At 33.6% G+C, this 56,924-nt stretch overlaps 4 protein-coding genes and 1 long non-coding RNA gene across 6 annotated transcripts; 2 read left to right on the top strand and 3 right to left on the bottom strand.

The window, feature by feature from the left end:
* Window positions 1–394: 394 nt before the first annotated feature.
* On the bottom strand, window positions 395–1,751 carry LOC108206687 (probable NAD(P)H dehydrogenase (quinone) FQR1-like 1). Its single transcript, XM_064088299.1, has 4 exons — window positions 1,613–1,751; window positions 1,287–1,380; window positions 928–1,190; window positions 395–791 (listed from the first exon to the last, which is right to left on the bottom strand). The coding sequence occupies exons 1-4, from the start codon at window positions 1,633–1,635 to the stop codon at window positions 560–562; spliced, it is 612 nt and encodes a 203-aa protein (XP_063944369.1). The 5' UTR covers window positions 1,636–1,751; the 3' UTR covers window positions 395–559.
* A 5,460-nt stretch (window positions 1,752–7,211) lies between these two features.
* On the bottom strand, window positions 7,212–9,869 carry LOC108205811 (U-box domain-containing protein 8). 2 transcript variants are annotated; one of them, XM_064088298.1, is made up of 2 exons: window positions 8,520–9,869; window positions 7,212–7,627 (listed from the first exon to the last, which is right to left on the bottom strand). In XM_064088298.1, exon 1 carries the CDS (start codon window positions 9,673–9,675, stop codon window positions 8,581–8,583), a length of 1,095 nt encoding a protein of 364 aa, XP_063944368.1. In that variant the 5' UTR covers window positions 9,676–9,869; the 3' UTR covers window positions 7,212–7,627; window positions 8,520–8,580. The 2 variants fall into 2 exon arrangements, with proteins under 2 accessions (XP_063944368.1, XP_017231382.1); XM_017375893.2 differs by having other exon boundaries at window positions 7,212–7,610.
* A 16,242-nt stretch (window positions 9,870–26,111) lies between these two features.
* On the top strand, window positions 26,112–35,664 carry LOC108208933 (G-type lectin S-receptor-like serine/threonine-protein kinase B120). Its single transcript, XM_017379571.2, has 15 exons — window positions 26,112–26,552; window positions 26,791–26,910; window positions 26,994–27,220; window positions 27,468–27,678; window positions 27,776–28,013; window positions 28,122–28,269; window positions 28,357–28,654; window positions 31,692–31,753; window positions 32,331–33,678; window positions 33,761–33,877; window positions 33,974–34,191; window positions 34,355–34,565; window positions 34,678–34,915; window positions 35,021–35,168; window positions 35,277–35,664. Exons 1-15 carry the CDS (start codon window positions 26,222–26,224, stop codon window positions 35,571–35,573), a joined length of 4,212 nt encoding a protein of 1,403 aa, XP_017235060.2. The 5' UTR covers window positions 26,112–26,221; the 3' UTR covers window positions 35,574–35,664.
* Window positions 34,677–43,498, bottom strand: LOC108207803 (uncharacterized). Its single transcript, XM_017378234.2, has 15 exons — window positions 41,626–43,498; window positions 41,360–41,470; window positions 41,053–41,270; window positions 40,759–40,969; window positions 40,428–40,665; window positions 40,182–40,329; window positions 39,785–40,083; window positions 38,414–39,203; window positions 37,766–38,333; window positions 37,545–37,679; window positions 37,228–37,433; window positions 36,856–37,066; window positions 36,544–36,781; window positions 36,154–36,304; window positions 34,677–36,002 (listed from the first exon to the last, which is right to left on the bottom strand). The coding sequence occupies exons 1-15, from the start codon at window positions 42,926–42,928 to the stop codon at window positions 35,697–35,699; spliced, it is 5,133 nt and encodes a 1,710-aa protein (XP_017233723.1). The 5' UTR covers window positions 42,929–43,498; the 3' UTR covers window positions 34,677–35,696.
* Window positions 43,499–54,325: 10,827 nt separating this feature from the next.
* On the top strand, window positions 54,326–55,563 carry LOC108206789 (uncharacterized). The gene is made up of 2 exons (XR_010289248.1): window positions 54,326–55,074; window positions 55,239–55,563. It is a non-coding gene; the product is annotated as an uncharacterized LOC108206789 (long non-coding RNA).
* The last annotated feature ends 1,361 nt before the right edge of the window (window positions 55,564–56,924 follow it).

The raw sequence follows: 56,924 nt of genomic DNA, 5'->3' as shown, positions 1-56,924 counted from the left end.
CTTTTGGGTGATCCATGATTCTTTTTGGCTAATTGCTTTGATGTGAACCAACGCTTGCTTCAGTTTGTTAAAAGGTTTGGACTACAGAAGCAACTATATCATTCAGTATAATTGTACGAGTCTCGGAGAGTTGATGGAGAAATGTTTCCTAGCTCTTTAACTACCAGAATTGTCACCTGGGCGTACTTGAACTATGCTTATTGTTACCAAATTCTCTGAAAAACTATGCACATGGCTGCTATTTTCAGGCTGTTTTTAGCTAACCAAGAAATGTCTGAATGCAACTAAAGTCAGTAAATCTCGTACATGTGAAAATTGCAAACAATGAGCCAATGAATCGTATAAAAACCCAACAAAACGCTCGTATACAGAAGAAAGTAACTCTTGTGTAAAATAAACAGACAAACATATGAATTGTATTACAGTAATAATTTTCAGAACAATATTCATGTAAATATGAAAGATTCAAATGACTGCAGAATGTTTAAATATAATCGACTTTTTCAGGAAAAGTAAAATTTTATGTTGAATGCACTCTAGTAATCAGGTATTATGCTGATCAAGCGGTTCCCTTGAGCTTCTTTGTGATGCCAGCAATGTACTTTCCCTGGTGGAAAGCCTGTGCAAGCTCAAGCTCAGAAGGCTGTCGCGAACCATCTCCAGCATAGGTTCCAGCACCGTAAGGGCTCCCACCTTTGATATTCTCCATTTCAGACATACCAGCTCCGAAAGTGTAGCCAATAGGGACAAAAATCATACCATGGTGAACAAGCTGAGTGATGGCTGTCAACCTGTATAGAAAGAATATCTTATTTACTTAACTTTGCAATATACTAATACTTCTCATCCACTACATGGTCTATTGTGTGATGTCTCCCATTACATTTATAATATCTAGATAATGAATAATAATTTAATTTGACTTACGCAGTTGTTTCTTGACCACCTCCTTGAGATCCAGTGCTGCAAAAAAGACCTGCAGGTTTGCCGGCTAATTTCTGAGCTCCCCACAAACCTCCAGTAGAATCAAGAAAAGCCTTGAATTGGGCAGCCATCATTCCAAATCTAGTCGGAAAACCAAAGATCAATCCATCCGCCTCAGCAAGCTCAGCCGCGGTAATGATAGGAACATTACTCTTTGGTGCTGCACTCATCTTTCCAAGAACCTCCTCTGGCAGTGTTTCTGGCACCTAATATGTCAATTTCATTTGATTAATAAATCTACCAAATTTCAGGCTCTTGTAATTCTATTACTACTGGAAAATACGACACAGAGTAACGCGTACCTGCCATAGTGTGGCCTCAACTCCTTCCACAGATGAAGCTCCCTTGTGGATCTCTTCTGCAAGCTTCTCAACATGTCCATACATAGAATAGTATCTGTACCGTTATCAAAGCCTTTCATCAAATCTAAGCATGCAAATTTATATCTAACTGTACTAAAAGTATTATTGTACTAAGAATGCAGATTGAACTGGGCATCACATTGTTCTGTTCCATTGCAACAAGAAATGCAGTACTAACAAAAACAGTTTGTTACACATATAAATATAGATCTTCAGTGCAAAATAAATAAAATCTAAAAAAGCACAGAGAGAAAGAGGGAACATACACAATATAAACTTTAGTTGCCATTGCCTTGGGTGAAAAAAAATCTGAAATTATGTAGAGTCAAAACAGAGTGTTCAATATTGCACAAGTCTTATCGAGATGGGAATGCCAACTACCTTATATAGGGCCGGGAGATAGTTGACCATTTATTGCCGGCTTTCTTTTCATTTTTTAAAATATCTTCTGACATAATACTATAAATTTTCAACAACTCCGTTAATAAAAATATAAAAACATAATCGTGCAAAAATATGAAAATAGAATCCTCTGTATTATGGAGTAACTGATAATTTTGTAACAAGAAACCAAGAATTCAATTCAGAAACTATAGAGAGAGGCAAGCATTTTTTTTTAATAATAAAAAGTCGATATTCGAGTATAACAAAATTTATGGGGAAAAAATGAATTTAGATTTAAATAATTACGAATTACCAAATAAATTATGGATAATTAAAGGATCGCATGTGGTACGAGCATCGAGGTGTAGTATCACATTTGGGTTTGTTTAGTTAACCATTTACGTCTCTCTATTTTTTATCGAATAAATATTACGAACAGTGTAGCTGGCATTAAAATATTGAAGTTTCGTGTCGTCATTATATGGGTCACCTGTGTTTATCATAATTAAACAGTAGCGTGTATAAAGTTTTGCTTAATTGTTGATGTCACGCTTATGATCATTAATCGTAATTGTTCTATTTTAAAATTGTGAGACTTTTCAAGTATGTAATTCCAAAAACTATTCAGCCAAATCAGTCCCGTCGCGAGTACTCCGCCATTTTCAACTATAGGGGGTTGTTTGGTTCGAAGAGTGATATCGGGTTGGAATGAGGAATCAGGTTAAGTTGGTATGGGTTTGAGGTATCATATCTGATATCATGTGTTTGGTTGAGTGTTGGAATCAATATATGCAATTTTTTAAAAAATAAGTTATTAATTTATATTAATTGAAAAAATTAATAAAATTATTATTGTTATATATTTTTGCATCATTGATTTAATTTTGTATAAAACATTAATATTTGATTACTTAAATAGAGACAAAAAATTCAAAAATGAATGGATACCCATACCTCCATCTCATACCCACCTCCCTACTTATGTATCAAAAATTCATACCTTGGGGGTTTAAGGTATGGGTTTAAGATTATATTTTCACCAACCAAACACCAGGTATGGGTTTGGAATGAACAAACCCCATACCTGATTCTACATACCCATGAACCAAACGACCCCTAAATGGTTTGAGTGGCACGTGCTAAAGTTATCGTTTCTAAAATATTTTTTAATTATAATATTAATTACATAAATTTATTAAAAACATGTATGATCAAACGTTTTTGAATTATATGTCAAAAATTTGAGCATGGTCGGATAGTATAAGTGGCGGGTTTATCCCTATTGTCCCGAGACATCCGGGTTCGACTCTGACTCATCACTGAGAAATATTAGAATATATACTCATTTATAAAACGTATAAGTCTAAATTATCAAAAAAAAATATGTCAAAAATTTATGAGAGCAATATCGTTATGTATCAATTACTAGACTAATTAGAGATTTATCACCAGCAAGTAGCAAACTTTATTAACTATAACTTTTAGAAAAATTGTAAACTGCAGGCGTGATATACACTTCAACAATTGACCTCTTTTTTTCAATAATTAATATAATAATTTTAAAAAATAATTATGTGAATAAATTAATTTTATTCAATATCCGCAATGTTGAGTAATCTCATCACATTTAAGCTATTTATGTTTGAGTTACAATAAATTAATTCAACCATCTTTTAAGATATAAATAAAATTTATTATATTACGCAAAAAAGTTATTTTATAGAATTAAATAAAGACCTCCCAAAATATAAGATATCAACGATACCAAAATATAATCTTCAAATAATGTTGAAAATGAAATGATAACTCAATGCTTATGCCATCACACCGTAATCATTAACCTGAGACTTGAGAGACTCAAAAGATAAGAAGCTCCCACCAACCAAATTCTAAAATAAAAGTCCCCATCTGTGTATCTATCTAGTCCAGTCCATAACCAAATAAGTTATATTTGGTCAAATAAAAGTTAGTTGCTCTCCGAAGCCAAGCCTGGTCGAAATTTTGAATAGACAAGTTTCAACATTATACAAAAATGATTTTTAACAAGTGACCCAATTTACGTGCCCAAACCATTTTTTCTACGGACACAAAAGTGAGGCGAATGTTTGATAGCCTCGTCGTCATATTTCGTCAACAAGTTTTAATAAATTTAAATTTGTATTTTTTGTTTTTCCTATGAGTATTACTGCTTTGTCATGTCCAGCTGGCAGCCTTTACGTAATTGTGATCAACAACAGAAATGTAAAATGATTTCGAGATCATGTAAATATATATGTAAAAAACAAGTATAAAATTTGTTATAAAAAAAGGTATAAAATTTCAAAGAAAGATACATAAAAAATATACTTTTATATAAGATTTAATCGATTATGGATATACTATTTTATTTTAATACAAAATTCCATTATACCCTCACAAGAATTATTATTATTTTACACGTTTTTTGTAACAAATCATCGGCATCTGGCCTACTGGGGACCAGAAATATTTTCATATAAATTTTTTTGTCAGGATATATTTTCATATATTTGTTTTAACTATGCAGGCACTTTTTTCCTCCACGATCGGCCAGAAAGAAGCTGCCAGTAGTCAATAGTTCTCTCAACATCCACACGATGGATCTAGCACGTGATTTGTCGAGAATAATAAAATTAAAATTAAATAATGTTTCTATATCTTCAAATTTTATTCCGTCCCTGAAAATCCAGAGAAAATGCCAAAAATAACACTTTTTCAGGGGTCAAGTGCCCAAAATGACCGTCTGCGGGAAAGGTGCCCATTTTACTCACTCAAACACGCATCTCACATATGCGTGTGCGCTTTTAAAAAAAATATATAAAGAACACACATGTGGAGAATGCGCATGCACTATACACAGTGGTGGTATACGCATTCTCCACATGCGTGAATGTGCTGAGTCAACAACATATACGCATGTGGAGAATGCGTATTTTTTGCTTTTTCTTTGTTCACTACACACGCATATGGTGAATGCGTGTTTCAGTGGTTATTTTGGGCATTGTTCCTGCACATGGTCATTTTGGGCAGTGTTTTGTGAAAAGTGGTTATAAAAGGCACTCACCCGAAAATCCATCCATGCGGAAGTGTTATAAAATTTGTATATTTTCCTCAAAAAAAATTGTATATTTATTTGACGTCATTCTCACTAGAAAACTCCCGACTGCATATTAGTTCTGGTGATCATAGCTGATTCGTACAAGAAAATTGTGTTGGATGTGCATAATTTGAATCTCCACAGCTGAAATTAAGCAATACAAAGATTGTTTTCTAATAACGATGAGGGTAATGCTGGTCCTAAATGGAACTCGCTATAAGTGGCCGATTAGTCAAATGGCGGTAGCATCTTTCATCATGATAATCAAGTTATCGACATTTCAGAATTGATAGCCTACAAATTAAACTAAGACAATGCAGCTTTGCTGCTGATGGCATATACAGTAGCATCAATTATGTCTTGGTCATGTAGAGTGCTGCTTCAAGCTTCATGAATTCAACTGTTCCTTCAAGTCCTGTTTCCCCATCTAGATTTCGTCCCATTTAAGAATACACACATTTACACATGTCAACCGAAAATTCACACTAAAATTTTAAACTTGAAACAGTGGTGAAAAATAGTGATCGTAATAGTAACTGAACAGCAAATTGAAAGTTCATCTTTGAATTAAGAAAAATCTTTGAATTAAGAAAATAAGATCAACTGACCAAAAATGTATTGCATTTGCAGAATTGCATATTTGCATTACAAAACTAAACTGAACTAGTCGAGTTGGTGTAATAAACTCGAGTTGCTGAGGGATTCGTAGTACAACTTCAGGGTTCAGACAATCGCCCCCGTCCCGCTTCAGAAGAGTAGAGAATTAGAAGTTAGGATTACACTTACACATGATGTAATAAAAATGTATATAAAATATATATTTTTTATATTTAATAAAAAGTTCAGTTATTTTGGTTTAAATCAAAAAATATTATATCAAAAACCAAACCAAATCGAATTTATTTTCGGTTCAAACCGAATTAATCGAAATTTTGGAAAAAATGAAACCAAACCGAATTGAAGTTGTTCCGTACGGTTTTACGGTTTCGGTCCGGTTTTACTTACTCCTAATTATATACGGCACACAAAATGATTCATTATCCATAATTATGTGTGATTATCTCTCCTCTGAGTCTCTAACTGACATGCTTCATTTCTGCGACTCAAGAAAGTAGCAGCAGCACTAGAGTCTAGAGATGAACAATTTCATTCGATTCAAGAATTCTGCTCCAAGAATGCCTCTGAAAGCATGGACTGCATTATGGACAACTGTAGATAAGGTTCATTAACAACATGAGAATTCTACTCCAAAATGATTGCTTTAGTTGGTAGGTGTTGGCCTTTTATCTCATACAATTATGAAACTTGCTTCTGTTTCCTATTTGTTCTTTCCCATGCCCATGAATTTACATTACATTTCTCTGGCCCCATCTCATCTTCCTTCTACTTTCAAAAAACAAACAGTTCATCAGATTGCTGGTCAACCACTCAGATTGGCAGAGTCAAGAGTCCAGGGCTCCACAATTCCTGGTTGCTTCTATTGATTTCTTTAACAAAACAACAACACTTTTTGGAACCTTGTTGTAGAATACAAGGATTTATCACATGAATCATCATCATTCAATCAAGTATGCATTTCACAGTTGCATGTTTCTTGAATTATCTCAACTCCAGAGAGTTTGCAAGGTCATTTAAAAGGGATATAGAGATCAGCAACATTAAAATATGATTGACCTGGAAGTAGTTCCAGGTTCCACCAATTTTTAAAAAGATTAAGAAAACGCATGCAGCAGGAAAAGAAAATATTAAAACCTAGATCACAGGTTCGTCTCAGCCAGGAGATGGGTAAATGTTAACCGTTAGGGGGGAATCGAGCCGAGCCTAAAACTCATGCTCAAGCTTAGTGACTAAATCGGAACTCAGAACTCGACGCACACCAACTTGGCCCGGAAGCTTTAATTAATCGGTTATTCTATGGTGTGCCCATGGGCACATGCTAAGGGCGGAAAATTTTATGCTTGGATCATTTTGATTGGCTCCTATCTCATGATAATGATGGACCCCCTGCAAATACATCAACCACACCAATCAAAATCTCCCAAACACTAGCCAAACCGTTAATTAATTATCTCAACTCTCAAGAATCTAATTGTAAAAAATATTAATAAAAAACATCGTTGTGCTTGTGAGTTGTGAGTCTCACTGGTCTGAAGCCAGACCTATAGAATAGAGTTTTACGAGTACTTCACAGGCCCATCTTGTTTAGATGAGGATTTGGTGAGATACCAATTATATTCCTCTTAAGATTCTTTCTATTATGTGGAGAAGGAAACAAAACCACTCAATGATGCCCCCGTTTATGTAAACTATCTGAGATGTCAATATCATGATTCATGATAAACATTAAGGAGCACAAATCACAATCAGCTAAATAACTATAATCTTGTTACTCATGAATCAATTCAAAGGGGGTGGTGGCGTAGAAGAGAAAACACATCTAAAACTACTTTAATAACATAAGCAAAGAGCTTCCACCTGGCCTGGCTAGTAGCCAGTTCCAAAACATCTGTTTTTAGCTTCTTGCACCTGTGCAAGAGTCCAGATAGCAAGCACGGGACTCTATGACCGCAATCTAAAATCACATACAAGCCACAATGCTAACAGTTCTGCCTTGTTTTTTAGTAGACCACATTATAGAAAACTAGCTAAACATGTCTAATGCCCTAATGCTCCCCTGATGTGAATTGACAGCATATGTTTGCATTATATGCAGAAACAGCAGAACTGAACCTTGTTTCAAGTTAAAGGCCGAAAAAATTGCATATCTGCAATGATAGAGGGTCTGATTTATAAGTTAAGGCATGCAGCAATACAACTAGGCGATTTCAGATCGCTGAAGTTGCTGAGCCACATGAACAGATTATAGATAATCAACAATATGTAAGTAAGGAAACTCTCATCACAACAAAGATTCATTTCAATTTTTTATTTGAAAGGATATTTTCACTCTACTAATCTTTGTATACAATAGAATTAGTACAAAAGCATGGAATTTATTTTTTGGACGACAATAACATAGTCCAGCAAACTTTCGATCCAATACACACATGTATAATTCTAAAAGACTTCAATTCCATGTTTAAAGTTAGAATATGATACCATTGTTTTTCTTGATAGAAAATGTCACTAACACTTCATATCAATATCACAAGTTAGAACTGGACACCTTGTTTATCCTGCCAAACTTTATACAGAAGGAACAACAATAAACCACAAATCCAAAAATGCCGTTCTGGTTTATATTCACTGATCTTCATCTATCTTCCATGCTTTTTACTATAATTTAAGTTTAAAATAAATATCCAACTACTCCAACAAGTTAAAATTATTACATACAGTAACAAATAACATGGTCATTACGAATATCAGTGTCTGCCTGATCATGCAAAGTAGGTAATATATTATTAATGTAAGATAGATACACGCTCCCCGTTCCCTAATGTGGAATTTACAAAGAATTTCACAAGATCCTTGTCCATGCGAAATGTAGGAGCACAGCAACATAATTATGCAAAGAAAAAATGAAACAGACTTGATTGAAAGAACCAGCTTTGAGCTTTGATCACATTTCATAAACTTATTCCAATGTACAACATACAAAGAAGAAACAACATCCACCATCAAAAACTCATCCTTTGTACAAATCTATTCAACAAAACGAACACAAAACATACCTCCACAGATTAAAACCAACAGCATAATCACATTCCATAATCAACCCAACTTCTGAACGTCTCAGCCACTCCTCTTCCTCAAAATCTTAACCAAATTCGACGCATTTGTTCTCACTTTCTCATTATCATCCTCCAACAAACCCAAACATAACTCCAAGACCCCTTCTTTCACAGCCTCGACACACATCTTTTCACTATAGTAACAAAGCAAATGTATTGTATTCAACCCGTACTGGACACATCTTGAACTACCATCTTTCATCGCATTAACCAAAATGCTGATACAATTATACTTCCCCAATTCAATTCTCCCCTCTTTACATTTCACTAGCAACCCTAAAACCTCAATAGCCCTCTCAACCCCTAATCCAATCACACTTAACAAAACAGGCACCGCACCACATTCCACAGCCCGGCGCCTATTATCTGGAAAAGAACATATTGTAAACAATGCAGTCGTAGCCTCCCTCCTCTCCCTCACATTCCCACTCTCAATAAGCAACACCAATGTTGAAATCGCAAAGGGGTAAGCCCCAATTGTCCCTTTATTCACTTCCACGAGAGCTAAACTGGTCAAAGTTGTCGCTGCCACAGCGCGACAATAGCCACCACTACCGCCACGTAAAGCTCCGATTATAGTCCCAATTGCACCCTCAGCAACCAACCCAACCTTATTATCATCATCCAAACTCAAATGAAGAATCAAATTCAGCCCCTTCTCCTCCAACGCCGCCACATTCGAAGAAACACACCGCAGCACAGCCGACACGGCCCCCGACTCAGTAAGCTTCCGCCGCAGCACTGAGTCACGCTTGGCGAGTCGACTGAGTTGGTCGAGCGAGTTCAACTTTTCCTCAAGAGCCGAAGACGGGGTTGTTAAAATCGATATCAGAATTTGTGGGTCGGAGTTATTTTTCGATTTTGGCAAAGAAACAAGGGAGTAACTAGAAATCAAGCTCCTCAAAGCATGGTTAGGAATAAGAACAGGGGACTCAGCCAGGGGTATTTTGGTAATTGGGCAAGTCCGGTGACCGGAATCCAACCACCGTTGAATAGAGGCCCGATCAAAGGTGTGGCCGGAGGAGAGAATAACAGGGTCGGACATAATTTCGAGAGAGATGGGGCATTTGAAATCATCTGGAAGTGGGGTTGCCATGGCTTGACTTTCTCTCTCTAGAGTTTCTCACTCTAGAAATGTGTGTGTAGAAACGATTTGAGGTGAGTTAATGGGAGGGGGTTTATGAGGGTTTACTTGTTTTTAGGGAGGGAGGTTGAAAAATGGAGAGTTTAATCTATGTGTAGATTCTGGATATGATCAGAGAGGATTGTCTTCAGCTCTAACAATATCTACTGGATCCTAGAACCACTTTATAACTAGATATCCTTAAAAATTTTAAATTAAAGGTGGAATTAACATTAATATTTATATTTAAATGAGTTGAAAATACGGTTCAGTGTGATTGATCTCACAGTTTTTGAGTATTTTTTATACTTATAACTTATAAGATAATAATTATTTTAATTATTAGTTTATGTTATTTTTGTTTTCTGATAAGAAAAATTACAGAAAAATAATTATACGCAAGCTTATATGTAAACAATATTAAAATTTTAGTCAACTGTCTTATTTGAACCTGGATAAAATGAATTTTACATATAATTAAAATTTTGTTTTTTTTTTTGAAGAAAAAAAACAATTAAAATTTTGTTTTTATTATACGAGTATATAAGCAACAATTTTTATTTTTTTTGGCGTCTAAATTGCCATCTCAAAGATTTGTTTTATTTGAAACGGGTTTGAACTTTGGCTAATATATCATCTAGAAGCGGAGGGGACACCGCTCGCTTGGTAAATGGATTAAAAGGTCAGTAGAAATTAGTTAGAGAGGTTAAAGCTATTGATAGAATTAGGGAAAGAAAGCAGGTTGATTAGTAAGCGGAATTAGAGTCGTTGATCAGATTCAGACCATTTACTACTACTATATTTTTCTGATCTCATTCACACCATTTACCTATACTTTCTAATCCCTGATAAAAGCTACAATTACAAATAAATTTAATTAAATTAGAGTAATGGACTACTATTCGAAACCATTGAATTTGTTATTAATTTAAATCAATAAATGCTGATCTAATTTATATTACGAATTTATATCGACAATCATACTGATTACTATGATATTATATTTTTTATATTATTTTTAAAATTAAATAACCTAATTTTGTAAAAAAAACTAAATTATTTATCAAACACATAATATTAAAATATTATACGAACATAAAACAAATTCAGAATCTTTATTAGGATTCCAAAATATCTTTAATGACAAAATTGCATAATAATACTTAGGGTTGTTTGGTTCGCCGGGTGATATGGGATTGGAATGAGAAATCGGGTTAAGATAGTATGGGTTTAAGGTATCATATCTGATATCAGATGTTTGGTTGGGTCCTGAAATCAATATATTTCAAAATTTAAAAAAATTATATTATTAATTTATATTAATTAAGAAAATTAAAAAATATTATTATTATATATTTTTGCATCATTGATTATTGTTGTATTAAAAATTAATATCTAGTTACTGAAATAACGACAAAAAATCAAAATAAAATTGATTCTCATACCCATCTCCTCTCTTGTGTATCAAAAACCCATACTTTGAGAATTTGAAATATGAGTTTGAATTTTTAATTTTTGCAACCAAACAGCAGGTATAAGTTTAGAATGAACAAAACCCGTACCTGCTTCCACGTACCTTCGACCAAACGACTTGGCATAAAAAATTAAGGAATGCGAAGACCAGAGCGAATATGACGTTTTATAGCATCTTCACGGATTTTGTCGTAAATAGTGGCCATAATTCACGAGTATCCCTTCTGAACAGGGTAACAACCAAAGCCATCGATATCTTATCTTTTTCGTTGATGACAATAAAATCATGTTTAATGTGATTTCATTTACCCATATTTTGTATTCCCTCTGTCCCTCTCATTTTTTTACGGTTATTATTTTGTGATGTCCCTCTCATTTATTTACGTTACTATAAATAGTAAGTTTTTCTCATCATTACCCCACTATCATCTCTTACTATCTCATATTTAACAATAAAAACTATTATTACACCCACAACTTTCCTCCACTATTTCAAATCTATCATTAAATATTGATAGATCCCACCACTTTACCTACTTTTCATCTAACTTTACTTATTTTTTATACATTGTCTTGGTCTTCGTGTCCCCCTCCACCCCTCTAATGTAAACAATTGAGATGGATTGAGGGAGTAGTATCTCTTTGAACGGTTTGGCTAGTGTGTGCCCATGGGCACATGCTAAGCACTAACATTAATAAAAATGGAGGGTTTTGATTGGTGTGGTTGTTGTAACTGCAGGAGGGTCCACCATTATTAAAGAAGGTAAGCCAATAGAAACCCTCCAATTTCATAAATTTTGGTGCTTAATGTGTGCCCATGGGCACACCATAGAAAAACCGCTCTTTGAATACCTGCGTCTAAATAGAATATACAGTAATGACTCAGCTGAAATGTAAATTCCTAACTAATATTATGATTTCATATAAAAATATTAGTTTAATATAAATATATTAGTTTAATATGTAATATTTCATATTTGATCATCAGATAAATCAAATTGTATAATTACATGTACACACACATATATAACTAATATTTTTTTCTCACCTAGAAAAGTATCGTTTGATATTGTGTCATATATTGAACTTTATTATATAATATTAAATTCAGTGAATTTGAATATATATAACTAGTTGAGAAGCTGCGCGTTGCGGCGGCTTATAAAAATTATATTAATGATTCAATATTAATATTTGTAAAATAAAATAATTTTGTGGCTATCTATAAAAAATATATAAATGTTTCAAAATTAATATTTGTAAGATAAAATAAATTTCTATTATAAAAATCTTGATGTAATACCAATACCAATATATAAAATTGCAGAATTGGACTATAATTCATGGTGAAAAAATGAAAATAAATTTATACACGTAATTAACAATTTAAAACATGACGAATCTTAATTTTATTTGTTTTTTCTTTCTGAAAAGTAATCATGTTCTTACATTGTCACCTTCCTCCAGTTTTTTGGATTGATTGTGCTCAAAAACATCTAACTTAAATCCATGAGATAACGGTCTATAACTACCCTTTCTTGTAATAAACTTTATTTTTTAATATTATATAAACAACATTTACTTAAAAGTTGCTTGAACGGAGCAAACAGATAATGGATGTATAATTTTTTTCTTGTATACAAAGTAAATCATATAAAAATTAACAACAAACATGTCGATGAACAAAACAAATATTATAAAAGAATAATCAACAAACATACATCACTAATGGTTAATTTATTGATATCAACCATCAATATCATGTCAAGACTATATTTTTTTCCCGTGTTTGGATTTGTCGACTCCAATATAGCGGTATATAACTACATTTGCTTGCAACAACCTTTATTTTTTTAATATTGTATAAACAGCCTTAACTTATCGTTGCAGAAGAACGTCACCTCCGAGTTAGAAATCGAGCAAGGGAACTATCACTAAAGAGAGGTAGGATTAGGGTATTGAGAGAGAGAGAGAAGATTGTGTTTAGATGATCCAAAACCGGGTATTTATAGGTGCAGAGAGACTTGTGTGCTACTCTTTCCTATAATTAAATAATCTGAAACAAAATCAGATTAAAACTTTCAAGTTATTATATTCCATAAATAATTTGAAACAAAATCAGATTTTGAAACTTGCTTCTAATATACCCGAAACTAACGGGGGTGTATTCGATTGGGATTTTAATGCATTGTTTTTAGTCTATGGATTTTAATGGATTGTATGGGATTTTGATTTTTTGCGGATTCTTGTTGAAATGTCGCAGAGTTGATAGGATTTAGGTACAATGCTTCAAAATCCCATTGAATTTGGTGGGATTTCAAAAAACTTAAAATACACTGAAGAATGCCACAAAATCCATCATTTTATGAAATGAAAAAAAATTCATCAGGATTTGAATACCATCAGATTTTAATGGATTTTAAACAATCTCAATTAAATACCATCGGATTTTAAAGCATAATTTAAAATCCCAATTAATACCACTAGATTTTGTAGCATAGTTTGAAATCCCAATTGAATACCTCAAAATTTTAATGGATTTCAAACAATCCCAATCGAATACCCTCGGATTTCATGAATGCAAAAAAATGCTTTAAAATCCCAATCCAATACACCCCTCTAAAAATGGTAGTTCTAATTTTTGATATTTTTCATCCAAAAATTCCAGAAAAATAGAACGGAGCGATGTAAAAGGCGTCATCAACACGCCCCTCGATTCTCCTTTAAAAATGGAGCAAGAGAACTATCACCAGAGAGAGAGGTTTGTGGCATTGAGAGAGATGAGGTTGTGTTAAGATGATCCAAAACCCTACAATCTATAGGGGTATTTATAGGTGGAGAGAGACTTGTGTGCTACTCTTTCCCATAATTAAATAATCTGAAACAATATCAAATTAAAACTTTCAAGCTACCATATTCCATAAATAATTTGTCTTTCCCATAATTAAATAATCTGAAACAAAATCAGATTAAAATCTTCATGCTACTCTATGCCATAAATAATTTGAAACAAATCAGATTCTGAAACTTGCCTCTAATATACACGAAACTGAAAAAGGTAGTTCTAATTTCTGATATTTTTCATCCAAAAATTCCAGAAAATTAGAAAATGGAACAGAGCGATGTGAGCCACACACGCCCCTCGCTTCTCATTTATATAAGTATATTGATGATTGATGATTTTAAGCTTCAATTTAAATTCAATTTATAATCAAAAAATATTTCAATATATAATTTAAATGTAATTTTATCATATACAAATTCTATCATCGGCGCCCTAAATATTTTAATAACAAGCCCACTACAAGCTGTGTTGCCATTGCCAGACAGCAGGTTTCTGAATCAACATCACAATTTACCAAAGTTATTGGAAAGAATTTAAGCCCAATGAAATTTTGGTGGCATCAAGGAGATTCGTTTTTATTGAAGGATCTTTTGTAACAATGACATTGCTTCCGGTCCAAACCAGATGTGCACGTAATTTCTAAGTGTATTTGGTCATTTGTAATTTATTTTTACAAATATTTTTATAACTAAATAAAATTTATCAACATAACTAATATTCAATGGCCTTGTTTGAAAGTATATTTATGATCTTGTTTGAAAATAAGAAGTCATGCGAATAAATTAGAATTTTAAGACATAATAGAGGTTTTACTAGTTAACTCATCTAATTTTTGTGTTTAGTAGTAGCGAATGACATATCATTTTGGACTAAGAAAGTTAATTTTAAAACTATTTGGAGGATATTTTTTAGTAAAAATTTAATATGCATGTGTATATTTAAAATAGAGTAAAATTGAGTATATGATTATTTACCCAGTTTTTTTAAAATGTGACTCATCCTGTTTCAAGATAAGTGTTGTCTTGATTTTAATAGGGACATATTTGTAAATATTAATTTTCAATTTTCTTTTGAGATTTTAATTTTTATTTCGAAAAAAAAATTAAAAACTAGTGAATGAAAATATATACTCCCTCCGTCCCTTTTTACTTGTCCCTTTTGAAAAAATAACGCATCTTAAGAAAATGTTAGGTGGATATCTTGTTTTCATACATATCCCTAATAAATGTAATGAATTAGATAGAATTGTGTATATATATATGCTAGTCAAACATTGGAAGTTGTTACATTTTGAAAAAACATACAAAAAGTTGCTTTGAAAAGAGAAGTGCACAAGTAATTTGGGACAAATTTTTTTTTCAAAAGAGACATGTAAAAGGGGACGGAGGGAGTATATTTTTAAATGGGAAAATAGATTTTTTTGTCACCCAACTTATTATTTATTTAGAAACCTACCACTGAATTATAACTTTTTTCTTTTTTGTCACTAATGTTAGGTTCGGATTATTTTTTGTCACTAACGTTAGGTTCGGATTTGATTATTAACACTATGTTATTTTTTTAGCATTATTAAAATATAATGGTAGTCTGCAATATTATGGTAATCTGATATGTGTCTATATCTTTATATGTATTATTACATATGTGTCCCAGGTAGTTAAACTTGGAGGACGAGAGTTGAACACTCATTTTGAGGCTCCTAAAAAATTTAGTTTCAAAAATTATTTTATTTTATTTTTTCTGAATAAAATTTAACCTTTGAATTTAACGCTGGTTTTTTTTTTCCTTCAAAAAAAACGTTGGATTTTTTTGGTCACTAACGTTATGTTTTGATTTGATTATTAACAATATTTTATTTTTTTTAGCATTATAAAAACATAGTGGTAGTCTGCAATATTATAGTGATATGATATGTGTCTATAGCATTATATATAGTCATCTATATGTCCCCTGCCTTCCTGACAAAAAAAAATCTATATGTCCCCTGGGTAGTTTACCTTGAAATACGAGAGTTTTACACGCATTTTAATAACCTAAAAAATTTGGTTTTATAAACTATTTTAAGACTCCACAAAAATATAGTATCACTTGACTTAATTTTACTTGAAAATTGATTGTAGATGATAAATTGTTTGAAGTCATTGATTTCATATTGATAATTTAATGAATTTTTAGAATTCTAATTATAATTCTTCCTGATTTTACCACTCATTTATGTCATTATCCGTCCATCTCATCTTTTTATAATTCTTTACCACTACTTGACACGTATTTTAAGGTTCCCACTTTTATAAAATATAGATTAATAACTTAATTTTGAGATTTCCTTTGTGAGTAAAAAAATTCATACTCTTGTCCTCCAAGATAAACTACCCAGGACACATATGGAGTACTACATATAAAGATATAGACACATATCAGATCACCATTATATTACAGACTACCACTATATTTTAATAATGCTAAAAAGAATAACATAATGTTAATAATTACATCCAAACCTAACGTTAGTGACAAAAAAATAAATTTAAACCTAACATTAGTGACGGAAAAAAATCCGAACCTAATATTAGTGACAAAAAAAAAATAATTATATTTCAGTGGTAGATTTTAAATAAATAATAAGTTGGTGGTAAACAAATCTATTTTCCCTTTTTAAATATCAAACTAAGACACTTATGGGACACAAAAAATTAGTGTGCCTAATCAATTTATTGTCAACTCATACCAGACGGCCGGACCTTCTCACTACGATCAGTTGATCACTCGTTACCATGAGTACATGACTATTATTGTTTCGACATAACTGTTGGAGCAGTGTAATTTATTACGCTCGCTGTCGTAGGTCTGGTTAATCAATTTCCTATAAATTACACAAGTAACTGCAGATGCAAGTCTCACCTCTCTGTAGAAAATGGTTAAGTTCACCATCCACTTTTGACTCGGTCAATTTAAAATCCAGACTAGTCATTCAAAATTTACACCGTATGTTACTCCATATAACAAACGAAAGCATAGGCATCCCTATATACTTAAAGTCCTCAAGTGCATTGCTTAATTATCACTTTACAATGGCAAGTCTCGTATTTCCTTACCTTGTGTTTCTAGTTACTGCAATTAATTCTCTGCTCCTTGCAAGTGCTGAATCCGACTGCAATGGTACATGCACTACCCTAGACGATTGTTCCGGCCAGCTTATCTGCATCAACTCAAAATGCAACGACGATCCCGACGTCGGAACTAGTATATGTAAAGGAGGATCAGCAGCACCAGGTCCCCTACCTCTTGGACCTAGCTCCAACTGCTATAGTACATGCTCTACCCTCAACGACTGCTCCGGCCCGCTTATTTGCGTCAATAGGAAATGCAATGATGATCCTGACGTTGGAACTAATATATGTGAAGGAAGAGGATCAGCAGCACCACCATCACAGAGCCGAGGTTAGTCTTTCCTCCTCCCCTAAAGTCACCGGCTACTTATTTTCTAGAGGTCTTGGTGATCTTTAATTTTCCAGAAGTCTTTCCTTTCTGTTTCGTACGATGACAACTGATATGGAATGTTTTAATCGGTATTTGTTATCTAAATACAGATGATCATTCCAATTAAAACTCATCACATGTCTTTATATATATATATAATTTTATACACAATTGTGCATCAAACATTTTTATTATGATAATTTTATAATAGGTTTCATGATTTTGTGAAAATGAAATAAGTTAAACTGAGTATAAAATTTACTGCATCGCCTTCAAATTTAAATAAAAAATAAGCTAATATGGGCTTTTTTTTTCCTTATCATCAGGATACCAAAAGAAACCGACTGTTGGAGTGGCACTGTTCGTTAACATTTGCCTTCTCATCTTGTATATTGTTGACTAGCGCCGATTTTTGAAAGAACAGTAACGTTAGCATTCGATGTTTTTCACAGCGATGCACGTCCCAGCTGATTTATGTGTTGGGCCGCGCAACACCCGTTAACTCCGCATTAGTATGATATTGTCCGCTCTGGGCCGTGGCCAAGCCCGCACGGATTTACTTTCGGGCTCCTCCCAAAAGGCCTCATACTAATGGAGTTCTTTGGCTGCTTATATTCAAGATAAATCTTCTTTATCTTTCCGATGTGGGACTTGGGTTGAACCCACTCAACAATCTCCCCTCAATCCAAGAACCACCAATCTTGTGACCCTTATACCGCCGCTGCTCATCGGTTCCTCATCTTACGGGACACGCCGTCCGACCACCTTTGTCGGAAAGACTTTCGACACAAGCCGTCCAAGACCTCCAATCGTAGTTCTGGAGAGCCTCCCCACATCACACAACTGCAACCCGCAACCCCGGGATCAACTTCTTAACCTCGCTCTGATACCACTTGTTGGGCCGCGCAACACCCGTTAACTCCGCATTAGTATGATATTGTCCGCTCTGGGTCGTGGCCAAGCCCGCACGGATTTACTTTCGGGCTCCTCCCAAAAGGCCTCATACTAATGGAGTTCTTTGGCTGCTTATATTCAAGATAAATCTTCTTTATCTTTCCGATATGGGACTTGGGTTGAACCACTCAACATTATGTTCAGGCAATTATGCCTCTCGAGGTGTGAGAGAGACCTGGGCAATCCATACAATGGTTTGTTTAGGAATAAAAATTTTCTTTAAAATTATTAATTTGGACAAATGTTTAAAAAAATGGATTTTAATTTTATTTGAAATCCAATCCAACACATTCAAATTCAAATATTAGTATAAGGATGAGAATATGAAATGATAACTCAAATCTTATTATTTAAAATCAATGTTTAAATGAAAGCATATCTTCAAACGCTTTCTAATAAAATTTTAAATAGTAATTTCCAAAATTAAATTTTATACTTATATAATTTCATTATTTTATATGTATATATAATTATATAGAATCATAAATAAAATTTGGCATAAATTAATTTATTGTAAATGATTTATAATTGCAGACGTTTTGGGAAGAAACAGAAACTACAAAACTCAAATCTTATAAGTTCATTATATGTTGATGGACAAAATTTACAAAACCTAAAATAATATCAGAGTTTATACTTCATAAATATTTAACTGATTCAGATTCCAAAAAGGACTCGACTGCAGCAATTCGCAAATAGTTGTTGGCTTACACCTACTTTTGAAAAGAACTTTTTTTTTTTGCTAAATCTGAAAAGAACATCTAGATACTCCTATCTCACTTTATATGATTTTTTTTTCCTGAATGTCTTAAAAAAATGAACAAACAAATTATATATTCAAATTCATTATTTCAAATTCTGAAATTATGATTTTGAGAATTTGAAATGATAATATAAATTATTTAAGATTTTGATTATAAGAAGTCCAGATTCCACATCTTATAAATATAATAATTTTTTTTAAAACAAATAAATTTTATTTTTAAATAATTCAATATATTATTTGATACTTTTCATTCAATTACTTTTTTCATTCATTGTTCTTGAAAACAGTAGTAATTAAATATCTTGAACTTAGAAAAATGGGATGAAAAATATAGGAAATGAAAGTTTTCATATAAAGAATTTATATTTTATCTTCAAAACCAAGTTAAAAATAATTAATAATTATCCAAAAATTGATAAAGGGATATACAAGTAGATTTTTGAAACAATATTTATATATATTCAGATATTTAACTTAGAAACTTGAATTTGATGTGGCCCTGGTGTTCATTTAAATTGTGTTATAAACAAATTTTGATAAATTTTTACTCCAATATTATTGTGTTATTAAAGTTAATTTATAACCACCGGATCAATTTTTTTTATCAAATATTCTAGATTAGAACTTAAGATAGGAAACTAAAAAAGTTTATTCAGTTATAGCCTTAAGAGGTCGTTTGGTTCGAGGAGTGGTATGGGGCTGGAATGAGGAATCGGGTTAAGTTGGTATGGGTTTGAGGTATCATATCTGATATCATGTGTTTGGTTGAGTGCTGGAATCAATATATACAATTTTTGTAAAAAAATAAGTTATTAATTTATATTAATTAAAAATATTAATAAAATTATTATAGTTATATATTTTTGCATCATTGATTTAATTTTGTATCAAATATTAATATTTCATTACTAAAACAGAGACAAAAAAATAAAAAATGAATGAATCTGATACCCCATCTCATACCCACCTCCCCATTTGGATATCAAAAACGGGGTCTGGGTTTCAGATTTTATTTATTCCAACCAAACACCAGGTATGGGTTTGGAATGGACAAACCCCATACCTGATTTCTGGTAGCCTTGAACCAAATGACCCCTAAGAAGCTAGGATCTAAAAACTTAATGCCGGAGCAAGTGCCGGAGCAAAATAAGTAAAGAGTTTACAGTAAATGGCATACAGCATTCATAACACAATAATAAGAAGGAGAAAAGGTTTGGGAAGCACACACAAAAGATATATTATCATTCCTGAATCTACTACAATGCATATGGCTAGACTATATAATACAGAGGGCTAACAAACTCTGTCATGGACAAAATGTCCTTCTTGTCTTACTACAACCTGCCATTAATACTACTACTGTCTGCATAACAAACATGGCAGAACAGCCAGCTAGATAGGACCTACAGGTGGGTGCATTAAAGCTTATTAGTGACTTAGTTTGAGATTAAGGACAATAACTCCATTACTCCCCCTCAAGTGGAGTGGAAGGCTTGACTGAAGCTCCAAACTTGCCAAGTAAGTATGAGTGCTGCTTGATGGAAAGAGGTTTTGTCAAAAGATCTGCAACTTGAGTATAAGAAGGGACATGCTGGGTTTGTATGGCACCTGAGTTGATCTGGTCCCTCACATAATGGCAGTCTATTTCAATGTGCTTCGTTCTCTCATGAAGCACAGGATTAGCAGCAATGGAAATAGCAGCCTGATTATCGCACTTGAGCAATGTAGGAGGAAGGCTGCAAATTCCCAGATCCTTGAACAGATTTGTCAACCAAGTTATTTCACACGAGGCCAGTGCCATTGCTCTATATTCTGCCTCAGCAGATGACCTTGCAACGACCGTCTGTTTCTTTGTTTTCCAAGACACTGGAGAATCACCAAATAGAATGCAAAAGCCAGATGTTGATTTTCTAGAAAAAGGACAACTCGCCCAATCACTGTCACAGTAGGCAGTGAGTTGAGCACCAGATGCTGCAGCAAACAAAATTCCTTGATTTTTGCTGCCTTTAAGATATCTCAGAACCCTCTTTGCAGCCTGCATGTGAATATTTGTTGGACTATGCATGAACTGAGTCAATGTATGAACTGCAAAAGTCAAGTCTGGTCTTGTCACTGTCAAGTATATCAATTTCCCTAATAATTTTTGATAAGAGTGAGGATTTACAAGCGGCTCTCCTTTATCGATTGACAATTTGAGATGAACATCCATTGGCAATTTTAAGGGTGAAGCATTTGACATTCCGAAATCTTTCAGCAAGTCCTCAGTATACTTACTTTGTGAAACAAATATTCCAGTCTTGTTCCTTGTAATTTCTAACCCCAAGAAGTAGCTAGCAGATCCCATATCCTTCATGTGAAACTTCTCAGACAAAATAGCTTTTAGCTCTTTTATCGAATCATCGCTGCTCCCAGTTATTAATATATCGTCTACATACACCAAGATAATTGTGAGAGAATCACCTGTGGTGCATGTGAACAGACTGTAGTCGTTCTTGGACTGCACATACCCAATTTCTTTCAATGTAAGAGCAAGTTTTGAGAACCAAAGTCTGGGCGCCTGTTTAAGCCCGTACAGGGTCTTCTTCAGCTTGCAAACAAGTTTTACTATGGGATCATGCTTTGGTTTCTCCTTTCCTGCTGCAATTCTGCAACCAATTCCAGTGTAACCTTCTGGTAACTTCATATACACTGTGTCTTCCAGCTCTCCGTGTAAGAAGGCATTTTTGACGTCCATCTGAAAAAGGTTCCAATCTCTCATGGCAGTTACTGCAAGAAGAGCTCTAACAGTTGCCATTTTGGCGACGGGAGCAAATGTTTCCATGTAGTCCACCCCATACTTCTGCTTGCAACCCAAGATCACCAATCTTGCCTTGTGTCTATCAATTTGTCCATCTGGAAGATATTTAGTTTTGAATATCCATTTGCACCCTATGGCAGTCTTGTTAGGTGGTAATGGAATGATATCCCATGTATCATTTTCTTCCAGGGCTGTCAATTCTTCGTTTATTGCTTTTTGCCAATGTGGGTGAACAACAGCTTCATTAAACGTGGTTGGATCAGGTACTTTGGAAATGGCAGCTAGGAAACATCTGAATTGTGGTTGAACATAGTACTCTGCAACAGTAGCAACATTTGCGGTATGCTGGCCAACATAATCATCAAGCCACACCGGTTGCTTGCTGATTCTAGTTGACTTTCTGAGGACAGGTTCGGTGGAGGTTGGAACGGGGCTTTGAGCTTGTGACTGTAAATCATTTGTGTTGTGACTCTGATCTTGACCTTGATGAACATCTACAATTTCAAAATCAACATCCACATTTCCTTGACACTGATCAGAGTTAACAGTTGGCATTTGTACTGGAAGAGGTTGGAGATAAGCATCACTACTGCAGTTCATTGGAAAAACAGTTTCATTGAACACAACATCTCTTGAGACAAACTCAGTTTTGTCCAAGAGATTAAGCAGTTTAAAACCTTTTTTATCTGAAGGATAGCCCAGAAAGACAGAAGGTATACCTCTTGGAGAGAATTTGTCTTTAGAAGGATCATGATTGTAAGCAAACACCAAACAACCAAATGCTTTGAGATCACTATAAGAAGGCTCTTCCTTGAAAAGCATCTCATACGGTGTTTTAAAGCTCAAAACTGAGCTAGGGAGTCGGTTTATGATGTACACTGCAGTAAGTACACAGTCCCCCCAATAGTGTAAACTCAATCCTGATTGATATTTCAGACTTCTCGCAACCTCCAAGACATGTCTGTGCTTCCTTTCTACCCGAGCATTCTGCTGGGGTCTGTAAGCACATGACTTTTCATGCTTCATCCCTTTTTCAGAAAAATACTCTTTGCAAGCCTTGTCATCAAATTCCAAAGCATTGTCCGATCTAACCGTCTTCACTGTGCGCTTGAACTTATTGAAAATATAGTTCAAGAAAATAGTCAGAATACTTAAGTAATCAGATTTTTTCTCCAACAAATACACCCAAGTCATTCTCGAATAATCATCTACCAAAGTCAAAAAATATCTATATTTTCCTTGGGTAACAACCTTATAAGGTCCCCAAATGTCTGTGTGTAAGAGATCAAATGGCAATTTGGCATGAGAGTTGCTTAAGGAAAAAGGTTGTTTAGTAAACTTGGCTATTGGGCAGGTGAGACAGATTTGGTTTGTGGTTTTGTGGACTGATTTAAGGAAGGGAATGTGTTTTAAGACGGGGTTGGGAGCATGCCCTAATCTTAAGTGCCATAAATTAAAATCAGTTGTGACAGTGCAAGCTTGAATCAAGGATCCATTAGCACAGATGGAGGACTCGGGAGTATCAGTGGTGTGACTTAGGTAGTACAAGCCTTGTTTCACTTTACCAACTGCCATGACTTTCTTAGAAGCAGAGTTTAATACTAAGCAGGCATCAGAATGAAACATGACATCACAGTTGTTATCTTTAGCTAACTTGTGAATTGACAACAGATTATGTGTGAATTGAGGAACATACAGTACATTGAGCATTTTCAGCCCATTTTGCAGCTCGATATCTCCAACATGAGTGATGCTTGTGGTGTCTCCAGTAGGAAGTTTAATAGTGAAATTTGGCGGTGCCTGCTTGATGTTGACTAAATGGTGAATAGAAGACGTCATATGATCGGAAGCTCCGGAATCCATAATCCACTTCGTTCCCTTCAAACTTTCACTTGCAGTAGTGTGGACCATGCCAGAGAATGCATAGTCCAATTCTTCATCCGTGTCGGAACCCTTGTGTTGCACAGAAGATGATGGAACAAGCTTAAGGAGCTGTTCCAATTGCTCCAGTTGTTGAGGAGTTAAAGATGCAGGCTGGTCACAACTTCCTTGAGCTGCATTAGCATGCCTGGCATTACTAAATCTGTTGTTGGAGAACTTATTATTCGGCCTGTTTTGCCCTGCATTTGGAGTTGGTTTGTTGAATTTCTGATCAGGGGTATATTTGTAGTGCCACTTCGGGTATCCAACTACATTCCAACATTTGCTAGTGGAGTGCCCTCGCCCCCCACAAATGGTACAAGAGTATCCTCTATCTGCAGCACCTTTTGAAAACATAGCAGCCATCTCAACATCAGGAACAGATGAGGTTAAAGCCTCTTTTTGTGACTCCTCCTGTTGAATAACAGAACATGCTAATTCAACAGTGGGAAGTGGGGTAATCATCAAGAGCTGGCTTCGCTGAGCACCATACTTTTCATCAAGTCCATTTAGAAACTGGAAAAGCTTTGACTCCTCTTTGATGGTGTCAATGGCTGTGAGCAAGCTTTTAACCTCCGGAGTGACAGTTGCAACGGTGGGAAGCATGTTCATAGCTTCAATTTCTTCCCACAAGCCGCTCATAGATGTGAAATAATCATTAACACTCACCCCATTTTGTTTCAAGGAAAACAGATCCTTGTTTAGTTTATATTTTCGAGAGCCATTTGTTAAAGAGAATCTTGCTTCAAGCTGTTTCCAAATCTCAGCAGCGTTATTAATGAATAAGACAGACTTTTTGATAGTATCTGAAAGATTATTATGCAGCCAAGAGATGACCATGTTGTTGCAAGTATCCCACTGGGAAGCTTCAATAACATCATCTACACTTCTTGTAATGGAACCATCGACGAAACCCAGCTTTCGTTTGGCACTGAGCTGAATCTCGATGGAACGTTTCCAAGCCCTATAATCGCTAGTGCCTTGAAGCTTGGAGACACTAACAGATAAAGGACCATCAGAGGGATGCAAAAACAAGGGGTTTTGCATATCGGTGTATGTGAAACGACTACTATTAGTGCTGCTAGTCATGACAGAGAAGACACACAAGAAGAGAGACACGAGGAATGAAATCAACACACAAAAGACCAGTAACTAATTGCTTCTTACTATTTGAATGCTACAAGTATGCGGCTCTGATACCATAAAGAGTTTACAGTAAATGGCATACAGCATTCATAACACAATAATAAGAAGGAGAAAAGGTTTGGGAAGCACACACAAAAGATATATTATCATTCCTGAATCTGCTACAATGCATATGGCTAGACTATATAATACAGAGGGCTAACAAACTCTGTCATGGACAAAATGTCCTTCTTGTCTTACTACAACCTGCCATTAATACTACTACTGTCTGCATAACAAACATGGCAGAACAGCCAGCTAGATAGGACCTACAGGTGGGTGCATTAAAGCTTATTACTCCCTTCGTCTCTTAATACTTTTCCTGTTAATCATGTGCGCGTTTGCCAACACACATTTCTTATCTTTAATATTTTTAATTTCGTATTAGTATTAAATATAAAAATTTTACTGTATTAAAGTACTCATAAATACGAATCAAACAAGATCACTCATGACTATATTTTATCTTATAAATTATGTATAAATTAGTAGTCAATTGCTTACAATAAACAGTGCAAAAAGTCAAAACAGGAAATGTTTTTTGGTACAGAGGGAGTAGTGACTTAGTTTGAGATTAAGGACAATAACTCCATTAATAAGACCAGACATTCGTTGGAGTTGCTCCAATAAAAGTTTATTCCGTTGTAGACTTTGACACGCTAGGATCTAAAGACTCAAAAGCGTAAGCAAAATGACGCAGGCATGCTAGACTACATGGTCTACTTTAATGAACTTGGAAACAAGACCGGTACTACGAGTGAATCGGGATGACAAAGGGCTTTCTCGTCATAGTTTGCACAATGTTTCCTGACAAATTATGTTAAGTCGCTGGAAAAATTTGATACAACTCCGTACTATTTAAGTTTTACGTCAAAGCAGTTGGACCACTGTACGGCTTGTTTGGTTATCCTGCACATTACACAGCAATTGCAAATGCAAGTTGCAAGTCTTCACCAAGATAGGTTCCACCACTCAGCTTTGACCCACTCATTCGAAACCAACACCACTCGTTTCAACATCTTTATCACAAACTCATGTCTCATTTTTTTTACATTGCACTCATCGTATAGGCATCATCTATTTACTTAATTACTCTACCATGGCAAGTCTGATATTTATTTACCTTGCAGTTCTAGTTACTTTTCCGCTTCTTGCAAATGCTGGCGCCGACTGCAATGGTACATGCAATACTATGGACGACTGCAATGGCGAGCTTACTTGCATCGGAAACAAATGCGACGATGATCCGGACGTCCACACTAGCATATGTAAAGGAGGTTCGGCTGCGCCAACTGCTCCGCCTATTGGATTCATCTCAAACTGCGACGGCGCATGCAATAACGGAGGAGACTGCGACGGCCAGCTTATTTGTATTGATAGAAAATGCAACGATGATCCTGACATTGGAACTAATTTGTGCAAAGGAGGAGGTAAATTCAATTTATAGGAATGCCCATGTTTTTTATTTTAAGGCTATAAAAAAAGCTTATAGTAATATTCAGAATAACATAATTGGGAGAATTGACCCAAAATATTATTTATTAACGTTAGGTCTCTGTCTGGTGTTGATGAACTGACAAGATGATTGAATCTAGGATATGAGATGACTATCATCTATAGTTAAGTATGTATGCTAATATTGCTTCTTTTGTTTGATACTCTAATTAGGAGATAAAAAGAAGTCGAAAGGGGGTCTAGTAGCAGTGTTCATTACCATTCCTCTTCTGATCTTCATTTCCTTGAGTTATTTAGCTTGGCATATCTGGAGGAAAAAACATAAGAAAAAAGGTAATTGATATTTTTGACATCGAATATGATGTTCTTCCCTGTTCACTTACTAGTATTTCTTTACACCTGAAATGATGATACAGAGGCAGCAGGGGAAACAAACGAGAATCTATTATATCATAATCTGGAAATTAGTAACAATCAAAATAAAGAGAGCGGTGATTTAACTTCTGGAAGCAGACCAGTACCAGGAGGGGAGAAATATGATTTCAATTTACCGCAGTTCAGTTTTTCGAGCATATCTGCTGCCACAAACAACTTCTCCCCTGAAAATAAGCTCGGAGAGGGTGGTTTTGGACCTGTTTACAAGGTAATGTCTACAATTGTAATAAATGCTATCACTTCCAGAGCAGATCACGTCTTCAAATCTATTTCGTAAATACGTTAAATGCTATTATAAATTTGAAAAGCATAATAGGGAAAAGGGTTATGGGATGTTTTAACTATGAGAGATTTACTTTGAACAGAATCTATTTGCGAATTCAAAGTATTTAGTCGTGTAAATGTGTGTTACATACAATGACGTTATTGTTGACTAGCGAAACCTGGGTTTTCAGGGCAACTTGATTGACGGGAACTCAGTAGCAGTTAAAAGGCTTTCGAAATGGTCTGGACAAGGCCTGGAAGAGCTAAGAAATGAAACACTTCTGATTGCCAAACTCCAGCATAGGAATCTTGTAAGAATCGTAGGATGTTGCATTGAACAAGATGAGAAGATACTGATTTATGAGTACCTGCCAAACAAAAGCCTGGATCTCTTCATTTTTGGTTAGTGATCACCAGGCCTTTTGGTTAACAGTATTATGATTTATGAATTTGATATTCTGTCCCCGCCACCAATCCAGATACATATGTGTTATGGCAGATCCTAGTAAACAATGTCTCTTGAATTGGAGCATACGAGTTCAAATAATTGAAGGTATTGCTCAGGGACTTCTGTACCTCCATAAACATTCCAGACTGCGTATAATTCATAGGGACTTGAAGGCTAGTAACATTTTGTTGGATGACGAGATGAATCCAAAAATATCCGATTTTGGTATGGCAAGAATTTTCGGAGGAGATGAGCTGCAAGCAAATACCAACCGGATTGTGGGAACTTAGTATGTACGAGAAATGCCCTTTTAATACATAGCGCCTACATTACAATTTCTTGACTAAATACATTCACTACTTTAACTAATGGTTTAGTGCAACCATATTGAATCCAGCGGTTATATGTCCCCAGAGTACGCCATGGAGGGCTTATTTTCAGTCAAGTCCGATGTCTTTGCTTTCGGGGTCATGCTACTGGAGATTTTAAGTGGGAAAAAGAACACTGGTTTCCGCGATTCAGAATGCCTCAGTCTTCTTGGATACGTAGGTGCACTTAAATTCTTTTACAATTATATTTTTTTTTTAAAGCTTATTGTGTAATCTTATTCTCGTGTGATTTTTACTCTTCAGGCATGGGAGCTGTGGAGAACCGAGAAGGTGCTTGACTTGATAGATCCAAACCTGGAAATACCTCCTTCGTTTTTGCCACTGAGATACATTCATGTAGGCCTTTTGTGCGTTCAAGAAAGGCCAGCTGACAGACCAACAATGTCTGATGTTATAGCTATGTTTAGCAACGAGCTCATCAAAGTGGCATCTCCCAATCGCCCTCCTTTTACAACTGGAGGGAGTTTAGGTTCAAGTTCAGTGATCAAAAAAGGCGAAAACTGTTCGGTTAATGATATAACTACTTCGGTGATGGCCGGTCGCTGATTCGAACGCTATGGGCATTTTCGCTAGTAATTTTTGTCGAGTATATTTCTAATCATTTCACGGGGCACAATTAGATAATAGAAGACTTTGAGGAATAAGAATCAGATCGTGGAAGACCTGTGGGCATGAATCATGATTCATGATGTTTCACGGTGTGGTTTGTTTGGTTTTGAAAAAGTGATAATAAAAAAAAAGTTATAATAAAAGTGATTTTTAAATAAAAAGTTATTTTAATTTATGTGCAAAAAAACTTTTATATTCATAATTTATTGTGTAAAAAAATTAGTAATAAATATTATAATTTATCCAATTAAATTGTTCTTTTTATTTTAATAATTAAATAGTAAAATATAGACTTTTATTTATTTGAAGTTTGAAACATAAAACGAATTTGATGAATTATTGTAAGTCAAATTGTTTGATTTAAAAATAAATTTATAACTTTGTCATGAGTGTTTGTGGGATAATTATTACATTATAATATCAATATTAATGTATTTTTTATAGCAGTATAATAATTATAACTATATAAATAAATATATATATTTGATAGCAAATTTTGATAATTTAACAATAAAGAATATGGATAACATGGATATGACTGATAATAATCATAATATCAACATAAATTTCTTATTTATTTGAATTCTAAAACATGACAGAAATTTTATAGAGTTTAAATTTTTTTTTCATAAATTAAATTATTTGAGTTTTAAAACGAATAATTTTATTGACGATATAATTATATTGGTGGATAAATGTTATATTACAAAATCTTGGCAAATATGAAAGTTTTTTCATCTTGGTATAACAATAATAATTATTAAATAAAAAAATTATTCGATTATAATCAAATAAAATTGTTTGATGATAATCAAAGTTTAATATATAAGGATTTGGTTTGTATGAGAGAGGTTTTGATAAAAATTATATAGGATTGTTTCATAATTAATTTTTTTGAATTTTAAAAATAAAATAAATAATTTTGTTATTTGTTATATCAAAATTAAGATATATCATGTTGATTTATATGAACGTGGAACAAAACAATTAGCTGTAGTCAGTGTTATGAAAAGCGCAAATCGGCTCTAGGCGGTGGAAGGACCTTCTAGCGCTTAAGCGGTAAAGCGGACGCTTAAGCGGAATATTAAGCGGGCCAATAAGCGGATTAATAAAATAAAATTAAATATTTAATTTTAATATTAATATATTCAAAAATAATATTATATTGTGGTAAGAATTTAAATTTTTAATAATATATATTTTTTAATTTTTTAATATAATTATAGTTATATTATATAAAAAAATATTTTAAAACTGAAAAATTAGCGAGTCAAAATCATTTTGACCGCTTAAGTACCGTTTAATTCGCTTAACGACCGCTTAATCCGCTTAATAGTCCGCTTCCGCTTAATACAAAATCGAGGCGTTTTAGGGCTGATTCCGCTTAAGCGGCCGCTTAATGCGCTTTTTAAAACACAGGCTGTAGTTTATGTACCGATATTAAAGCAAAAGAACACAATCAAAGCAAGTCCAAGAGTGTCCTAGTTCAAGTTCCAAATATAATATAAAATATCATGTTCTAATAATTTAGGACATATTTTAGTAATTTGAACTCCAACAATGTGCCTTATTCTCACAATATGTTTAATATTTTATTATTAAAGACTCCCTTTCATCATTAAAGCAGTAAAGAGAGAAAGAGAGTGTTGATGAGAATTTTTAATAAAATATAGAATGGGGCAAGAAGAGATGTGCCCCAAAAATAGGGCTGGGGTCGGTCGGTTTGGACGGTTTTGAGGGTCCAAACCGAACCAAACCATAATTATCGGTTTTCTGAAACTTCAATCCGAAACCAAACCGTTAAGTAAAAAGACCGAACCAAACCGATCCGTTTAAAACGGTTTGGTTCAGATTGATTTCGGTTAAAACCGTTTTTTATCAATATAACAAATTCAACAACAAAATTAAACTTGAAATTGCAAAACAAGAATTGAAAGTTTGAAATATATTATGAATTTGTATATTAGATTTTAATTATAATTTAAAAAAGATACTAAATTATAAGATCTTGTAAAATATAAGGAGAGTGAGAAAGATGATAAAAATGTAATTCTTATACTTTTATTTAAAAAAACAAAAAGATAATACATACAAATTAGTATATCAATATTTTTTAAAAAATATGATAATAGTTTTATATGTTTTACTTTTCACATATTTTGTAGAATATAATTTTATTATCAATTTATTATTCACACATGTATATTATTATTTCAATATATATATTCGGTTCGGTTTGGTTATATCGGTCGGTTTGGAGGTAAAAACCGAAACCAAACCGAAAAAATTCGGTTTTTTAAATTTCAAACCGTAACCAAACCAAACCGTTAATAAACCGTAAAAATCGGTTTGGACGGTTTGGATCGGCCGGTTTAGGTCGGTTGGGAGAATTCTTGCTCACCCCTAGATATAGGGCATCACAGGACATTGTTGGATCAAGTTTTTTCATCAATTGCCCTAAATTATAACTTAGGATATGAGATAGGGCATATTTTCGACTTTGCTCTCAGAAGACTTAAATCTTTAGATACCAATTAGAGCAGTCGCACCTGACAAAAAAAAATAAAAAAATTAGAGCAGTCGCTGAGTCCTTACTGCTGTGTTCTTCTGCTATATCATTTTATAATATCATAGCGGCCTGCCCATCGCTGAAGTGAAGCACAGAAAGTTTCTCAACTAACTGAAACAAAAAAGCACATAACAGTAACAAGGACCATGATATTGCTGGATTTTACTTGTAGTATTCATTAGTCAGTAAACAAAAATGCATGAGTTTTAGCTGTCCTGTATTGTAAATTTGTAAGTGCTGTTAGGGAAGCATTTGAGCACCAGCTGACGTACACATACTTCAATTTTCATATAAATATCTATGGAAAAGTGCAAAATCTTGTTATTACAAGTGTGGATTCTGCCCTCTGACTAACATTTTCACATGTTCCATTTTGAACATTTTACGTTGGTGAAAACAGATACAGTATCAGAAATCTTGGAAGTGACTCGCCTTCTGTCAAATGCATCCTACTTCAGTCAGGTTTGTTTTGTTAAGTCTGCTATTATTTTTAAGGTATGTTGTAATTACCTAGATATAAACATTGCAAAATTTATAAATCATAGTTTGGTGGTCTGGATTATCCAACTTTTGTTAATGGCCATAAACATGTGATTCCATATCTATTAACCCCTTATCGCGACCTTTGACCCTATCATTACAATATAAATTGAGAAAGATCAAATTTCAGGCATGACGTAACTGATATAGTTAATTAAGTAAACTCGAAGACAACTAAATTAGAAATGATACACCAACAATCTGCCTTATGAAATGGTCAAGGTTTAAGCTTTAATTTAAGGTTTATCACTACCAGGTATATCAGTTTAGTTTGGTATTTTAAGAACACGGTTAAGTCAATGGCAAATTATATGTATTTTTAATATCTGAACTTCAAAAGTTTTATATTTATCATGCTGCCTTTTTATGATAGCTTGACTGGCACAACCCTGATTGCTAATGCCTTTTGTCAGAATTTTTTAAGAAATAGTTAAAGCGATCTCTGATTGTTGTAGCTATACATGCATGATTTAGTGTTTGTTGCTCATTTTTTTGCTGAATTCCTGAAAAATTGAAATTTGAAAAGTTCTTCAAGATGCTAGTCTTTAAGCAGATGCTTCCAGCTAAGAAAACAGATTCATTCAAGCTGCTGATGCTCGCGTTTCTCTGTACATTCAGCAGTTTCAAGACTACCCTTGGATTGGACGAAATCTCATCAGGTAAAACCGGTACTGGGAATCAGACTTTTCGCTCAGGTCAACCACTCTATGAAGATCAGAGATTAGTCTCTAAAGGAGGCCAGTTTGAAATGGGATTCTTCTCTCCAGGTAATTCTGCAAATTTTTATGTTGGCATATGGTACAAGAATATTTCTGTCCAGACAGTAGTTTGGGTAGCGAATAGAGAGACACCCATACGTCAATTTTACAATGGCTCTCGACTAGAACTAACTACAAGTGGAAATTTGATACTATTTGATGGTTTGAGTAAGAGAATATGGGCTGCAAATAGTTCTGTGGGTTTAAGTTCGGTTCCTAATAAAGGGGTACTTCTTGATGATGGTAATTTTGTTTTGAGTGACGGGTTGACCATACTATGGCAGAGCTTTGACTATCTAACAGATACGTGGCTGCCTAGTGGGAAACTTGGAATTGATAAGAGCTTGATCAACCAGAGACAGCTCCTCACTTCCTGGAAGAACCCCGATGACCCCGCTTTAGGGAAGTTTTCATTTGGGATGGATCCAAGAGGCAGCCCTGAATTTTTTATGTGGAAGAACCAGAAACAGATACTATGGAGGAGTCAAGTTTGGAATGGAAATAATTTTGCTTTTTTCCCAAATCTTCTGACGAACTTCAGCTACATAATAAATGGTCAAGCTAAATATTTCACATACAATATTTCTGCACCCATCGCTACCAGATATGTCATGACTTACAATGGGCAGATTAATCAGTTGGTGTGGTCAGAGAGGTATCAAAAGTGGGAACTAATTTTTTCACAACCTGCAGATAGCTGCAACAATTTTGCTGTCTGTGGTCCTAATGGATTTTGCAACATCACTTCTAGTCCTGCGTGCAACTGTTATGATGGATTTCAACCGCATTCGCAAGAAGAGTGGCAGTCTGCTAACTGGTCCGCTGGATGTATCAGGAAAAAACCCCTGCAGTGTTCCAGTAATGGTTTTAACCCCGTATCTGGAATTTCAATGCCTGCAAATTCACAAATTATGGATTTGGAGAGTGCCCAAGTGTGTCAATTTGCATGTTCGGGCAACTGCTCATGCACTGCTTATGCTTATAATGGCGGCAGATGTTCATTATGGACTGGAGATCTACTGGATACACGAGCATTAGTGGATTTTCAAGGAGATTTATATGTCAGATCCGCTGATGTTATTTTAGCAAGTAAGAATAATTATGAGCTGCATAGTAATTTAAGTATTGTCTGTTTTATGATCTTACTTACTGGTTTTTCACCTATAATTAGAAGGAAAAAAGAAGTCATCTGTTCTGGTGGCACTTTCCATTACCATTCCACTTCTCGTCTGCATTTCACTGACTTATTTATTGTGGCGTATCTGCAGAAGAAAACATAACAAAAAAGGTGAATATTAAACTTAATCTTGACTTCTATATGCCATGTCTACCCTCCAAATTATGCTTCACCAATAAATATCTCATTCCTCTTAAAATGTTACAGAGGCAGGGGAAACAAGCGAGAATCTGTTATTTCTTAACTTAGGATTCAGCAGCAAGCAGAATACAGATAGCAATAACATCATCACCGGAAGCAAACCAGGAGGAGAGAAAAAAGTCTTCAACTTACCACAATTCAGTTTCTCAAGCATATCAGCTGCCACAGACAACTTTTCCCCTGCGAACAAGCTTGGAGAAGGTGGTTTTGGGCCTGTTTACAAGGTAATGCATGTACAACGGGCTTTTAATTATAAGTTTTCATGGCTCAAACTCCTATTCCTCCTTCGAAGAACTATAAGTTTAAATAGAAGGATAGGTCCATAGTATATGTGTATTGTCTCATACAACCAGAATTGTTGACTACAGAAAAAACCCTATATTTCAGGGTAACTTGTTTGATGGGCACTCTGTAGCAGTTAAAAGACTTTCAACAAGATCTGGACAAGGTCTGGAAGAGCTAAAAAATGAAACAGTATTAATTGCTAAACTCCAACACAGAAATCTTGTAAGGCTATTAGGATGCTGCATCGAGCAAGATGAGAAGATTCTAATTTACGAGTACATGCCAAACAAAAGCTTGGATCTTTTTATTTTTGGTTAGTGATCAACATTCCTTAGATGTACAATCAATTTGCTTGCTCTACAATTAGATATGAACTTTAATATACTGTTGATGGCGGCCTCTGAGATATATATGTGCTATGGCAGATCCGAGTAAGAAATATCTATTGGATTGGAGAAGTCGTGTTCAAATTATTGAAGGTATAACTCAAGGGCTTCTTTATCTCCATCAACATTCTAGATTGCGCATCATTCATAGGGACTTGAAGGCGAGCAATGTTTTATTGGATGATGATATGAATCCTAAGATATCCGATTTTGGCATGGCAAGAATATTCGGGGAAGATGAGCTGCAAGCAAATACCAACCGCATTGTGGGAACATAGTATGTAACAACCACATCCAAACGTCTTAGTATTCACATCTCCAGAACTAAGTATTGACTACAGAAGATCACTAATATAGTTTTTCTCTCAAATATCTATTCCAGCGGTTATATGTCCCCAGAATATGCCATGGAGGGCTTATTTTCAGTAAAGTCTGATGTCTTTGCCTTCGGTGTCTTGCTACTAGAGATCCTTAGTGGAAAAAAGAGCACAGGTTTCCGTCACTCAGATTGCCTCAGCCTACTTGGATATGTAGGTTTACTCTTCCTATTACGTCTATAACAATGTAGTGTCATATATGCATGTCCATGATAACCAATTTTAAAAGTATCCTCACTATCGTATGTATTCAATCTTCAGGCATGGGAGTTGTGGATCAGCGAGAGGGTGCTGGAGTTCATAGATTCAGACCTGGAAATACCTTCCTCATTTTTGCCACTGAGGTTTATGCATGTCGGCCTCTTATGCGTTCAAGAAAGTCCTTCTGACAGACCGACTATGTCCGATGTTTTAGCTATGTTTAGCAATGAACATATGCAACTAGTTTTTCCTAAAAAACCTGCTTTTACAACTAGTGGTAGCTTGGGCTTAGGACTAGTCAGCACTGGAAATTATTCAGTGAATACTTTATCTACTTCAGTTATGGATGGTCGCTGATGTTCCATATATATTTCCCAGACAACATTAATAACGTTCTATATATGTCCATTGATCCATGAGGTTTTTAGGCCTTGTGGTTGTGCTAAAATGTATGTACATTTCTTGAAAGAAAGTTTGTCTTCATCGTGCACCAACGTCAGTAATTGTGACCCCGTTTATTGAAGATGATCTTGTCCCAGTCGATGTTGAATCAGTATTATCAGTACTTCTGTAGACAGCGACCATAGGCTGCTTTGGACAAGGAAGTGTTGCTTCGTTGCTTAACATGAATACAATAGTTGACATTGTCGGTCTATCTGCAGCATTGTCCTGCACACATAAGAGTCCTACTTGAATGCATCGCAAAACTTCATGTGCTGGAGGATCCTCGGTTAATGATGTGTCCACCATCTCCAAGGCCCTGCCATTGCTCCATAATTCCCATACCTGAAAAAGGTGGAATCTGAATTGAGCGCAAGAGTTGAATAATTGGAGTTTTAGGCGTGCTATTGTAATTTGAGCTGAAAAAATATAGCATGATAACATCTATAATGTCAGTTTTTCTGATTTGATGAGAAATAAATATTGAAATCCCTACATGTTTGATCAAACTTGAATTTGGGATGTCCTCAAAATATCTGTTGTTCTTTTTTCCGCTAATGATCTCCAGTAGGAGGACTCCGAAACTATACACATCTGATTTTACAGAGAAAAAGCCATCTAGAGCATACTCCGGTGACATATAACCACTGTATGACATGAAACCAAATAGTAAATGTATTAGATGTGAAAGCGATACAGAGAATATTCACTGCCTGATTTAAAGAAGATCACAACATTATTAAAGAGGGTAAGCCAATCAAAACCCTCCAAATTCATGGATTTTAGTGCTTAGTATGTGCCCATGGGCACACATTAGAAAAACCGATAAATAAAATGGAAATGAGTTGCAAGTATATTATATGCTTATGACTTGTGAATAACTTACAAGGTTCCAACCACTCTGCAGGTGTTTGCTTCTACTTGATCTCCTCCAAATATTCTGGCTGTTCCGAAGTCAGAAATTTTAGGATTCAACTCTATATCAAGAAGAATGTTACCAGCTTTCAAATCTCTATGAATTATTTTAAGCCTGGAGTCTTGATGGAGATACAAGATCCCTCGTGCAATTCCAACAATAATCTCATGGCGCTTTCTCCAATTTAACATTGATTTCTTACTTTCATCTGAATAAACATCAAGAACGTATGATGTTAGTAACATACAATGTAGACTTGTGAGTAAGTAAGAGTTGCTTTACCAAAAATTAAATAGTCCAAGCTTTTATTAGGCATGTATTCATAGATTAGCATCTTTTCCCCTTCATCGATGCAGCATCCAAGAAGTTTGACAAGATTCCTGTGTTGAAGTTTTGCTATTAGCAGAGCTTCATTCTTAAATTCAGAAATGCCTTGGCCTGAGGTTCTCGATAGCCGCTTCACAGCTATCTCATGTCCATTTGATAATTCACCCTGCATGCAAATGATATTCATAATCATCTATAATTTCTGGATGATGGCCATGGTCAGATTTACACTTAAGTAAAACAATATTGAGGTTTGAAGTATTAAAATGCCTCTACACTTAAGCCAAGTGTCTCCTAAAAATTTGTACTGTCCGTGAGACATCTTACCTTAAAAACGGGACCAAAACTTCCTTGTCCAAGTCTTTTAGCTGGGGAGAAATTGTCTGTTGCTCTTATGATGGTATCTAAATCAAAGAATGTCAAATCTATGTTGCTGTTATCTGTAAAGTTGTCAGCAGTGGTGAAATCGTTATTTGTCTCTGCATCTGAACCTGCAAGCATCATATCTCGGTACCTCTGCTTCTGCCTCTGGCCTGAATAATGTTAAATTTTGCAGAAAGGATCAGATTGACCTAAAAGGGTACGCTAGACACCAGTTCTGTAATGATACTGCACAAGTCTATCTTTCCACATATTTGGCTTACCTTTTCTCACAGTGTGTATTCTATACGCGTAAAGGCAACCAAACAGCAAAATCACACCAAAAACAACAATCAAGACGATGATAACAGCAGGAATCCTCTTCTTTACATCACTCCTGCTAGACTTCTGGGAAAGAGCTGGTCCATAGGCACACAAAAAAAAATAATCTGATAAATAGTAGCAAAGATGATCTTAAATATTAGTTAAGATATGAGATAATTACCTAGCTCTACAGAATCAATACGCAAATAGAAGTCCTGTCCATCTTGATATGTTCTGATATCATTTAATTCACCTTCCCATACATAGCAACCTTTTCCACCTACCTGAACATTAGCACTAGCATAGCTATTACACTTGCAGCTCTTCAAACACTCTACCTCGCACTCTTTTAAGCTGAAATTTGCAATATATCTCGCACGTCTTGAATCTGGAAGCTTTATGCTAGTTAAATTCACAAATCCTTCTCCTTTACCTTTTCCACATACATGCAGATTTTTCCTTTTTTCCTTGCAATGTACATGATCTGATTCTTTTTCGTACCCTGGCAAACAGGTGCAGTTAGGAGTACTGCTATTGCTGGAGCTGCATACAGAATTTTTTCCACAAGTCATATATTTGTCACAGCCATCTGACGGATTTGGAGCAGACCAAAATGGAATCCATCTGTTGGTATAATAAGTCTTTTCTTGAGGAGCATAATGATAAAAACTTTGTTGAGCAAGTCCCTTGAAGTCCATCACATACTTTCGGAACCTTCCAGGGTTGGGGAATGTTAGAGTCATGTATACCTGTCAATGCCATGGTAATACAATATTACAACTTGATTCTATAGTGGAAGATTCTATAGCAGATGAAATGTTTATTGTACCTCATCTTTATTTTCAATGTACGTATAATTGAAGAGCGAAGCAAACTGGGAAAAATCCACTACAGAAGTCTTAAGACTATTTGCCAGTCTGGCTGCACCACTCAGTGTTACACCATTCCACGGGCCTATCCGCCATATAGGAGCATCCAAATTTTTCTGACGCAAGAAGAACTGAGGCAGCCCTTGCGTTTCCAACATCATAATATACTCACCTTCTGCTGGATCATCCTCCGACTTCCAGGATGTCATTACCCTGTTCAAACCAGTCTTCTTATCCAGCCCAAGTTTCATCCCAGGTAAAATAGTATCTGTCGGATGATCAAAGCTTTGCCACATCCTTTTGCGACCATCTGATCCTTCTGCAATAGTTAATTCCAAATTTCCTGAATCCAATAATCTGGCAGTCGCGTTCATAGTACTTAAATTTTCGGATATATTGCTGGACCACAGAGGCTTTGTTGCACTTTTGTCAGAGAAAATTGCGATGTTGCCTTCAGTATTGATCTTGAAAACAGCATCTTTGGTCACTATAGGATCATTCCTGTTAGCAACCCAAACTATATGCTGTGTCGGAACTTTGTTGAACCATATCCCCAAGTACCTTTTAGAAGAAGCATTGGCAGCGGTGAAGAAGCCGAGGCAGAAATCCTCATTGGAAGATAAAAGAAATTCATTTTTCGCATCAGATAAGAACTGAGTTGAAGTTATTGTGTCAATTGAGTCACAACTATGGAAGAGAAGAACTATTGTAAACCATGAAAGTACCACAGCTGAATCCATTACAATTAAACTTCACAAGGATAAGTTTTAAATTTTACTTTTCAGACCATCAATTATTGTAGTCTGTAGACAAAAGTGGGTGCACATTCATGTATGAAAATCCAGATAACTAACTGCATTAATGATATAAGTCAACTTGAATGATCCAGTTGCTAACATGGTTCAAGAACAAGTTGGAGGGTATCCTGAAAACTTGGTTCTATTAAAGTTTGTTTTGGTGAAATGTGACCAAGTCCATCACGGTGAGCATAACTATTTGTGATGCCACTAATTATCAAATGTCTCACTGGATTATTAACTCTTTACCAACTTCTCCATATAATAATCAATGCTGTTAATAATCTGATAACCGATAGATTCCAACAGTAGATACCTTGCAGGAAATATGGAGATTTGGTTCCAATCATTACAAGCTTTTGGACTATATTTTTTTCTGAAATGCTGCTATTTATGAATGGAACTGAAAGAATACATGGCGATTTTATACAGACTAACACCAAAACCAACACCAAAATCAATCTTACTTTCATAAAGTCGTCAACAAAATCACCTACTGTATGTACAGCCTGCATTCCAGCATAATTTTATTACCTTCCAATCACTTCTGTAACAGTTACCTCTGTGGAGGATAAATTGATATCATGATCTCGCATAGCTGATTCCATCTCTGTGGAGTTCATTGATGACATATCTGGAACTCTGGGCAGTGGAAGACTAGTACTCTCGCTCTCTAACATGTTCAGAACTTGTGACATAGTTGGTCTCTGTGCTGCAGACATCTGCACACACAACAGTCCTACATGGATGCAGTGGAGTGCAATTTTACGAGAATCAGCAATCAAAGGATCAATCATCTCCTCAGTTTTGCCATCTTTCCATAAGGTCCATGCCTGAAATACATAAATATTGCATCATTCCTCTATAACCAATATATCTTAAGTTGCTAATCCACAGTAAAGAGAAAATAAGGGGTTTTACATAGACTTACATATCGAATAAGGTTACTGCATTCAGGTGAGTGAAAAGTATTATTCCTGTGACCGCTGACAATTTCTAATAGTAATACACCAAAGCTGTATACATCAGATTTTACTGAAAATAAGCCTTCCATTGCATATTCCGGGGACATATAACCACTGCATTATAGCAAGACATCAATTAAGACAATCAGGAGCTTAGTAATATGCTTAAATACATTGGAGTTTTGTAGAGAGGATAAGAAAATTACACTTACTATGTACCAACAACTCGAATTGTATTAGCTTCAATTTGGTTCCCTCCAAATATTCTTGCCATGCCGAAATCTGAAATTTTTGGCTGCATTTCTTCATCTAACAAGATATTGCTAGCTTTTAGATCTCGATGAATTATTCTAAGTCTGGAGTCCCGATGAAGATAGAGTAGCCCTCTTGCAACTCCTTCAATGATTGCATACCGTCTACTCCAGTCCAGTTGTGATCTATGCATTGCGTCTGAGGTTGCAGACATTGGAACATATGAACATAAGGTTGCAATTATTTAAAGTAAATCAACAAAGATATACCAATATGCTTGAAAACACATACCGAAAAGAAAGGAATCCAAGCTTCTGTTAGGCATGTATTCATAAATCAACATCTTTTCTTCCCCTTCAATGCAACAGCCAAGCAGTCTAACGAGATTTCGATGCTGCAACTTGGCTATCAGTATCACTTCAGTTTTAAATTCCTCTAAGCCTTGTCCGGACAATTTTGAGAGCCTTTTAACAGCCACTTCTTGTCCCCCAGGTAACACTCCCTAAAATTTGTAAGACAATAAGTCAGTTTATATTAAACGTACATTCTACCACAAAAATTTGTTTACAAAGAAGATTATTTTACCTTGTATACAGGACCAAAGCCCCCTTGACCAAGTTTGTTCTTGTTGGCAAAATAATCAGTGGCTAATTCCACAAAAGTAAAGCTGAATAGTGGCAAATGTGGTCCAGTACCTTGCTTCCCTTCAGATGTAAGCTCATCGACTCCCAAAAATTCCGCAGATAATTCTTCACTTCTCCTCGTGACAGTTAACAATGAAGTACTCTGCTTCTTCCATGAGCCTAATGTTCATTAAAATGCAAAAGTAAATTAAAAAAACAGTACTAATTTAGTTTATCATTCCTAAAATAATATTGAACATCAAATTTACCTTTAATTTTTCCTCGGAATCTCCAGGAAGCCCACAGTATAATCCCAATAATAATTGTTCCAACTACTGCAATTGCTATGATTGCTGCACTTGATACACTTTTCTTACCTCCTGAAAAAAGAGAGCGGAAATTGAAATTTCAGTACAGGACGTATATCATCAAAATTATGGAATACTAGATAATCTCCTCCATTGGCCTACAAAGCTGAATCGATTGTTTGGAAATGAATTAGCATTTTATTTATGATAAGGCTAAGTAGGCGTACCGAGTTCAGATTTTGATACACGAACATACAGTGTATTGTCACTTCCAAGATGTTCGATATCAATCAATTCGCCACCATATACCATGCATCCGATTCCAACTACATATGCATAGGCACTGCAAGAACAATTCTTTGTACATTTATCTCCACATCCATCCAAAGTTGTTTCACCGGCCAATATATCTACAAAATCAGGTAATTTTACTCCCTCCAGTGGCAAAAAACCATCATTAGTACCATTCTTGTCACACTTCAGAGCCTTCTTCCTAATACATCCACCAGACCAATTTCCTCTACGCCACTCATCTTCGGATTTTGGACCAAACCCTTTGATACAACTACATCTTTTTGAATCCTTCATGTTACAAACTCCAAAATCCCCACATATATTATAATTTCCGCATTCATCAGATGGCTGTGACAGTGCCACATTCCAAACTTGCTTACTATCATCCCAAATCAACTGATCAGTCTTTCCATTCGGCAAAATATTAAATCTCACTAGCTGTGATCTGTTTGCAGCTGTATAAGAGAAGTATGTATCTCCACTGCTACTATCAGTTGTTGTCCCAAAACCCGAGGTAAAGCGCGCCCTATTATTAGGCACGCCAAGAAAAATAAGGCCATTCCAGTGGCCACTTCTCCATTTACGATTATTCATTCCCTCCCAAACAACTATCTGTGGTGATCCTCGTGGATCAAATGCCATAGAATAGTTCCCTTCTGAAGGATCACTTGGACTTTTCCAAGAAACAAGTTTCAAAAGATCTCTTGTTTGAGACACAGTATAAACTCTCATTTCTGGCAAAAATGTATCAGTTGGATGACTAAAGCTTTGCCACAAAGCCTTGTTATTATTATCAACATCTTCACTTCTGCAAAGAGCAAGATTTCCAGTATCCCTAAGAGATATTGAAGAGTTTTTCGATATCGATGAAGAATTAGTAGACCATATTATATCAGAATTATTCCCATTTGTAAGCCTCAAATTCCCATCATCACCAAAACTTAACAGACCAGATTTTCCAGAAATGGGATTGTTTCTATTAGCAACCCATACAACTGTTCTATCTTGATTATTATTATACCACACACCAACATATCTAAAAGATGAGTTACCTGGACTAAAGAATCCAAAAGCAAAGTCTTGGTTATCTGATATTATGATCTGACCATCCTTCATCACCTCACCTTGCATGAGCTGATTGCCGAGCAGAGTTTGTGAGAATCCAACATAATTGTGGTAGAACAAGATGATGAGACAAAGATCAACAATTCTTGGGTTTCTGTAAATCTTGGTCATCTTTTTTTTTTTAATGCGGATTAGGAGAGCTCAGACATTATGTACAATGAAGCACATACTAACTTTATGTTGATCAAGAATTCAAGATTCAAGGGCTATTCTTTTTTTTTTGATAAACCTTGATTAATAATAAGAGTACAATTAGACTCAAGGCAGGCTCTACAACCAACTTAAGCCCCCTGAGGGCTATTCAGTTTGGGCCAAAAGCATCAGCAAGACAATATAATACAATTAGAGCAGTTTGTGTACATTATTGACCTGCAAAAGGTTGAATAAAGAATCATAGTTTTTGTTCAAGAAAAGGAGGAGTTAAATTTGTAAAACACCCACTTGGGAAAAGTCCAAAACTAATGCTCAGCGAGTTGAAATAATAGAAGTATAGAAGAAAGTTGTAAGAATATTAATCAATAAGTCTTGTCTTCTTCGACATTCATCTAAGAATGACAACCACATATGACATACCTAACCGCATAAATAAAATCTGTACCATATACAATTAGGTGTAGGCAGCCAAGAAAACAAAGAGAGGCTTCTTTCAAGTTTTCTCACACTAAAATTTTGTCAAAACAAAAGATATAAGATTTTTGAACAAGATTGCATTTTAAAACTCATTCTTGGTTGAGAGAATAATTTTTTGATCAAAAGATGAATCACACGACCTACCTTCAAAAGCCATCTACCGCGAGCTTTATACGATGCTCTTCCATTTTGAAATATAAATTGCTTCATTTTTTAGTATATATTTCTAAATTTTTTGATTTTTTGATTATATAATCAAAATTAATATATTTAAAATTTTTAATTATAATATTAGTTATATTTTTTAATTCGGAGAAACTAAAAATAATAATTTTATCTATATTATCAAAGCATTTCAAAATTGAAAAATAAATTATCAATATTTCAAAATAGAGAGTATTTTTTCTAAAAAAATATTTGTATACATCATGTTAAACAATATTTCTAAAAATTTTAAAGTATCAAAAAATATTTCATGTTATATTCTGATTATGTCAAAACAAAGAGCTTTCCAACAAGCTCAGAATTCTTATTATTTTTTACATGAAAATAATTGTTCATTGTTCAAGCAAATGATAAGAGCATCTCCAAGAAATTCTTCGTTGCTCCTAATTTGAGATTTGAGAAGGAGGAAAAATGTTGCTCCAAGAGACTCTTAGTGACTCTTAAATATGAAATAGGGAAGAGATGCACAGAATATTGTTCGAGTTTACACACTTAACTTTATCCTAAATTACTAAAAATCATATTTTTTATATTATATTTAGGAGCCACACGGAGACGGGTTGGAGATGCTCTGACTCTCTCATTTTGGGTAGGTCACGTAACGATAGGTAAGTATATATTATATTCGTATAAAAAAGTTTTAAACATAAAATATGCAGGTTGACTGACCTCAAGCAAATAGCACGAGGTTATTTTGTTACGGGGTATAAGTACTGGGTTGACTCTCTAATATTTCCTCCGTTACTTTGATTCTTTTTTCAATATTTTTATATTATTTGTAATGTATTTTATATAAATTTTAAACCCTTTATCTATAAAAAATTTAAATATTAATTTTTAAAAAATATTTGAAATATAAAATTATATTTCATAAAAGTTTCAAATAAATGTTTAAGTCCTGTTCCAATATAAACAAGTACTCATCTGTTCCTCTCATTTCTTTACAATTTTTTCACAGCTCGACACGCATTTTAACGCGCATATAAAACATACTTCCTCTATTTCTATATTCTTTTCCTATATGAGATGTAGGCACTGTTCATAACATGAGACAAATTACTAATTTACGCATAATTTATAGGATCAAATATAATCACGAGTGATCTTGTTAGATTCGTATTTATAAGTATTATAATACAGTGAAATTTTTATATTTAATATTAATACGAAATTAAAGATATTAATGATTAAAAACGTGTGTTGGCAAACGTGTCGAAGGCAAACAAGAAAAGTATTAAGAGACGGGGGAGTACTAGTTTTATAATTTATTTTTAAAATTTTTCTTTTTTGTATAAAAATATAAATATCAAAGAAAACAAAATTCAAAAAAATTGTTAAACTACATTTTATGTGAGCAATGCGGGCCGAGTCCCCGGGTAAGAAAGCAGAGGCTAGAGGGGGGCGACCGGGCGAGGGGTAGTAAAGTCTATTATATTAAAAAAAAAAAAAAAACCCTAATATTATACTGTACACGTGGTCAAAAGGTTTGGTACAACGGTCAATGGAGTATGTTATACACCTATGGGCCCATCCTGTCATTGTGTGCATGGCATCCTAATCTGTCATAGATACTGAAATCATTTATGTCTCTCGACTTTTTTAATCTTAAGTTGATTCAACGGATGTGTGTTTGCACCGAGGGACTCCCTCCATCTCAAATTAGATGGATTAGTTGGTTTTGGGCACGCAATTTAAAGTACATTAACTGTCTAGTTCTGAAATTTATCTTTTTAATTTTTCTTTTGTAAACGAAAATTTCATATTTAAATTTTATTTGCAAAATTAAAAATTTTAAAAATAAGTAATATAACTATGCGGTCAATAGATTTTAAAGTGCATGCTCAAAATCAATGAGGTTATCTAATTTGGGATGGAAGGAGTAAAAATAGTATTGGGACTTGGGGCCGCCGAAAACGAATCTTCATTCCACAAATACTGATTTCGTTTTAGCCTTCTGGATCAAATTGAATAATCGGCTGAGAAGCCTCAGCAACTGCTACGTATACTTCGAAGATATCAAAATTGCATAACAAAAGTAAACGACCTCGCTAATTAGAGCTCAATTTGCCCTACGATGTACACGTTACACCCTCCATGTCATGTGTCCTCTTGACTATTAGATAATCAATTTGATTATAACCATCGGTGGAAGAAAATTTATTAATTATTTTAAAAATCTGTAAAGTGGATTTTGAAGAGAATTAGATATATTTTTTAAAATAAGTTTTTAATTTTTTTAAGTTGGATAATATGCGTAATTTGTGGTCAGAGTTTAGTCTACTTGACTCTTAAATATTCAATACAATACATATAATATGAGCTAAATATCGTTAAGAATACCCTACAAAAAGATGAACTGAAAATCGAAAATGGACTGGAGTTATCTTTAACTTATTTCAATTTGGTTCGAATAAACTGAAAATTATTTCTTGTACAGCCAATTGACTCAGTCACTCAAATGGATGGCGGCGATAAGTGAAAATAATAATGTTTCTCATTAAATGCATCACATAGCTGTTTTTATATAATTAATTTTTTTATTTATATATAATGACAAATAAATTTAATTTTTTTTAATTTAATCAACAGAAACACAACCTTCTTCGATCCAAATGTCGAGGTTCCAAAGGCCCAAACTTTTGCTTATTAAAGGATACCCCAGCTGAGTCATAGGCCTTAGGCTTTATACAGGCCGACTAAGCCTCGTATATATGTTAAAGGAGTCTGGGCTGAATCTAGATTGCCATCAAACTTATCTCTTTGGGCCGAAATTGGTTCTTTAAGAAAATTGTGCACAAAATACAGACAATAAATTTACTTTCGGTCTATACTTCTCCTAGCCTAGCTAACAGATTAGAGCAGGTCCAAGAGTTCTTTTAGATACTCTCTATAACAACTGTTATTATATTGACTCTCAGCCCTTTTAACACGCACATGTGGAGTCCAACTCCAACAGTTTTCTCATCTTTTATCCTTATATGATGTTTATCCTTTTTTTATTGGAAAAGGAGGGAAACGTTAGTTAAGTTTTAGAGGGAAAATAATATCTAGTAATATAAAATTAGTTTAGGAGAGAGTACAGACTCCTCATACACGCTTTTCCCTTTAATTTCTTTATTATTTGACTTAAGAGCACCACTAGGGTGCCTCTTGGTCTTGCTCTTATGCACGGTGCATGATTACCTGCGGATGCGAGTCTGTAACTTTTATTTTTTTTATTATTTATTTTTTTTATTTGTTAATAAATTTATATTAGATTTAATATATATCAAAAACTATGTATATTAAAATATGATATAGTTTTTAGAATAATTAATTTATTAATGTATTTTTTTTAATAAGGAGATTTATATATGCGTGTGTGTTTTAATATGCACAATTTTTCGAAATAATAATTTTTTAAATTCTTTTTTAAAAATAAACAAATCCAGTAACTGGTTTAAATATCCAAAGTTGGAGGTGTTTTGATTATACGAAATAATTAAACTTTTGGAATAATTTTTTTAAAAATAGCAAAATTGAATAGTTTAAGTGACAAGAATTTATCATTTCAATAAGAACTCATCCAAAAAAGATCAGATTTTGATTTTATTTAAAAAAATAATAAATACGTGAGAGAATGAAAGGTGATCAATGAAGGGATGAAGATTGAGGGGCGGAAATATGATTACGGAAACTCTAATTTTAGAAATCGACACTCAAAACTTCAAATTCTTTTCTAGCAAAAAAAGGTTCTCCAAATCCCTACAACTACCACTAATCTTGTTAGGAGTAAATCTCAACTTTAAAATTGAGTATGGGAAAATAGAATTCATAATAAAGTATAAAATTAATCATGTATTATTATTTTTACTTAATTAAGACAATTCTATAATTGAATCAAGACATAGAGGTCAAATTTAATATTTTGAATTCTTTCTTTAAGATTGATATATTGATTTGCATCAACTGAGTTCTCTTGTAATCTTTTTACTAAGACCATGACTACATGAACTATGAACATGATAAGCGTAAGCCGGTAAGCGTGTACGCGCAATATAGAGCCGTGTCCAAATACTGAGGACATGTTTGTACAATTTTTAATTGACATCCACCTGATAACACACGGTACGAGCATGGGAATGGTATGGGCCGTTGAATATCATAATAATAAAATACTCCCTCCATCCTATTTTAAGTGTCCACTTTGCAAATTTCACACATCTTAAGAAACAATTAATGTAATGTTTTTATCATTATCTTCACACACCTATTCACCTTATTTTTACAAATATTAATTACGTATACCACCACTCCTACTATGTATTTGACCTTTTTTCATATTGGAACTAGTTGGTTGTATTTAATACTATATTGTAACTAGTAAACAATTGCACGGGTTAAAGAGTATAACACATATTTTGTGAATTTTTTTTTTGGCAAAATGGACACTTAAAATGGAATGGAGGGAGTAATAAAATATTTGTCTTAGAAAGACATGGGCTCAATCTTTTTCCCACCACAAACTTGTACACGTTGGCGCATCATTCACATCTCTGGTCTACATACTACCGCCCTCAGTTGTGTTTTTGCACGTTATCTTAATTTTCAATACGCGATTTTATTTTAAGTATACAGTAATAAATAATTTAGTTCAGCAAATCATGGACGAAAAATATAATCAAGTTTAAGTTTTAATTTATAATAAAATTTTAAAACAATTTTTTTCGTCACGTGTAAAACATCTGAAAATGTGTCCAAAAATTAAACTGGCTGTCGTCTTGGTAAATATTGTCCAGTTCCTTTGCTACATTCTTTGTCGAAGGGATATTATTACGGAGCTATTTCCCTTTATCCGCTCACGCTCTTATTTTGATATTTTTGAATAAATAATCACGCTGTTTCACTTTAATTGTAATCATCATCCGCTTAATTAATAATAGAGTTATTAACCAAAAAAGCCAATCAACTTGTCAAATTTTTGCCAAAAAACCTTTAAACTTCTGTTTTCTTTAACAACCCCAATAAACTTTATTAAAAGTATAAAAGTAAATACAAAATAAACCATGGTTAAATCTACCAATCTGATTTGTCATGTATCTTTCACTGATTTGTATTTTTTTATACACGTGTGTGCCACATAGCGCCTAGTCATTAATAGGAATAATTTATAATATGATATTTGTTAGTTTAGATTTAAAAAATAAAATGAAAACAAGTGAAGATGTGTGATATTGGCATATTATTGTAATGGCTGAGGTTGATGTTCGAAATAAATTAATGGGGTTATTAGAGGGTGTGTGAAAAGATTAGCAGATGGGGTGTTATTTCAGACGTCATGCAACACAAAATTAAAGAGATGGAATAGCTTTTTATGTTTTCCCGAGTTCTGAGGTTTGGTTGGGGTGTTTTAGTCTAATTTTTATAGAGTTTAGGGGGTGTTTGTTTGGAGTTACTCGGGACTATTGATTGGACAGAGTATATGGTTGAATATTTGTTTGTATTTGGTGGATTGTTTGTGCTAATTGGTAAAAATACCTCTTACTGAATTCAGAGTTCCCACTCTGCTGCTTGATGTGCTGCAAGGCTGCACCTGAAACTTGGTTAATTGTTTATGCTCGATTAGCTAAGTAAAAATTTCACACATTAATATACACCATAAGATACATATTTTCCACACAGAAAATCAACCACGTAGAAACAAGGTAGATGAAATGCCTGTCACGAGCCTTCAGTTGGAATAACTATGACGACAGAGCAATTCTCAGTCTGTTCATTGTTTGAATGAGAGCATGGTACTTCACTGTCTTAATGAGCGGTTGATCAAACATCTTAAAGCTGATTTTAGTGGTGCTGATATTTTTCAGTTTTTTTTGATTAATTATAATCAATTTGCCACATAATATGTGATGATCATGGTTAGTCCACATGAGTTATAAGTAACTCTAGTTAAATCTTTTTCAAAGATTTAATAAAGTTTATTGGGGTTGTTGGTGAAAAAAAAGTTTAAAGGTTTTTTGGCAAAAAAATGACAAGTTAGTTGGGTTTTTTGGTTAATAACTCTTAATAATATCAACACGTATCATAAATTTTGGTGGACAAGCTGCAGATCGGTAATACAGTAAATCACACTATCACATGTTACGGGACTTGTCCCCCCTGTTTTTTCATCTACTTGTTGCTCCCTCCGTCCCACCCATTTCTTATCAAATGGGTTGGGCACGGAGATTAAGGAATATGTATAAAGTAGTGGAAAAGAGGAAGAAAAGTGGGTAAAGTAGTGAGACCCATTGATTTTTAACGTATAAAAAGAAGATAGTAGGAAGAAAAGTGGGTAAAGTAGTGGGACCCATTGATTTTTAATGTATAAAAAGAAGATAGTGGAGTAAAAGTAGTGTGAAAAAGAAAGAAAAGTGGAGAAGTGATGGGATCTATTGACTATTTTTGGTAAGTTTTGAAATGTAAAAAATTGGATGAGATATCTCAAAAAGGAAAGTGTAAAGAAATGAGTGGGACGGAAGTACTAAAAAAAGTTAACTTACGTGTGTATGTGGGGCATACACATGTCTAAATAATTAGGTACTCCCTCCGTCCCCCTGAGTTGTATACATTGGGGGACGGGGACGCGGCACGGATTTTAATGCTCCTGCAAAGTGTAGTTGTGCAATTTATTTTTAAAATTTTTTTTTTCTGAATTAAAGTTTGGATGTTATATTTTTATACAGAAAAAAAAAATCTCAAAAATAAGTTACAGAACTATATTTTATAAGAGCATTGAAATGCGTGTCGAGCAGTTAAAAAGAAACGTATAGAATTAAATGGGACAGAGGGAGTATATTTAGGTGAGGAATTTTTTTTAACATATCTGGCTGGGTACGTAATTATGAATACTGTTGGAAACATACATCATCATGAAGACGTAAAATATATTGTTCCAATGTTATAATATAATATCATTTGATTTCTTAAACATAATTTGAGATATAAAAAAATATATTTTTTATATATTATTTTGAATTTTTTTAATAGATCTTAAATTTTTATTTAATAAATTTGAAAAATAATACATAATAAAAAGAATTATACGAACAACCTACTTATTTTAGAGAACCCGGATTGGACCGTATCCTGTCACTGTCAGAGATCTGCGGGATTTTCATAATGTTGATCCAATAAAAATTTGTATGATGATGTATTTATGGTCGATTGCTAAAACAATATTGGGAGTATTACAACATGTACATATCCCTTCAAAAAAATCTTAGTTGTTTAAGGATTCAACGGCGAGATGATTCTGCGTTTGTTCAATTTTAATTATATCTGTAAATGCTGTATGGTTTTTCATTATTAAATTATTATTTTTTTCCAAAAAAAAAAAAGCTTATGTCGAGGCTTTTATAATTCATATAGGCAGGTCTCGTCCATTTCCATTCAAATTCATATACTCCGTTCATTCTTTAAACTAATTTTTGACACATATTTTAAGATTTCAATAAAATATAATCTTATAATTTTAAATTTTTTTATTAAAAATTTGATGTTTAAAATTTTGTTAAAAAATTAATTAGAAAAACATTACAAATATATATATATATTTTATTGAATTCTTAGAATAGGTGAAAACAGTAACATAAATATGGAATGAATATCGTTTTTAGCCGGGTAGTAAAGGTCTCGCGTATAAATGTTTCAGGCGTGCAGCATGACCCTGAAAAACCAATTCACACTTTGATTTACATGTGATTGTTGCTATGCAATTTCATCATTCAGTTGCCATGTTTGTGGACATGAAGCTCAATGTTAGGTGTTCGAATTGATGATCTGTCTTGTGTTGGAATTTACTCCCTCTGTCCCAGTCAATTGTATACGTTTCTTTTTCACTGCTCGACACGCTTTTTAAGGCGCTTATAAAACATAGTTCTACAACTTATTTTTAAGATTTTCTTTTTTTGTATAAAAGTATAAATGTTATACTTTTATACATAAAAAGAAAATCTTAAAAATAATTTATAGAACTATATTATATTGAAGCATTAAAGTCCGTGCTGCGCCCCCGTCCCCCAATGTATACTATTGATTGGGACGGAGGGAGTATTGATCATGAATTCATTGTAATCCTGTCTTCTAGCCCGAGGCTGGAATGGCGGTTGACATGTGTATGTAGGCACTTTGACAAGTCTAGCTAACCATCCTAAAATGATACTCCCTCCGTCCCTATTTATCTGTCCACTTTGAAGGTAAAAATGTATTCAATTTTCAAAGCTTGACTTATTTATAACTTGGTTGAATTCATGTTTTCAAGACATAAAGTAGAGGTATTCCACCATTTTCAAGATATTAATTAGAGGTATTTAATGAAAAAGTTTATACAATCAATTATTCCTTGGTATGTGTTTTTTTTTTCCAAAATGGACAGATAAAAAGGGACGGAGGGAGTAAATTTTTGTTAAAAATATAAAATAAAATATATTATGAATATAAATAACGTAATTTATATGAGAATACTAAGTTATTTTATAAGAAAAAAGATTACACAAATTAGTATTATAAATATTGTTTGTTCAAAAAAATATAAAAACATGTATATAGTCGAAAATATCATTTTATGAAAATCGAAATTCATATTCAATATTAAATTTGTTTAAAAATACATTAATATTGTAATATATAGGTTATTAAATTTTAATATTGATACCAATTTGTGACCAAGAAATTCGGGACCAAGAATTTTATATTTTATATATTTAAAAGTTTATTAGAGTATTTATTTGTTAAGGTAAAATTAAAAAAATGTATAAACAAAAATACAAAATGTTTGAATATTAAAGAAACTAAAAAACTACGGTAAAATTTAGAAATGATTTAAAACTGAATCACATATTTCTGTAATTTAAGTTATTTTTGAACAGAGATGATAGCATGTTGAGTATAAGTGAGAATTACTTTGAATGATAGATTTATAAGTTACAGTAACTTCTTAGGGCAGAATTCATGGAGGCCGAAAATCTAACATTTTTCTTAATTTTTAAAATTTTAATATATAATATATATGATCATTTTAAAAAAATAATATATTATATCTTTTCTGAAATATAATTTATAATAATTTACTCCTAATAATTCCTAGAGTTCATTAAAGACCTTTTTTTTTTGTAAAAAATCGTTTGTTGAAAAGATAATCGAAAAAACATGCATGTACTTAATACAAGAAACATTTGAAAATCCATTTCTAGTATTTCATATATGAAGTAGAATATACTCCCTCCGTCCCTATTTATCTGTCCATTTTGGAAGTAAAAATGTGTCCCTATTTATCTGTCCATTTATACTTTCAAGACTAATTTAATGATAGTTTTTCAAATATATCTCCATAATTTCAATTTTCAAAGCTTGACTTATTTAAAACTTGGTTGAATTCATGTTTTCAAGACATAAAGTAGGGGTATTCCACCATTTTCAAGATATTAATTAGAGGTATTTAACGAAAAATTTCATACAATCAATTTTTTCTTGGTATGTGTTTTTTTCCCCAAAATGGACAGATAAAAAGGGACGGAGGGAGTATTTCTTTTATACACAATTTCTTAGTTATAGTTAATAAAATTTTTAAATTAAGTAAAACATGCGGGCCAGTGTATCATTAAGTTATCATCTACCTATTTTATTCGCGGAATGTATTATGTATGTTACATACTTAGAGCAACTCCAATGCACCCACTCCTTACCTATATTTAGTCTACATGGACAATATTTGAGGATTGAGAACAAAAAACACAACTCCAACGCAACTCCTATCCCTCATTTATTTTAGGTGAGAGAAATTTCAACCCCTTATTTGAGGGATGAAAAAGCAAACCCCTATATTCTCCATGTCATCACCAACTCATATATCCTCTTGTTTTTCTGTCATTTACCACTGCAATTTCTCTCTCTATTTCACTTGCATATGTGAATTTGAAATATAGGGGATCAATATAGGGAATACCATTAGAGCAAAACAACTTTTTGGTCCCTATATTTTAGGTAACCATTATTATATAATATTTTAGGGGTTGAAAATAGGGAATTGCATTCGGCTTACTCTTACATTTGATTCACCGAGTACACGTTACTCCTCCTGATCAATTGGGTGCGGTGATTGTGCATTTACTTTTATTGTTCGCATATATTTTAATTTTTTAATAATTTTATATTTTTAATAAAAAATTAAAAACCCTTATTTTATTCAATTTTTTATAAAATTATATTTTATACGAGTTTCAAAATTTGTGTTAAAAAATAATGTAAAGAATTTACCGAGACAGAGGGAATATTTATTAATATTGATTTGAAAAATAGATAAATTTGTGAGACTAATTTATATTTAATGATAGATTTGGAATAGTTGAAGAAAATAACGGATGTAATATTCTTTTTATTATTATAAAATAAATATAGTGTAACAAAGTAATGGATATAATAATATTTTATATTATTTAAAGTTAATATATTTTTTAAAATGTATAAAAAATGAGATATCTTTTGTCAAAGAATTAAAATAACGAGATATCTCAAAATGAAAATTATGCAGAAATAAATAAGAGGATTGTTAGATGGCCCTGGCCCATAGGTAATGTTATGTCCAGCCATTTTTGTCAACACGGGGAGTCAAATCTGTGATAATAACACGCTGGTATAGTATATTTGGCTATTTGCCATCTCAAGGATATATACACACTCAACAAACCTTGAACAAAGACCCTTTCCTACACCAACTTGCACACTTCTTTCTCTTTCTTTTTTTCTTTATCTGTCTTCAGCTGGAATATCAAGAAACTACAAGATTAAGTAAATAAATATAGTGACACATATTTTTCGAAAAAAGATCAGAATCTCTAGAAAGAAGAGAGACAAGGGAAAGGATGATGAGGAAATGTGAGCTGTGCAGCTCCATTGCAAGAATGTTTTGTGAATCAGATCAAGCAAGTTTGTGTTGGAGTTGTGATGCTAAAGTTCATTCTGCTAATTTTTTGGTGGCTAAACACTCGAGAACTCTTTTGTGTCAAACTTGTCAGTCTCTTACTCCATGGACTGGCTCTGGTCCTAAGCTTGGACACACTCTTTCTGTCTGTGAATCTTGTGTTCATGGGGATTCTAGCCATAATAATCATATTGATGATGATGGAGATGAAGATGAAGATCAAGAAGAAGATGATGATGATGAGGATGAGGAAGAGGATGCAGATGATGAGCAAGAGGAAGAAGACGATGGAGAGAATCAAGTGGTTCCTCTTTCATCCTCATCTTTGGCTCCTCCACAAGTTACAAGCTCTTCTAGCAGTGAAGAAACATCTGGCAGGTTGTATAATGGTGCTCAAAGTAGCAGGCAACCAAGATTCTCAATACCATGGAGAAGAAATCATTGATTTTGACATGAAAAAAAGGTGTGTATTCATTTTATCTTTTCTTTGTTCCTTCAATTATATTTAAACACAACACTTGAAAAATTAGAGGTTTTTCTCAAAGTTCTTGTTGAATTTTCATGACTTATTTGCTATGTGGAGAAGTAGAATCTGAATTTGAATTAGTCTGCTTGTGTGTGATGTAGTTAGACAAGCAAAAGAGCACTAAAAAATTTGTTTGGGCCAAATCAAGGGGATACAATTGGAAGATCAAAAGGAGGACAATGAGACAAGGCATGGTGATATATACAGTACGTTGACAAGTCTTGAACTCAAAGCCAGGGATAAAAATGTCATCATCTCCTTAATTAGTCATGGTGTTCAATACTACTGTTCACATATTGAATTGTAGCCCCATATTCAAGCATGTTGCTTAATACTAATGTTTAATGTTAAGCTGCAATGTCACGACTAAATGATAGTATGTGCCTTCTGTACTGATATTTAAAAAGATTCATAACTATTTCTTAATCCTGATGCTTGAATCTAATATTTACACCTTTCTGTGCATCTAGAATGATAACTACGTTATTACTCCCTCCCTCTCATTTCTTTACGGAACTATTTCGGGATGTCCCTCTCATTTCTTTACGTTACTATAAATAGTAAGTTTTTTTCATCATTACACCCACTATCTTTCCCCACTATCTCATATTTAACAATAAAAACTACTATTACACGCACTACTTTCCTCCACGATCTCAAATCTATTATTAAATATTGATGGGTCCCACCACTTTACCCACTTTTCATCTAACTTTACTCATTATTCATACAATATCTTGGTCTCCGTGTCCCCTCCAATGTAAACAATTGAGGGGGACGAAGGGAGTAATTTTTTTTAATATGCAGACACATATGTTCCCTGATTTAAATTGTTTCTAGGAAAAAGCTTTTGAAGTCAATTTAGGCTTCTTAGGCCATCTCCAACAGTGAAACAGTTTTTGGCCTAAATCTTGATTCAAATTTAGACCGAACCATCTTTCCATTCCAACAGTTTGGCTTAAATTTTGGTCCAAATTCATATATCAATATTTTATTCTTCTAACTTTTTTATATTATTATTCTAATCTTTTTAACAATAATATAAGATTTCATATTAATATTAAACTCAATAAATTCATTGAATTAGTAAAGCACTACATTTAAACAAAGAAAATAAAAGAAAACTTAACATTTTATTAAATTAACTAAAATAAAATTTACAAAGATTCAATACTACTCCGAATTATGATATTGTTCTCACAAATACTAAATTAATACATCTCAATCGTCCAAAAAAATTATTGAAATCGAGCATTTTAATGTGTTGTTAATTTGAATTATATTAAGATTATTTAATTTTATTATATTTCGTAATTAATATATATGATTATTTAAGTAAAATATATTAAATATAATTTATTAATATTTAATTATTATATTAACATAAAATCATTTAATTAACTAAATATACAAAAAATAAAAAGTTATTATTATATTATTAAAAAGATTTAGGCTGGTGAATAGTGCTGGCCTAAATTTAGGCCGGTACTGTTCACGGGCCTAAATTTGAACCAAAATTTAGACCACTGTTGGGTGGATATAGATCGAAACCGGTCCAAATTTGGACCTTTAGGCCACTGTTGGATTTGCCCTCAGAATGGTAACAGTTCATGAATACCTACCAGCATGCAGAAGTATCCAATCAGGAGTCAGATACCTGTGATTTTATTTTTAACATCCTGATTTTTTATTATATGTACATTAAATTATAAAATATGTATTATTGACTTATTGTATACTCCCTCTGTCCCATTTAATTGTATACGTTTTTTTTAACTGTTCGACAC

The sequence above is a fragment of the Daucus carota genome, chromosome 2 (assembly GCF_001625215.2).
Source record: "Daucus carota subsp. sativus chromosome 2, DH1 v3.0, whole genome shotgun sequence".
Classification (NCBI taxonomy): domain Eukaryota; kingdom Viridiplantae; phylum Streptophyta; class Magnoliopsida; order Apiales; family Apiaceae; genus Daucus; species Daucus carota.
Note: the sequence above shows the minus strand (reverse complement) of the source record. Positions and strands in the feature narration are given on the sequence as shown.

What these genes read in the sequence shown, in the direction of transcription:
- LOC108206687 (XM_064088299.1), bottom strand. Translation starts at nt 1,635, where the DNA reads ATGGCAACTAAAGTTTATATTGT. An exon ending in TTGAGGCCACACTATGGCAG is followed by an intron (nt 1,191 to 1,286) that starts GTACGCGTTACT and finishes TTGACATATTAG; the next exon opens with GTGCCAGAAACACTGCCAGA. An exon ending in GGTGGTCAAGAAACAACTGC is followed by an intron (nt 792 to 927) that starts GTAAGTCAAATT and finishes CTTTCTATACAG; the next exon opens with GTTGACAGCCATCACTCAGC.
- LOC108205811 (XM_064088298.1), bottom strand. Translation starts at nt 9,675, where the DNA reads ATGGCAACCCCACTTCCAGATGATTTCAAATGCCCCATCTCTCTCGAA.
- LOC108208933 (XM_017379571.2), top strand. Translation starts at nt 26,222, where the DNA reads ATGGCAAGTCTGATATTTATTTACCTTGCAGTTCTAGTTACTTTTCCG. An exon ending in CCTGGATCTCTTCATTTTTG is followed by an intron (nt 27,679 to 27,775) that starts GTTAGTGATCAC and finishes GTGTTATGGCAG; the next exon opens with ATCCTAGTAAACAATGTCTC. An exon ending in AAGAAAACATAACAAAAAAG is followed by an intron (nt 33,878 to 33,973) that starts GTGAATATTAAA and finishes AAAATGTTACAG; the next exon opens with AGGCAGGGGAAACAAGCGAG.
- LOC108207803 (XM_017378234.2), bottom strand. Translation starts at nt 42,928, where the DNA reads ATGACCAAGATTTACAGAAACCCAAGAATTGTTGATCTTTGTCTCATC. An exon ending in ATTCCGAGGAAAAATTAAAG is followed by an intron (nt 41,271 to 41,359) that starts GTAAATTTGATG and finishes AATGAACATTAG; the next exon opens with GCTCATGGAAGAAGCAGAGT. An exon ending in ATTCAAGTTTGATCAAACAT is followed by an intron (nt 36,003 to 36,153) that starts GTAGGGATTTCA and finishes CACCTTTTTCAG; the next exon opens with GTATGGGAATTATGGAGCAA.